Below are 60,948 nucleotides of genomic sequence, written 5' to 3' on the forward strand. Positions count from 1 at the left end.
TATCAAGAAAACATAATATTGATTTCCTTAACATGCGTTAAATCTTGACGATATGTTTTTTATTGTTTAGTGGAAGCAGATATTCCCACCGTTATGGAAAATTTATTTCAAAAATTGTTTTCTCTGCTCAAGCTATAATCAATTAACAGATAAAACATTTTCTGTTGACACATATTTTATTTAAGATAAAACAAAAAGATTCGACAAAATATGTTACTGTGTCGTCTCCCGGCATTACGTACAATGTGCCATAGAATGACAAAATTGTGCAAACACTGTGAAACAAGGGGACAGAGAGGAAGGAATGAGGAAGAGACGAAAAGAAGAACAGGAAGGATTACTGGACTCGGTTTCATGAATGTTCTTTATCTTAAGAAATTCATTAACTTTTGATTGATTTAAACATATTTTATTTGTATCAATATATACAAGAGGATTGGGCACAAGTTTTCAAACTTATATGAAGCCCTTTCCTAATTATCATGATTTTTTACAATTCTTTTTTTTTTAGGAGAGAGAGAGAGAGAGAGAGAGAGAGAGAGAGAGAGAGAGAGAGAGAGAGAGAGAGAGAGAGAGAGAGAGAGAGAGAGAACAGAGACAGAGACAGGGACAGGGACAGGGACAGAGGTATTACGATTCGAATTTATTCAAATATTCAATTGATAAATTTAGTTTAATTATTTACTAAACAAACAAACAATTCCGATTCCGATTCATTAACTTAAAAAATACTATAGTCGAAAATCATGATTGGATTTAAGGAAAATCTTATTTTTTTCTTTAAATACTGTATAAGGCTTTTCGGGAGCTGAATTTTCTAACGAGAAAAAAATCATTGAAAGAAATTCCTTGATTATGGCATATTGATAATGAGAGGTTATGAGTTATCGGGTGCCAGTGGTAACACACTTGCCTTTCACCTATGCGGCCGGAGTTCGTTTCCCCGATCAGACGTGGAAAGGTATGGGATCACCTGCCCGACCACGTGGGGTTTCTCCGGGTAGTTCGGTTTCCACACAAGTTTAAACCCCTGACGCGCTTCCATCCTTCAAACAATCGAGATTAATATAAGTTGTTATGACCTGTTTCGCGAATGTTGTAAAATGAACTGAGATGGTAGTTTGCGTCTCTGAAAATAAATAAAGTTAATATTTTACCAACTGTCTTGTATTGGTCTCTAGTATAGTGAGTGATATAGCCCTTGTCTGCGCTACAAAATGGAGGTGTATTCTTGTCCGTCACGTTGGTATGACAAAATGCACATATATTGTACTCGTAAGTATTTTTAGTGTATCTGTCACGTCACTGTCAGGACATTTGGCGCGAACTGCCAATCTGATTGACACGTCTGGTGGGAGGGCAAAGGAACAGCCGGTCAGACATTCCTTCTTATGTAACGTTACATGCCCCCCTGTCGACATAATTACGCAAGGAACACTTATGTCTGGGAAAAGAGCCTCTCTTCTTTGTTCGTCTGTCCTTTCAACACCTTTCACAGATAATCGTTTATCGACGTATTAGTGAAATGACTGACAGATAATTGTCTGTTCGTTTATCACAATTCAGGGCCGTGAACAGCTGCTTCATCACCAAAACAAATTCAAAGATGTTACATCGGCGACTACGTATGTATTTGATGCATGTCACAAAAATACATAATACATTTTACTTTTCTAAATAACATAAGAAAAATAACTGCAACGTCATAAACATGAACGGCTTATAAAAACCGGAATTGACATACTAAATATTGATCCAGGAACGATAAAATTTGTTCCGGATACACTTTAAATATTTATTCACTTTAAATGTAAAATAAAAATGGACAATTATTGTTTTAAATCGATCATGATTATTCTTTGTCGAAGATCCAACATCTATCATCGTATTACTAATTGCAAGAATAGAATAAAAATAGCAATTGTCATAGAAACAAATAATAAAACATGCTGTTCTTGAAATGCAAGTCTATTCTTTTTTTGCTCTTTTAAAATACTAAGTAAAATATTTAATCTACAAATTATTATAAGGCCATTGCTAAGTTTTGTATATCTATGATACAAAATGTAAGTTGCGATAACTTGCGTCCGATATTTTGTGTAATATTTATGCAATAAAACTTATTTCATTTCAAACAGCCTCTTTTGAAATGCAAGCCTATTCTTTTTATTTTGCTCTTTTAAAATACTAAGTAAAATATTTAATCTACAAATTATTATTAGGCCATTACTAATTTTTGTATATCTATGATACAAAATGTAAGTTGCGATAACTTGCGTCCGATATTTTGTGTAATATTTATGCAATAAAACTTATTTCATTTCAAACAGTATGTTGCATTTATAATTTTCGATAATGCAGTAAATAAAATTCACTTCGAATTGTTCATTAGCCTCCAGTGTCGTTTGTTAGTACGAAATTCTACGAGATGTCGAGTGTCTGACTCGATTTTCACGGTCTGTTTGCTTCTTTGCCAGATCGCTATTTTGTTGTTGATGGCAAAGTTGAAACCTTCAAACCAGAGACTTGATATACACGTCTCTGTTCAAACCAAATACATTTATAAAACTCGAGAGAAAAATACGCCCATACCATTTCCTTCTAATAAAAACCAGTCGAGTGTAAACCCATCTATCAGGCTAAATTACTTTAAATTATAGTCACCACTATTACGTATCGATTTTTTTCACAATTTGTAAAACATAGATCGCTCTCTGAGTGAAAACTAAGCTTAGAAAACTTCATTAGGATCACTTACTTGCTTTTGATTGAGGACTGGAGTAAATATAGTCTATATTTAAAATATCTTTCTCTCAAAATAACTAAAGATGACACGATGTCACTCTGGCCATTGTAACTAAGGCCATTTTTAATATCACAAGGTAAGAAACAATCCTATCGTTACTGGAGCGATCTTATTTGTCTCACGATTTCGGCAGGACAGAAACACATATTTAAACCAGTGTATATGCCCGCGTCTTCATATACGAAAAACCTTATATTTTTAGATACAGCCGTCACGAATGAGAGTCTCCCAGCTATAAACATTAAAACGTGTATTGCGAGCTTCCAACACGTGACACGTTGTTGCCATAGGGACACTTACATGTTGATATTAATGTCGTTACGGAAATTAATTAATTATTGTCGTCCTCCATGAATCACTTAATGAGAATAACATACACAACCACTGCCATAATTAATTTAATGTACATACATTGTTTAGTTTAAAGGGACATTTCTTCGTTTGAATAAAGTTTAGGTCGTCAAAATTAAACTTGCTGGAAAATGTGCATTTTTTCAAAGTGTTGAAAGTTTTATTCTTTACATTAATACGGCAGTTTTAATCTCAAATTAAAACAATGTTCTTCGAGTATTAAGTTCTGAAAATTCTTAATTCGACCCGAAGTATCACTAATTACCGCAAAGACATACGGTATTTGTGTACGATACGCCTTTTACTTGTACACTTCGGCGTTAATTTCATTACATATAGACACAAACACTCATATAATCATCGTTCGGACATATATTTCATCAATAGAAATTGTGCATGTTTCTGATGTCCAAACGAAGGAATGACCCTTTAAACATGCATTGCTCTCAGGAACAAAGGAGATATACATAATGTCGTTTCATACCAAATAGTAGTTTATGAAGGAAGACGCTCATTGTGTCAAGTTCCGATAGAATCATTTTCAGTTTTATATGTAATTACTTAAAATCGATTTGTTCTTTTTTGCGCATTAATATATATGTGTTGTAAGTGTGTGGTGTTTTGTTTCTTCAAAATTATCAAATACTAAGCATCTAATGTTGCTGTTATTGTTTGTTGTTGTTGTTGTTGTTGTTGTTGTTGTTGTTGTTGTTGTTGATTCAAATTCATTGAATCATGGAAATCAAGGCCTCGCCCCTTTTATATATAAACATAGGTTTAGGTCGGTAATGATTTTCCTGGCTCCTATTCTGTTCTTCGACAGTTTGCATCTGGCATCACTGATGAGTTTCTTTATGGTGAAAAGTATAGAGATCCGAGTATTGCCTACGGTCAGTACCTGGCAACTGCCCCACGTAGGTTTCGAACTCGCAACCCAGAGGTGGAGGGCTAGTGTTAAAGTGTCGGGACACCTTAACCACTCGGCCATCGCGGCCCCTAAAACTTTTCATATCTTAGCTAAAAGAAAATTAAGTGCGATGTTGTCACTTACGGAAACACAATGAACGAGAAAGGGGCAAATATACATAGACTGGGTAATTCATCATGTCTGGTACAGATATGTTAATTAAATATGCAAATTTTCAATCCGACACCTTAAATATAGCATGGGAATGACGTAACCCGACCTATCACAAATTCCAAGCACAATTAATCATTATTATATAATATAACTTTTTTTTTTTCATTTTTAGCTTTATTTTGCATATTTAATAAGAATTTTGGCAAACATGTAGCAGATTCGTAATTCAATATGGTTAACCATTACGATGACGCAGCATTGTATCAGTCAAGTTATGGACATTTTATTTACTTGGCTCATTTTCATATTCAAATGCATCACTGTCAATCATATGCCATCATCGACGATGCAAAATGTTAATTTCCTTCTTACAAAACAGTTCGTTTCTCTCCAGGTTTTGTTTGCACTATACAAACAAACATATGAATCATTTAAGAATTCCCTGTATAGTTTTCATTGCCAGCAACATGGTTGTCAATTTTTAATACAAGTTCCCATATAAACACTTACAGAAGAAAAATGCATTCAATATGCATTTGGATAAGTACCCTATGGAGAGTTCTCCTCGCGGTGCCGAGATAGCTCAGGTGGTTAGAGATCCGAGGTACGTAGTTCGTCACTCCATACCCGTGTTTGTTTGTGTTTTTTTCAGAATGCTGAGATCGGTCTGTGCTATCATGGCTGTGTGCTTGGACAAGACATTGTACCCTTATTGCTCTCGTGGCATGCGATGGATGGACCTTCCGTGTGTTTTTCAGTGAGGTAGTCAGCAACTACTACAGTGAGACCCCGCCTCGAAATGACCCTTGCTGTTCACGGGGCAATAAAGCCAACAAACAAACAAACTCTTCGCGTTTCGAGCAACACAGAAACGCCATACAAATCAAACGTTTAGATGATGTTTACATGCTCCAGGATATAACAAATATATGCCTTCAGAGCGAAGAGAATGCTATATTTTCTTTTAATTTTTATAACGCATAAAAGCATAGTCAAAGACAAATGCTTAATCTAAGAGAAAATTTAATATGTTGGGCGTCAAACTGGGTCAAATTGACTGAAACAACTTGTTAGTCGGGATGGAAGTGCTTCATACTAATCCTTGTTGGTCGCGATCTTTCTCATTATGTATGGCGTTGCCGGGTATCCATACTATCCGCAATTAGATTGTACTATCCGGTGTAAGTCGCGATATTTTCCATCTTATGCACTACGCAAGGTATGGCGCTGTCGCGTTTCCATATGAATCTGATTAAATAGAACTTGTTTCATTATATATGTCACTATCCAGATTCCATACAAATCCGTGTTGGTTGCGACATTTCCCGTTTTATATATGGTACTGTGGCGTTTTCATACTAATCCATGTTAGTCGCGACATATATTTATTGGTTTTACGTCTGCTACATATATGGCGCCGCGCGTTTCTATATAAACTCGTGTTAGTCGCGACTTTTCCTTTATGTACATTATTGTCTAATAATGGTTATCACGCTTACGTCATACCGTCCTCTTGGACTCGCAATACAACGTGTTTATTGCAGGATCGTATATCATTGTCTAAAAATAGTTTTTGTGTGACGTCATCAATTTTGCGTCGTGTGTGATATCAAGTTTATGAAGTACATGTTGGATAACAGAAAAGGAATTCATGCTTATCTTGACAGTTTTGTGGTCCTTGAGGAAACAAACTCGGTCCGTGAGAGATATCACATATACGTGTGTGGACGTGTTATATTCACGCGCTGAAAAGGTGACAAGCTAGACGTACGATTTCCTTTTATCTGCTTCGGCCGAGCTCTGAAAATTATGGTTGTGTTTTGTTATGGTATCTGACGTGCAATTTACAGGTCTTACAGGAAATCAATGGTAGAAATACGGCAGATTAGAGAAGCACAATTTGCTTCGCCGTTGAAAGTTGGACGATGGATGTTGGTCTATCCTACCTTAGGCTTGTCCCGATGTCAAACATTTACTTTACTTTGGTTAAATCTTATATACCTGTATACTTACATGTATATTTGATATTGATTGATGTAATAACAAACACTTAATAGATACAATTTAACCCAAATTAAAGTTGTTATGTACTGAAGAAACTATCAGGAAAGTTTGCAGCCAAATTGTCATTTAACTTCATTCTTTTAGAACAATTTTGGTGAGGCTATGATCGAGATTCACTGTTCTATAGTGTCTCATAAGTCTAATAGGCTGGACATTTTATTTCAAATATATTTTACCTATGTATGTTTGAGCAAATGCGTGACACTCTAATAAAATAAATTATTATTATTATTTTATCTAAATAGTGTTTTAGTTTGTTTTAATGAAAAATAAAAAAACCAAACCTCCTGATTGTTATAATGACACTTTCGGCGGTTTTCTATTACGACAGCACTTTCTAACTCCATTCATCTGCATAACTATAAATCAAGTTCATCATATACCATTTACTTCATTAGTTGAATCAAATTGGCATTCTGCTCAGATCAAATTGGCTTGGAGTAAATATTTACGTACATATTTGTGCCTGTCCCTGTAGTCCGGAACTTATTCCTAGTTTGTTTTTTTTCTAACCAGAATCGACTAGGTGACGTCATTCGTGACTGATATGGAGTGGACACACGTACATAGTAAATAAGTTGCAGTGACCGACGTGTCACAATCATCGGGTGAGAGAGGGGGAGAGGGGGGCAGCACAGATGGAACTGACATGTCGTTGGAAGCGCGCCATACAGGTCCCCAGATATCATCCTGTGCACGTTTTCTGCACATGCACCTGTAACTAAGTGTTTAAGGTAGTGCGTCAGACAGGTAGGAGAGTCTTGGCAGACAGATTCAGGTCGTGTTGAATTATGGATAATGCACGCTCTGCGGACAAACAGTTCGAGTTTCTCACCAGGAAAAGTCATATAAATGAGATCATATGATTTTGGTATATATGTAAAAAGGTAGCAGTGACAAAGGACGCAATAACGTTACTGCATAAATAATACATTTTCTTAAGAGCGTTACTCTCAAAGTTTCTGTGTGTCCTGCGTTGAACTTTTTCCAAAAAGATTCTTTTTGAATTAAAAACAATAACCTTCTGCATGTTCCCGTTGTAAAATATTTGTGCAATTATATCTTATTAAGATCCACTACATTTTAGAAAAGAACTTCGACGACGACGATGATGGTGGTGGTGATGATGATGATGATGATGGATGATGATGATGATGATGATGACTGTTGAATATACAATACATATCGGTGTACATCCTTTTATCTACATGTATTTGTAATATATAGATGTTCAATAAGTTATCAAACTTCAAATTTAACTAAATTGAATTGAATATGTGTGTTCATGTATATGCACGTGGGTCCGGAAATTTTACCAAGTTCGTTTGTACTAATCAGAATTGGATGTCATAATGATACAACAGTTTACTTGTGAGGTCTGCTGACAGTTCCTGCATGATGGTGCATACATGTAGGTGATCCCAAGTGTAAACATGTCAACTCTGCAAAGTAAGTAAACTAATGAGGCAATCGTGGCAGACAAATGGTCACGTGATTAAACACGATCTTCTCTCCAATTACAGGCGTGCAATATGACAGGCATTGACCTTTTACATTTTGAAAAGCATTGTCAACTTTCATCAAACATTATTTGGTTATTATCAGATTCATTTCAAAAAGGAAACCTAATTAGAGATAATGTGGACACAATGTTTTTACTTTAAATTAAATCAATAAGTTGTTTGTCAGTGTGGCGAGAGTTTTTTAGTTATTGCCTGCGGACCTTTATGTATGATATACAAAATAAACGTTTGATTAGAAAGGATATAGTTCTAGACTCCATGAAGGACACCTTCACCTCATCTCCTTTGTATTGCTGATTCTCTGACAGTTACAACACATACTACTTTATAAAAACATTGGGCATACCATCAGATAAAATATATCAAAAAATAAGATTATAAATCGACATAATTTCAGTATATCGTGTTCATTTGTGGAATTATCCACACGAATGATTGATTCAGGTGATATTGTTAAATCCACATTTCATAATTGTCAAAGAAGAAAACGTATAGATAATAACTTCCAAATCGATATCGATGAATTCACATTTGTACTGGTTTAAAATGGCTGTTTGTCAATATACCGAGACAGTGGTGAGCTCACCAAACTTTAATGTCTGGGGGCAATTTAAAAGAAAAACAACATGGCGGACCGGATGTTTTTATTTCTGAAGGTCACGTGACATAATGACGCAATGAGGCGTTATATGTGATGTAGGATATTGTTATTGTAGTCAGACAATTCTCCCTTTGATTATACCAAGTGTAAACCCAGAGGGCAAAGTTAAACTTTCCATCGCATTCTCACAGTCGCTTTCAAAACATTTCCTGTGCATATATATACATCACGATCATACATGTGTGTTAAGTCGTTCAGTGACAAACACTTACGTGTTACATATCTGTACACACCGCGACAGTTTCCTATAAATTGGCGATCCCTACTAAACATATCGCACCAGGTTGTCCACAGGGACCTGGCACAAATTTGCAACCCACGGTCCTATATACAATGTTTACAATGTATATATATGTGCATTATTGAATATCTGCTCTCGGTCTATACCCACGGTCTACAGACCGTGACGACATAATAAACCAGTCGTGTCACGCGACTTTTCGTGACGTCACGGCGGAAATCCTTATATAGTGTGTGCATATATACCGTTGGTGGGAAATTCGTGTCAAGTCCCTGTGAGCTAGTTGTGTTAGATATTGTCAAGAATACACGTTTTTCATTGTTGTCGTGAAATATATGAGATATCCTTCTTTCATTCTGATAGAGACATGGGCAGTATTTCACCGGTAAATACTTGAGACGGATATTTGACATTATTCTATAAACATTTTTCCAATATCCCAGTCGTCAACATCATATGGCAAATACATAAATACACAGGCTGTATAACAAATTCTTTCTGATAGATATACGACTTTTTATATCAATGTAATTTGTGTGATCAATGGGATTTTACATAGGTATCCGTGATTTTGTATTACTTATAATTATTATTTGATACGATATCGGAGAATATCTTGATTCCATAGGATATTTAGTCCACTACCATACAACACTGGACAAATGTTACTCCAGATCAGAGACCTATATTAATTAGTATATAGGTCTCTGTTCAGATATAATGTCTGAGCTAAACTAAATTCATTTAATGACCTAGATCAATGTTGAGAAATGTACTGCACAATTGAAAGTATCGTTCTGCATTGGTTTGTTTAAGAAGCATTTGAGGAATAAGTTCACTGACGGAGTTTGGCACGAATTTATAGCACGTGGATTGAGTCCTTGTAGTGAGAAGACTTCGCTTGGTGAGGGGGTCATTTCTCTGAAGATGGTACTGATGTATAAATATTATTTGAAAACAAAATCTCATCTCGATATGAATTTCATTTACGATGAGTAATCACTCTGACAGAATCCTGGATGTCATCTCTTTAGCACCTTATTTCACGGAAAGCACTTACAAGAGGAATCCCGTTAAGGCCTCGCTGTAGCCTGGCGACAACGAGGCTAGTCATTTTCTGGTCCGCCAGACATGGAAAACATGGTGATGAATGAGCATGGCACTTCACGGTTCAATGGTTTTAAATTTTCTCTCTTACCTGTGCTGTTGTGGTCAGAATACCGAAAGCTGGACACGAAGAAAAGGAGAAAGGAAAAAACCAGCATATATATATATATAACACATAGCACCAAAGTCTGAAAATATGTGTAACATATGTGACACAGCAATATAATATTAATTCATCAGTTTTGTATTTTTTTTTATATTCCATCCAATTCGGTGTAATAGATACAGGTGTCCAATTGAACCGGAAGTCACATTTGAACATGTTTTGGGTATTTTAATTAATTATAAACATACAACAGGGTCTAGAAAGATAAGGAGTAATAAATATGCACATGGTATATCATTTAAACATAACTTTTTGTTGTTGGTAACTGAATATGCTTTTGCAGTCCAAATGTCGCGCAACAAAAGTGAAAAAGAAGTCGATAATGTCAGAACGGAGATGGATATGATATAGTAAAAACATGGCAGCTGTCAACATACGTACCGGCCAAAACGACACGATATAGACTTTTAATTTTTTAAATAATATATCAGATGATAAGATTACAAATGTATATGTCCTCGTGTCTTGAGTCATGAGATATACAGAACATACCATGACTAGATCGACCAAAAGTCAGATACACACAGATGACATCGAATTGACACCTAATTTCAAATTTCAATCACATTTTGGTTTACATAGAGATTTCCGGTTGTCTCAATTTTGTTATGGTAAATGTAAATTTACAATTGAAATATACATGTCCACATTAGGGAAAAAAGAAACTTGACTAAAAGCGCTCCTTATGACACGCGACACTTGAAAGCCGAAATCTATAGTATAAAGTGCTGCATTCCTTATTCGGAGGATAGATTTTCCGAGTATTCTACGTCACAGTCCGGTTATATATGTGGTTTATCGTCAATAGCGCCTCATACATATTCAGTAATTACATTAGCATCCGGTACAGATACTTTGTCATTCATAAATTTGTTTGTCAGCTTCTGTTGAATTATATTGACATGCTCTTACTTTTCACGTATGCTAGATTTTTAAACAAAATCGTGGTTTGTTATATACTTCACTAAAAACGCCCGGTTTCTCTTTGTTTGTTTGAAGTAGTGGTTTCGTTCTTGTGTATTATCAAAGCAGAGACCTATATACTAGGTACTAGTATATAGGTCTCTGATCAAAGCAAGTAAAATTATTTTTCATTTGTAACTTGCACGACGAAGCACAAAAACATGTACATGTAGAATGGTCCCGTTGGTGTATTTTATTGTCAAGAGTCATTACAGCGTATGAGACCATAGTGAATGTGATCTAGATGAGTAAAATTCATAATTTTACGTCATAGTAAAAAAAAGAATAAGATTTCGTGAAAATGAGGAATTAATTCCGAACTAAATACTTCAAAGCTACAATCACCACAGGAAGTGACGTGAATTCGTTCAAGCCAAATTAACAAGACAGCTGGGCTGTGATTGGCTGCTGATGGTTGGCATTTTGACCCGTGATTACTGTCAAGATAATTTGTTTCCGACTGGGGAGCGATGTCACGCTGTTTGTATCATATAACTATCAGACCTCTGGCATTTTCGCCTGTCATCCATCAAAGTACTCTACCGGGCATAAAGTGCTGGTCAAGTGGTCACCCATTACATGTGTAGCGTTGTAATGATCAATCGAATGACCGTTGACTGGTCAAAAGTCAGCTGTGATAAGTGTCAGGTTATGATGTGGGTAATTATATGGTAATTGTTGCTATATAGTAGTCTGACAAACTGACCATTAGATCCAAGTTTGTAAACAAGTCTGACCAATGCATCATGTCGTAATACTTTACGGCCACTTAGAATGTCCGCTCGTGGTCCTCATTGGCGACGCGAAGGGAAACTTACAGCACACCCTTGTGATCAGTTTGGGTTATATCTGTGTGTGTTTTGGAGCAAGAAACAACGAACACAGCTGTCACACACAGACATTTGTTGACAATGTGTCATTATCTACTTAATTATAACAAACAACCATTTATATATCATTACAATTATGAGTATTATTGTGACGTCATAACGCTTAAGGCTGGAACTTTCGCAGTAAACATGAATCATTTGTCACGTTTTATCTTATGCTTAGAATTGAGGTTTGTGTAGCTAAATCATGAACATACCAGTATATATATTTTTGAAATATTTTTCCACAAATGGATCAAATGTAAAGATTGTGAAAATATGTTGCTATCAATGAAGTTTTATCATTATTTTGGAAATCACTTTGATCAGGAAGACCACCTGGTCAGTATTTTATATTTTCTATTTCGTATCATTTAGTCCAGTATATATATATATCAGAAACACTAAATTATTAACACTAAATCTACGAAGTAAATGCTGAAATTAAAAAAAAAAAATCAATAATAATAAGAGCAGAGACGTATTGGACCCTGTCGAGGTAACATACAGAACACAAAAATTGGGCTTAAAAAAAAGACTAAAGAGAAATAGACTAAAATGATGAGTTATATATATATATATATATTGGTAATTCACTTATAATCTTATTGCGATAAACATTTTGACTACTGTAAACGGAGTATTGATTTAAAGGATAATTATTTCTGGAACCATCTATCTGAGTAGTAAGATAAGAATAATCGTACTCTAAACAATATTACCAAAAACAGACATTTGGACTTCTTTACAAAATGAAAATTATATTCTATCCCAATTTTTTAAACGAATAACACAAGTCAATCTTAATTGCATTTTTTTTATTTTTCAACAGAGAATATCATATATTAAGATCGATTCAAAATTAACTAGTTATATTTACAATATAAATATAGAAGATTGTTATAAATGTAATACAAGTTTGCGTACATGATTAGTCATTCAAATTGAGTAATACAAATATTGCATTCATTGGTAGAGAATAAGACAATAGGACACTACGATTTGTACTAGACAGTTATTGACTTCTGGCGATGTTGATACTATGGTTTATCAACCATGGGAAGATACTGCAATAGTTAACTCCACAGGATTGGCAACCTGAACACAAACCAACCACTAAACTCTACTATGTAAATGAAGGTTAACTAACTTGTTTTGGACGATTGCAGATTGTAACGGACTTGATTAGAAATAAAGATAAATCGTCAGAAACACTAAATTATTAACACTAAATCTACGAAGTAAATGTTGAAATTAAAAAAAAAATAATAATAATAAGAGCAGAGACGCATTCGACTGCGTCTCTGTCGAGGTAACATACAAAACACAAAAATTGGGCTTAAAAAAAGACTAAAGAGAAATAGACTAAAATGATGAGTTTCCGAGCAACTGTAAAACAATAAAACAAATATCTTTTTAAAAAGATAACCCACAATGTTGCCAATATTGTACATTTTGAAAAAAATATAAGTTCAGGCTAATTGTAGAAATTAATGCATTTATTTCGATATAGTTTAACGTAGATTTAGTAGCATGGATGGACAGATTGACCGCATAATTGAAAAAAAACAAGCTCTGATCAATCGTAAAAAAATACCACATTTACTTCGACACACTACAACTTTGCAATATGACTTGAACAGGTCTGACCACATAATTGGAAACAAACACGTTTTGACCAATCGTACAAAAAATACTGCAGTTCAAACCAATCTTATACGACGAAAAGTTGTGTAAAGTCATATTAAGTCGCAACTGTTCCGGTATATGGTTTTGATTGTAAATCTGCTAAACGCCATTAAACGATTCTCAGATATCGATGTCAAGCAAAGAATAAATTATCACATTACACTTAAAATTAATATGGAATAGAATTATAATCTAAAACTTGCGTAACAGTCAAAAGTGATATCGGTTTCTCTGGTAGATGAAGTCATTGAAATTTTAACACACGACTTTGCGTAATTTATATACTGGCAATGCATGAGTATTGTAGATGTTGTTGAAAAAAAATGGTACTTAAAGCATGAGGCATTATCAATCGGATCAATATGATTGATTCCGATAAGCGTAGTTTTAAAACAAATGGCAAACATTGCAAACAAGAGCTGAATTGTCGCCAAGTTACCAAGTTTAATGAAAACTAATCCATACAAAATATATTCAAGATATGTTTTTTTTACAGATACGCCGTACAAAAGTGTATAAAGCCATATTTATATGAGTAGAAAAATATACAAATATCGAATCTGAATTAATATCACCGCAAAACAACATATTTTATTCACTAGCGTTTCATTTAGGTTCATAACGGTTTATAGAATATGTACAACACAAGAACTTGGGATAAATGATTATGAAATAACAATAGCACCGTTCCCTGTTAAGTGCCAAGACATACGCGATATATAAATGACAGCAACGTTTGATTAGACTTGTACAAGTCCCATATTATTCGTATGTCGAGCCAGCGGTTTCCCTACCCTCATTTAATGCTGAATGTTAAATCGAAAGTTAATCCCCCTTCCACCATTAGTTAATCAACTGTTTTGTCCTTTCTTTTAGTAACATGTAAAAATATATCTGTTTTTACTACTCTATTATGAGTTTAAAACTTGTTCCTGTATTTCTATCCATACTTAACATAGTAAAAATATTTTGGGTGTAAAGCTTTATCAATTTGATGAACAATAGTAGCCGGCTCATTAGTAGATATACGCAAACATATGGTTTATTACTTGCGTTTACCTGATTATCTCCCCTTGAAGGGAATTCAGAACGAGGCCTTCTATGTGCGACATTAAGTTTGTTACGTAGAACAGGTGAAACCAACACCTATTAAAGAATTTTCTTTCTGTACAAAACGTAATTAATAATGAGACACAATTGATAAACTCATTAATACTAAGATCATGCTGTATATTTGACATGACGTCATAATCCACTGGTATGTTTTGTCATGTGTTAGCCGATAAAACGTCACATCCGAAACGACAGTTACACACGTCAGAAATAATCATAGCACCTGGTGACTTAAAGTCAACAACACGGGTATATCCCAATAAGGGCAGGCGAAATTCAAGGCATTCCGAGGCAAGAAGTGTCTGTTCGGAACCTCTCTCATCAGTTTAATGCATCATATCTTGATATGAATTCATGTTAGCGAAATCAAAACGACAGCTATCCCTCACATGATTCGCCTGCGTGAATTGTCTTTTCGGTTTCAATTCATGTTATATACTTCGAAACTTCCAGCGAATCTAACAGATATGTCGAAAAGTCACAACTGGCTTTATTTTTAGGCTGAACAATTTTGGATATGAATGCGAAACCGGCCTCGATAGTGCTCTCCCCTGCTACCCTGAAATCACATTTCAGCACCGTCACGTGATCACTGCGGTTGATAGGCGTCGTCGGTGAGAGGTTCCTTCTCATCAAGCGGTGGCGCCATCTCGTTGTCCTCGATACCCGCGTGATTATTCGCGATGTTGTTGTTTGGACTGTGTTTTTCTTTAAATATCTTCCATAATTCGCGCATCAAATCCACCACAACCAGATCTGTCGAGTTCTTAGCTATCATATACAACACAAATATACCGTCATTCCGCAAATACCCCTCCGCGAATTGTGCACACAACTTTTTGTCATAATTGCTGTGAATTTCATTACTGATTTTGAGATATTTTTTCACGTATCTGATTTTGTTTTGTTTGAAGATATGATATATTGCAGTTTTAAGCAAACTGAAACAAGCTAATGTTGCAACCAAGACGAACCAGAACCACAGAAAAATGAAGATTTTCTCATTGAATAGGTTGATAGGCAAAACACACTGAACAGTCCACGGCTGAACATTCTGTAGCTGACGAATCCGGAAGTCACAAAGGGTCACTCTGGGGAATCTCGGATTTTCTCGCACAGGCTCGTTTTTGATGAGACTTTCGATGTATTGAAACCCGTACATATTGTAATCCGTTGCCATGAATGCGTTTAGAATGAAAAACTGACTGATGACATTGACGACGTAGATGATTTTGATAATCATGTACAGACCCGTCAGGAATGTGCCGGCGCGCCTATTCATCAAACAACACATAACCTTGGTCATCTGTGCGCGCACCCTGACAATGATATTCCGTTTGTACTCCTGATAGGTTCCCAGCCATTTGTCCATATACTTTGCCAAATTTTCAATGGTCTCAATGCGGTCTTCCGGTGAGCCATCTTGTGTCTCCTCAGCTAATCTAACTACTTTGTCTATATTAATTCCGGCTTGTGTATTGAGCATGCGCCACGCGATGTTGGGAATTTTGAAGAGGAGCGCCTGGAGAAGTAGTATTAGCGGTATCCATTGATAGTAGGTCAGTTCTTTTTCCTGACGGATTTCGTCCTCGTCCGGAATGGAATCTTTCATAGGGATGTAGTAGGTATTTGAAATCCAGCAAACGTATTTCGTGTATTCTTCGAAAGCGTCTGTGAACTCAGCCGGACACCAACAATGAATCGGATCGCCAAAGAACTGACCGGAGCTGACCACGATGGCGAAAATAACCAGCATGATCACAGTGTACATGTGACTTATACGATCTATCCAATCATCGCTCGTGCTCCCCCGTAGCTTGTTCAAGGAGGGGACGAACCCCAGTACCTCGGACACCCTGAAAAACACAAATAACGTCATCATCAATAATACAATTTTTGTTGCATTCTCCAAAAACCTCTTTCCATCTGATTTTCTGAATTGTTATTACAGTTTGTTTTTTTTTAATTTTCTCGTCATATTAAAATGTCAGCGATGTCAAAGGTTAATAAAAGATAGGTCACAGGTCAACCATTATCTACATTTTGATGAAAGCTTTTGCTGTACAGTAAAACTTCGTTACCTCAAAGTCTGATAATTCGGAGACCCAGCTGAACTCGAATTTAAAGAATCAGTTCAGACACAAATTCTATTCAAAATATGCTAGCACTCAATTAATATGTCGAATACTCTAGATATCCGAAGTTTTTTTGACCCACTGGCTGTGTTGGCATGTCCCCTATGTGATCGAAACATACCTTGTGTGTCAAGTTTGATTACAATAAAGAAATATTTAAGCAACTTGTCTAATCACAAAGATGACCCCACCGCCACCGGAGGAGTAGCACAGGAGTCTTGTTTTTGTGAATTTTCAATACAAAATAATACTGTAAATGAGAGGGAAATTTACGCTAATCACGAGGAGTCCTTTTGATCACGAGAATTTCCCTCGTGCGTACTTCATGTATTTTGATATCGATTTCCGTGACTCAATCAGCTACATAAAAAATAGGAAAGTCGGACAAGAAGTGTTTACGGGCGACGTATGGGTTTTCTGTTCAAGTGAGATTAGCTATGATATCTCTTATTGCTTTCTACATGAATATATCTTCTTTGAATAAGATACTTTATTCAACATACAACTTTTATGAAAAAAGGCCTTGAATTCATCATCTTTTTAAACCATGAGGAATGACCAGATAAAACGCAGCACATAAACGGATGACGTTTTCATCAATACTAATACTTACATATTATTCGACAATCTGAACCAAGTGTTACTGTGTATCTACTTTGTATATGATCGTGTGAAAGTGGGTCAGTCAAGTGTACATGCACAGACGAGGGAATTGTACACAGTCTTATAGGTAGGGCTATTTCGCAATACACATTCGGAGGGATTGTGTATTAGGAAATGTTGTTTAACGTCATTTATTGCACAATGGCTACTATAGAAGTGTTTAAGTTTTATGAGTAAATTTTGTACGTGAATATATTATACAGAAATTCTTATTTTTTTTCCAGAAAGAATTTAAAATTTGGATCATTTGATCAGCCGAGACAGAAAATTTAATAACACTACCGTGCTATTTGATACTGTATACTTCACTTTGCATATAATGTTAAATTTTGCCGTTTTTATTATTTGATTTATCTTAATTTTTAAATTTATTTTTACACGTTTTTTATTAGTTTTATGCGTGGTTCTCGCGCATTTCAATAGATTAACATACACGACAAACTGGTCTTGCCACTTTCCTAGGTATAGCCAGACATGAATGGCTTTAGTGGGCGTTTTAACAGTATCTCTTTACATTGTAAATCAGCTTAAAAAGTTTGGAAAATAAAACATTTTTGGAAAATATTTTTATTATAACATTAATATGAAACTATTTTGATGATAGAGCGCATATTACAGCTCTGCCTTATTTCACAAACATGTATCGAGTATAAAAACATCGTAATTTCTTATTAAACGTCATGTGCTACAGACGACAGAAAAATCTGAAACGAGACTGACTAAGCTCCCCCAAATCATCCCAGTGGCATATGTACTGTCCCAGTAGCGTGACATCTCTGACTACAAACTCAGGCATGCGTGGCACGCCATGTTTACCTGACAGCGAAAGGATGATTTTAGTTTTAGACTTGCTAAAGCCCCACTACTATAGAAACTGTTTAAAGGTCGCGTCAACATTTCCCTCATACCTGCAAGGTATTGATCGAATTGCGATTTAGAGATTTTTTTTAGAAATTCCGAGTATCCATCTATTCTCATCTGCATCAAACCACCAATTTAACGGCTTCAAACCATCAAATTAGATTTTTCTTATAATAAGTCCCAAGTTGTAAAACCTCAAATGTACGATTTAATACAGTTAAATTCTACTTCCGGTCGCTGTGTAGAACAACAAAAGTATCGCCAACATTAATATACGAGTTTGCCAAGCACTTACACTGAAGCCATCTCTACCGACTGTATCTAGGATTAACGGACCATGCTATCAACATTGACCCTCTCGTCTTTCTCTACTGTCTGTATCTAGGATTAAGGGGGTATGATATCAACATTGACCCTCTCTCTACTGTCTATATCTAGGATTAAGGGGGTATGATATCAACATTGACCCTCTCTTCTTTCTCTACTGTCTGTATCTAGGATTAAGGGGGTATGCTATCAACATTGACCCTCTCTCTACTGTCTGTATCTAGGATTAAGGGGGTATGGTATCAACACTGACCCTCTCTTCTTTCTCTACTGTCTGTATCTAGGATTAAGGGGGTATGATATTAACATTGATCCTCTCTCTACTGTCTGTATCTAGGATTAAGGGGGTATGATATCAACATTGACCCTCTCTCTAATGTCTGTATCTAGGATTAAGGGGGTATGATATCAACATTGACCCTCTTCTTTCTCTACTGTCTGTATCTAGGATTAAGGGGGTATGATATCAACATTGATCCTCTCTCTAATGTCTGTATCTAGGATTAAGGGGGTATGATATCAACATTGACCCTCTCTCCTTTCTCTACTGTCTATATCTAGGATTAAGGGGGTATGATATCAACATTGACCCTTTCTCTACTGTCTGTATCTAGGATTAAGGGGGTATGATATCAACATTGATCCTCTCTCTACTGTCTGTATCTAGGATTAAGAGGGTATGGTATCAACATTGACCCTGTCCTCTCTCTCTGCTGTCTGTATCTAGGATTAAGGGGGTATAATATCAACATTGACCCTCTCTCTACTGTCTGTATCTAGGATTAAGGGGGTATGGTATCAACATTAACCCTCTCTCCTTTCTCTACTGTCTATATCTAGGATTAAGGGGGTATGATATCAACATTGACCCTCTCTCTACTGTCTATATCTAGGATTAAGGGGGTATAATATCAACATTGACCCTCTCTCTACTGTCTATATCTAGGATTAAGGGGGTAAGATATCAACATTGACCCTCTGTCCTCTCTCTACTGTCTGTATCTAGGATTAAGGGGGCATGATATCAACATTGACCCTCTCTCTACTGTCTATATCTAGGATTAAGGGGGTATGATATCAACATTGACCCTCTCTCTACTGTCTGTATCTAGGATTAAGGGGGTATGATATCAACATTGACCCTCTCTCTACTGTCTGTATCTAGGATTAAGGGGGTATGATATCAACATTGACCCTCTCTCTACTGTCTGTATCTAGGATTAAGGGGGTATGATATCAACATTGACCCTGTCCTCTCTCTCTACTGTCTGTATCTAGCATTAAGGGGGTATGATATCAACATTGACCCTCTCTCTACTGTCTGTATCTAGGATTAAGGGGGTATGATATCAACACTGACCCTTTCTCTACTGTCTGTATCTAGGATTAAGGGGGTATGATATCAACATTGACCCTTTCTCTACTGTCTGTATCTAGGATTAAGGGGGTATGATATCAACATTGACCCTTTCTCTACTGTCTGTATCTAGGATTAAGGGGGTATGATATCAACATTGACCCTCTCTCTACTGTCTATATCTAGGATTAAGGGGGTATGCTATCAACATTGACCCTTTCTCTACTGTCTGTATCTAGGATTAAGGGGGTATGATATCAGTATTGACCCTCTCTCTACTGTCTGTATCTAGGATTAAGGGGGTATGATATCAACATTGATCCTCTCTCTAATGTCTGTATCTAGGATTAAGGGGGTATGGTATCAACATTAACCCTCTCTCCTTTCTCTACTGTCTATATCTAGGATTAAGGGGGTATGATATCAACATTGACCCTTTCTCTACTGTCTGTATCTAGGATTAAGGGGGTATGATATCAACATTGACCCTTTCTCTACTGTCTGTATCTAGGATTAAGGGGGTATGATATCAACATTGACCCTCTCTCTACTGTCTGTATCTAGGATTAAGGGGGTATGATATCAACATTGACCCTCTCTTCTTTCTCTACTGTCTGTATCTAGGATTAAGGGGGTATGATATCAACATTGACCCTCTCTCTACTGTCTGTATCTAGGATTAAGGGGGTATGCTATCAACATTGACCCTCTCTCTACTGTCTATATCTAGGATTAAGGGGGTATGGTATCAACACTGACCCTCTCTTCTTTCTCTACTGTCTGTATCTAGGATTAAGGGGGTATGATATCAACATTGATCCTCTCTCTACTGTCTGTATCTAGGATTAAGGGGGTATGATATCAACATTGACCCTCTCTCTACTGTCTGTATCTAGGATTAAGGGGGTATGATATCAACATTGATCCTCTCTCTAATGTCTGTATCTAGGATTAAGGGGGTATGATATCAACATTGACCCTCTCTCCTTTCTCTACTGTCTATATCTAGGATTAAGGGGGTATGATATCAACATTGACCCTTTCTCTACTGTCTGTATCTAGGATTAAGGGGGTATGATATCAACATTGATCCTCTCTCTACTGTCTGTATCTAGGATTAAGAGGGTATGGTATCAACATTGACCCTGTCCTCTCTCTCTGCTGTCTGTATCTAGGATTAAGGGGGTATAATATCAACATTGACCCTCTCTCTACTGTCTGTATCTAGGATTAAGGGGGTATGGTATTGTTGTCGGGTTTTAATAATTGTTGTCACGTTGTAAGAAGTCCAAATCCAATCTTAGGTTTTTCTTCTTTATTTTCTTATTCATCCAAACATATATATCCAATTTTCACAATGTTCTCCTTTCTAGTATCCTCTCTATTTCTGAACCTCTTAAATCTCTGTTCTTACTAACTCTCCAATATTCTGTCCTTGTTCTCTATTATTCTCTGTTGTTCTCTGTTCTTCCTTCTCTCTCTGTTCTCCTCTTTCTATCTATTTCGCTCTTCTCTCCCTTAATCTCTTCTCTCCTTTAATCTCTTCTCCCCCTCTTTTTTCGCACATACATCTCACATACATATAAAGATTCTCTGACCCTCAGAGAAGTCACCCCCTAAGGCCACCTACCAATCCACAGGTTGACCTCTGAATCCCCAGTACTGTGTTTCTCTATCATCTTTAAACATCATTATTTACAAAACCAATACTGATATCCAAAATCTATAATCTAGCATCTCTAGATGACACACTCTAGTTTAAAACCATATTAATTATATTTTACTCCAAACATTTCATATTAATTCAATTTAGACTTTAAGTATATTTAGATACCTCAAATGACATATAAATCAATACAGTGCCCAAACTACTGCATTGTTTAATATAATAAAAACAGTTCCATAAACTACACAACTTACACTATCAAATGATACCAATAGTATTGTCTAATTGATTATTATCAATTAGAAATAATAACTTTAATTCAAAATACAAGAACAACTATTTATACAGGTAAAGTCAAGCCTATCTCTGTCCCAGTGGGGTGTCACCCATCTGACCATCTTGATGCTGGGCCAGTATGACACTTACCTACCCAACCCAAATCGCAATTTACAGCACTTACATAATCTACCTGGCTAACAGGATTTACACTACTATATTACCCTCCCGCTTATAAAATTTAGTCCCTAAATTTGACAAAAATACAATAATTCAATCCACATTCTCTCTTGATTCCACACAAACCATGTACTGTACACAATCATATGACGTACAAAATTGATACAACATAATCACGCACTTGCCAGAGTGCATCAGACTTTGTCTAGTGCTTTTTCTTGAAAAGTCACTGACAGTCAACTTCATTTTAACATACAACATTATATATACTAATGTTGAATTGAAACAGTTATGTGTCTATAAAAGAACTTCACATATAGTTTCTCTAACTTCAAAAATACACCACTACTTGTATTCAAATACAATGTAGAATTAAACATCCTAAGTTTTAAACATCTTGACTTGGACGTTTTCTAAAATAATTCACATATTCATCTTAGATTTACAGTTATATGTAATCTATAGAACTTCCTAATAACAGTATACATATATTTCATATAGAAGATATAATACCTGTCATCAATAAATGATTCCAAACCATTATTTTCGTTTACATTACATCACTTTTTATGCTACACAGTTTGTACGTGTGCACTTAGTTCTCAACACAGTTCGTATGTCAACATATAGTTCACTTTGTTTTTCCGCATTAATATCCAGCTGGAATTTGTTTGTCCATATAGGTAAATCCCAAGCAATATTGTAGTTTATAATCACATCCATAAACACTTTGGAATTTATATTCTACCAGTTTCATCACTGTTATGTCCAACCAAAATCAAATTTTATCTCCGAAATCTACTTATTTTTTTTTTCACTGTCCAAAACGTTTTTTTTTTTTTTTTTGACTCACTAAATGTTTTAAAATTTCACTTAAATCCGAATGTAGAGTACCTTTTTCAGTTTCTTTATAGATGGTAAGTCTCCCAAACAAAATTCCATTTTCAGCAGTTCTTTCAGATATTTCAAGGTTTCATCTCTTGCCTTTTTCAAGTTGTCTTCACGTACTCGTCTGTTATTTACTTTAGCCTTTGTGGTTTCCAAAAGTTGTATAATTCCCTGAATAATTCCCAAAGTTTGCATGTAACTATTTTGAATAGTTTGCTCTAAAGCATATTTTTCATACTGACTTTCCTCCATATCTTTCCCAATCCTTTCCGTCAGACTACGATTTTCCTGAATTTCTTGTTTTAACCTACAAACTTCACTTTTGAATCCACCATATTTGGGAAGGAGCCTTCTAAGTTCCTCCTCATCAATGTCATTGAATGGTGCTTCTGTGAAAAAGTTCTCTCCACTTTCCTTTTCCACTACTTCATCTTTTCCTCTGTGTTTCTGAATTGCCATGACAACTGGTACTGGTTTCTTTTCTTCCACATATTGTCTTTGAACAGCCATGATGACTGCTGGCTTTTGTGTTTGTCGCACAGTTTGATGTTGCCTGGGAAACGAAAATCTCCCTAACAATTTTGAAAAGCATTTCCTTGCGAAATGTCCCGACTTCCCACATCTGTAACACACACATCCTCTTGCCGGACATCTGTGCTGGAATCCTTCATGGAATCCACACCTCTTACAAGTCCTCCTTGCAGATTGAGGGTGATCAGGCCTCCTCCTGAAAGTAGGGCGTCTCCAACTCCACCGAATAAATGTGTTGTTTCCATACATCTCCACATTTCACAGTTACAGAATGTCCGAAAGTTTGAGGTAGGGGGAAATTTACCCGGATTCTCCACCAAATTGTTGTCGGGTTTTAATAATTGTTGTCACGTTGTAAGAAGTCCAAATCCAATCTTAGGTTTTTCTTCTTTATTTTCTTATTCATCCAAACATATATATCCAATTTTCACAATGTTCTCCTTTCTAGTATCCTCTCTATTTCTGAACCTCTTAAATCTCTGTTCTTACTAACTCTCCAATATTCTGTCCTTGTTCTCTATTATTCTCTGTTGTTCTCTGTTCTTCCTTCTCTCTCTGTTCTCCTCTTTCTATCTATTTCGCTCTTCTCTCCCTTAATCTCTTCTCTCCTTTAATCTCTTCTCCCCCTCTTTTTTCGCACATACATCTCACATACATATAAAGATTCTCTGACCCTCAGAGAAGTCACCCCCTAAGGCCACCTACCAATCCACAGGTTGACCTCTGAATCCCCAGTACTGTGTTTCTCTATCATCTTTAAACATCATTATTTACAAAACCAATACTGATATCCAAAATCTATAATCTAGCATCTCTAGATGACACACTCTAGTTTAAAACCATATTAATTATATTTTACTCCAAACATTTCATATTAATTCAATTTAGACTTTAAGTATATTTAGATACCTCAAATGACATATAAATCAATACAGTGCCCAAACTACTGCATTGTTTAATATAATAAAAACAGTTCCATAAACTACACAACTTACACTATCAAATGATACCAATAGTATTGTCTAATTGATTATTATCAATTAGAAATAATAACTTTAATTCAAAATACAAGAACAACTATTTATACAGGTAAAGTCAAGCCTATCTCTGTCCCAGTGGGGTGTCACCCATCTGACCATCTTGATGCTGGGCCAGTATGACACTTACCTACCCAACCCAAATCGCAATTTACAGCACTTACATAATCTACCTGGCTAACAGGATTTACACTACTATAGTATCAACATTAACCCTCTCTCCTTTCTCTACTGTCTATATCTAGGATTAAGGGGGTATGATATCAACATTGACCCTCTCTCTACTGTCTATATCTAGGATTAAGGGGGTATAATATCAACATTGACCCTCTCTCTACTGTCTATATCTAGGATTAAGGGGGTAAGATATCAACATTGACCCTCTGTCCTCTCTCTACTGTCTGTATCTAGGATTAAGGGGGCATGATATCAACATTGACCCTCTCTCTACTGTCTATATCTAGGATTAAGGGGGTATGATATCAACATTGACCCTCTCTCTACTGTCTGTATCTAGGATTAAGGGGGTATGATATCAACATTGACCCTCTCTCTACTGTCTGTATCTAGGATTAAGGGGGTATGATATCAACATTGACCCTGTCCTCTCTCTCTACTGTCTGTATCTAGGATTAAGGGGGTATGATATCAACATTGACCCTGTCCTCTCTCTCTACTGTCTGTATCTAGCATTAAGGGGGTATGATATCAACATTGACCCTCTCTCTACTGTCTGTATCTAGGATTAAGGGGGTATGATATCAACACTGACCCTTTCTCTACTGTCTGTATCTAGGATTAAGGGGGTATGATATCAACATTGACCCTTTCTCTACTGTCTGTATCTAGGATTAAGGGGGTATGATATCAACATTGACCCTTTCTCTACTGTCTGTATCTAGGATTAAGGGGGTATGATATCAACATTGACCCTCTCTCTACTGTCTATATCTAGGATTAAGGGGGTATGCTATCAACATTGACCCTTTCTCTACTGTCTGTATCTAGGATTAAGGGGGTATGATATCAGTATTGACCCTCTCTCTACTGTCTGTATCTAGGATTAAGGGGGTATGATATCAACATTGATCCTCTCTCTAATGTCTGTATCTAGGATTAAGGGGGTATGGTATCAACATTAACCCTCTCTCCTTTCTCTACTGTCTATATCTAGGATTAAGGGGGTATGATATCAACATTGACCCTCTCTCTACTGTCTGTATCTAGGATTAAGGGGGTATGATATCAACATTGACCCTCTCTCTACTGTCTGTATCTAGGATTAAGGGGGTATGATATCAACATTGACCCTCTCTTCTTTCTCTACTGTCTGTATCTAGGATTAAGGGGGTATGATATCAACATTGACCCTCTCTCTACTGTCTATATCTAGGATTAAGGGGGTATGGTATCAACATTGACCCTCTCTCTACTGTCTGTATCTAGGATTAAGGGGGTATGATATCAACATTGACCCTCTCTTCTTTCTCTACTGTCTGTATCTAGGATTAAGGGGGTATGATATCAACATTGACCCTTTCTCTACTGTCTGTATCTAGGATTAAGGGGGTATGATATCAACATTGACCCTTTCTCTACTGTCTGTATCTAGGATTAAGGGGGTATGATATCAACATTGACCCTCTCTCTACTGTCTGTATCTAGGATTAAGGGGGTATGATATCAACACTGACCCTCTCTCTACTGTCTGTATCTAGGATTAAGGGGGTATGATATCAACATTGACCCTCTCTCCTTTCCCTACTGTCTGTATCTAGGATTAAGGGGGTATGATATCAACATTGACCCTCTCTCTACTGTCTGTATCTAGGATTAAGGGGGTATGATACAACATTGACCCTCTCTCTACTGTCTGTATCTAGGAGTAAGGGGGTATGATATCAACATTGACCCTCTCTCTACTGTCTGTATCTAGGATTAAGGGGGTATGATATCAACATTGACCCTCTCTCTACTGTCTATATCTAGGATTAAGGGGGTATGATATCAACATTGACCCTCTCCTTTCTCTACTGTCTATATCTAGGATTAAGGGGGTATGATATCAACATTAATCCCCTCCTTTCTCTACTGTCTGTATCTAGGATTAAGGGGGTATGATATCAACATTGACCCTCTCTCCTTTCTCTACTTTCTGTATCTATATAGGATTAAGGGGGTATGATATCAACATTAATCCCCTCCTCTCTCTACTGTCTGTATCTAGGATTAAGGGGGTATGATATCAACATTGACCCTCTCCTTTCTCTACTGTCTATATCTAGGATTAAGGGGGTATGATATCAACATTAATCCCCTCCTTTCTCTACTGTCTGTATCTAGGATTAAGGGGGTATGATATCAACATTGACCCTCTCTCCTTTCTCTACTTTCTGTATCTATATAGGATTAAGGGGGTATGATATCAACATTAATCCCCTCCTCTCTCTACTGTCTGTATCTAGGATTAAGGGGGTATGATATCAACATTGACCCTCTCCTTTCTCTACTGTCTATATCTAGGATTAAGGGGGTATGATATCAACATAAATCCCCTCCTTTCTCTACTGTCTGTATCTAGGATTAAGGGGGTATGATATCAACATTGACCCTCTCTCCTTTCTCTACTTTCTGTATCTATATAGGATTAAGGGGGTATGATATCAACATTAATCCCCTCCTCTCTCTACTGTCTGTATCTAGGATTAAGGGGGTATGATATCAACATTGACCCTCTCTCTAATGTCTGTATCTAGGATTAAGGGGGTATGATATCAACATTGACCCTCTCTCTACTGTCTATATCTAGGATTAAGGGGGTATGATATCAACATTGACCCTCTCTCTACTGTCTGTATCTAGGATTAAGGGGGTATGATATCAACATTGACCCTCTCTCTACTGACTATATCTAGGATTAAGGGGGTATGATATCAACATTGACCCTCTCTCTACTGTCTGTATCTAGGATTAAGGGGGTATGATATCAACATTGACCCTCTCTCTACTGTCTGTATCTAGGATTAAGGGGGTATGATATCAACATTGACCCTCCCTCTACTGTCTGTATCTAGGATTAAGGGGTATGATATCAACATTGACCCTCTCTCTACTGTCTGTATCTAGGATTAAGGGGGTATGATATCAACGATAATCCTCTCTTCTTTTCTTCATTCTCTACTGAGTATATCTAGGATTAAGGGGGTACGATATCAACATTGACCCTCTCTCTACTGACTATATCTAGGATTAAGGGGGTATGATATCAACGATAATCCTCTCTCCTTTCCCTACTGACTATATCTAGGATTAAGGGGGTATGATATCAACATTATTACGTTGAATTATAACTACTGATGGTATCCTTTCTCCACAAACCCCAGATATTACACTGAACTTGACCTATGGTGATAAATCTGTACTACCAAATTCACAGACATTATATTCAATTATATATCTGATATGGGAAACTATTCTTGGCTTGATTTATATGTCATATTTCATAAGTGACGTCATAATACCGTAATACATGACATCACAATTGAGCCAATTGGACGCTAGAAACATTTAACCAACTGTACATTACAAAACTTATAAAATGGATATAATGGCATTGATAACAGGGTAGTTATCATATAAAATCCGTTACGATAATATACAGGAATCAATTTAGGAAATGTGCCTTCCCTCTCACAAGGAATTATCAGTTCAATTTGAAAAGTTTCCCTCCACTCTGGAATATAAACTTTAGCCACCAGGAAGCGGTAAACTTGGTCCGCCATCGTGACATCTCGTATCGATATGAAAAACATTCCATTTATATATCATAACCTCTACGTACCATTCGAATGCTCCTATTTTTGTTTCTGTCAATTCATAATCCTGGTCTTCGTACGTAATGGCTGCGTCTGCTGCCTCCGACATGATTGCCAGATATTTTCACAAAATTACGTAAACTGTCCACACAATACCACATAAGATGGCTGACGATTTCACTAAAATATCTACGTTTAAAAATCTTACGTACAGGGTAGCAGTAAAATCTGAATACACGGTCTACGTCATGGGGGAAACACAGTTGTTCTTTATATATCGGGTTTAAAGAGAAAAAATGTGTCGTCTGCTCCAAGCGCATCAGGACATCTAGGTCTTTTACGATTTACATTGATAAACAAAACATACAAAGCTGCATATTGATTAAGATTAAGAAATACTGATTCTATAAATAAAGACACTCGAAAAACATGTGAGTTACCGTTCGGAGCATCTTTGTGTGGACCTTTGTTGATAACAGAAATTTATTGCGTCATCGGGATTTACGTAGAAAAAGTCTTATTTATAGCGATAAAAATTTCCTAAACGGAATTTCCAATTCATAATCAAGATTTCAAAGTAGATTCGGAGTCTGTGGAGAAAAGACATTCGAATAGAGGCGAATACACAAATTCCATAACAACATGACTAGAAATAGGTGTAAACAAAGGACAATGGATGTTAAGCAAGGTCGGGGCAGTGAAGGGAGGCGCAGGTAAGTACATCGATGAAATAGGTCAAATGGAAAGCTAGGGGGAGACACGGGTTTAAATTCTGTGCAAAACAATGGCGGATACAGAGAATTGTGGCATGTTCAGGTTAATCATGATCTTCTGTAGAATAGTTATAAACTGTCCATGGTACGGAGACATACTTTAAATAAGACTCGAATGTTTGGTTTCCCGTGTCATATCGTTGTATAGAAATAGCTGGCTCTGACACAGATGGCGTAGATTGTGTTAAGGTTGGGTGGAAGGGGACAATGACACAAGAAAATGATACGAAGTATGGAAAATTGTTTTCAGTTTGTCATACGAGATCATTGATGCGTGCTACTACGGACTAGTTTCCATGTCAGCTTTTACCCCAAAATCCCCTTATAGACTTGCTCAAGTCCACGTCGATTTTTTATGTACGTAAATAACAACTGTGAAAGGCATCCATATTGATTACGTCGTTATCATAACCTGCTATAAACATTTCCGTCGATTTCAAATATATATTTGCACCCTATTGCCATAAACAAATCTGCTAGACACATTATTTTTTAATTCAGACATTTTTAGAAATTATCCCCTTATTGCAGACGCAATCCAAACGGGCAGCTCAGGGGTCGGAGGTCAACCACATGCTACAATAAACAGAGCTGGAAGTAAAATCCCGATGCTATTTTGTTGTTGGAAAGTGGACAAATTGTTCAAAATAAAAAATTAGTATAATTAATTACACTACTAAAGGTAGCGCTAACCTTGAGACATAAGTAAATGTCTGGACTATTACAGTCATGTCATCTTCCATTGGCAATCAATGGTGAGTTTGTTTCATTTAACTTGAAAACAACTGACCTCACTCTCCAAAGATCAAAAGTCATTTTTAGATCAGCGTTCGCGAAATTATTTATTCGCGAATATGTCTGAAAAGTTCGCGAAAAAAAGAGTGCGCGAAATTTAAGTGATTTACAGTAACCAGAAGCACACGACATATTTGCGATCAGAGGCTAACCTACCAAGAGGTGGCCAATATTCTGTTGGCAGGATAGAAGATTTTACTACAGTAGAATGACATCATGCTGAGGTAAACGTATAGTCACACGGAAACCTAAGTATTATCTTAGGGGTAGGGGGAAGGGGCAGCCAGGCTACACACTAGATTTTCAGACATGTTATCAAGGACATATCAATGCTTTTATATACTGAACATAAATAATACCTTAAAGTGTTTGTTTAACGCTATATAAGTCAATAAATCTCCGAGTATTGTACATATCTCCGGTATAAGTCACGAGAAATCCCTGGGGACATTACGTAACTAAACTGAGCGGTGACACGTACATTACATATCTAAATAAGAACACACCCTAACATTATGTATTTCGATTTTCAATGTAGAATAAGCATGATCTTTGAAACCCACGCCCACCAAATTCACCCAAATCCTCTTGTAGTTGCTCTCGGAAAGGCTCTTTTCACTCTCAGTAACTTCTCACATATATAAATGCATTATTGGAGAAGCAAAACTGTAAATGTTGTCAAATTATATCTAATTTATATGATCATATAGCCTTAGTAGATATATGACACCAGTGGTTAACGACATATTGAGAGGATAAACCGCGAGTACAATACCCAACGGTCTCGAAAGGTCAGCGCGCCCTGCTGTGAAAGTCTCGGCACGTTCCTATCCGAACGCACCTCTCACGATACATTTGATCTGTTTCACGAACATGTCTATATTTCTTAGGTAATATAATGACATTACGTTATGAATACATAATTAGCGTAATTCGATCCAGGGACCTTCTAAACGTGTGCTAAAACCCACAGAGACAACGGTGTTAGCTGTGTTAAGCCCTATATGTTAGATTTTAACCTAGAAAAAATGGAGACCAGGTGAGCTGTTTCGTTGTGGATTTGTCCTCTACGCTATGTCCTTCAGAATACAAATGACGTTTTCTTTTGTTGTTGATTTTTTGGCGAAGCAACTGTTTTTAAAACTGTTCTGATCCGTTAGTAAAAAGATTGTGTACCAAAGCGTTGGATTCCCGTACCTCCAAATCTTGAACTACCCTAGTAAATTTAGCACTAACGTTTGCCGATGCTTGGGAGAAAGTAATTTTACAATTATGTTGGTGTTAATTTTCGCATTGTTATCCGTTAGACTAGCATCAATACGTTTTGATACAAATAACAATCTGTCGTGAAATTTACTTACTCTGACATAAAATTACTTACTATAGCTGAACAATGTTTTCATTCAGTTAAACGGGCTCAGAAATATACATAGCTTGTCGCCATGTATATAGTAATTTAGAAATATGAAAGGTACACCTGGACAGTTTGTTTTTTTCAATCAATGGGTTATACAGTATAACAATCTCCAATTTGTAATCTTTCTTCAAGATTGCATTTATCAAAGCCACTGTGGACTTCGCTACGGTGCCAAGTGCAACACTCTTTACATACATAGGACAGCCAGATTTGATGGTGGCTCTCATTTCCATTCAGTCCACCGGTCTTCAATGAAGGCATTCTCTTGAATTACATCGGAACCTTCCAGCTTTGATAGATTTCTTTCGGAACTCCTCTAGCAGAGTTCACGCGAGCTGCGTCAACAACTTAACCGTTCAAACTAACAATTTATAACTTCATACGTTGCGTTCTTTTTAGACTACATTTTAAAAGACAGATCGATGTTGGTGATTACACATATACTATGTATATTTATGTACATATATATAGATTACAAAAATATACTTTGTATAAAATGCTGTTTATGGGTAGCACGATTCACTTAGAGCACTAATCCCTCTTGTGAAAAATACAAACTACATTTGTATATATCTGTGTCAAATTTTGTTATCAATCAGTTGTCAGTATACGAATATAATTCGACAAGATTTAAACCGAATTTTAATTTGACCTACCTGTGACCCGAGATAGATAACTAAAAACATTTTTTTTCATTTTGCGATAATAACAGGTTGGGATAATATTTTCAAAGAAAACACATGTACATGTCAATGGAATTACACGCGAGGTCTTACAGGATAACACGCGAGATGACTTCGCCCCACTATGCCCCGATATAACACGCGAGTTGTTACGCATCATGCACTTGTGCGGCCTCAGTTATACATATCACAATAAGGTACAACAAATGAACAATAAATAGACATTTGTTTAAAACCTCAAAATACTGAATTTAATTGGAACATTCGGTTAAATGGTCTCTAAAGTTTCGAAAACTAATTTGATAATTAGCCATTAAGTTATCAAAACTGCGCGATGCATTCGAGCCTCGTTTCGTTGACCACATTTGGCAACCCCCCCCCCCCCCCCCCCCCCCCCCCCCCCCAGCGTTCGTAACTTTCTATTTATCCTGCCCTAGATGTATCACAAAACGTTTAAAACGCCTAATTGACACAAATAATGACAATAAAGCGCACGTTTCACAGCAAAACATGATCCTAAATAAATTCTTTTAACTTAAAATCGGCCTATGGATTATATTCCTTTGTTAACGTTACTGTGAAAAGATAGGCTAGTGGTCAAGTACTTAGGCCGGTTTCACATACGGACAGGTCAAAAAGGCCAACGTCCCGCCTTTCCGGAACAGTTCATACAGTTATGAATGTTTATATAAGCAAATTTTGCTAATACTCAAATACTTTCACAATTACAAACATTTTTAGTAATTACAGAACTACAATACATCTATAAACATAAGGATACATACATGTTTTTGTCTTCAGGGGAAATTCACCATAAAGCTCCGGATCACTGTGAGAATGGATGAGCTATCCCGGGTGGGCGGGGCGTATTTTGAAGTTGTCGATGTGAAGAGAAAACGTGTGTGCCTCAGCGAAGATAGGCCACGAATATCCACAACCAATTAGGATAGGATTTATCACGCACTGGTGATAGGGATTATATCCAATGTTAGATATTCGCATTAGGTGTGTGGATCCATTTTATACACGATATAAGTATGTGACATTATACTAACTACTTCAGGCAGTACTCTCTATTTTAAACCATACACTGTTTTTGGTCGAATAAATATCATACAAATATGAAATTCACAGGTGTTTTAAAAGTTCTCCTATACCACCATTTCATGCTTCGCAGCATGAACGATAAAGAAATCCACTCTTTCGTTCCGCACCCCGGATGTCCAGTCTACGTTTAGCTAACAGGCCGAGTTTTGTGAAAAGTAAATATACGTACGGTTTTGTGTCAATAAATACAATTAAAGATATTCCAGTCGAGAAACGCATACATCAACACTCGGCAGTCTTATCCAAATATAATCAATAACAGTCCCTTGCTCGATTGTGCAACTGATCCGTACACATCTAACCGCGGTATTTCCCATCCCATATATGCACAAAAACATCCACGTTAATATGGTGTAATCACTTCCGAAACCGTAGGTGCACTAACTTGAAACGATGAAAGTTAATTTTCTACAAATGAGCCAATTTTCGTTTAACAGTTCAGATCGTATAGAGCGATAACGAACGCCCGAGAAAGTGTCAAAGAGCAAAGTTCAAAAGCTAAATATAATAGACGAAGACATAGCCTGCAAAATAAAACAAGCGTCTGTCTGATAAGTCTTAATCGGTTAGACGCTCCCCGGGGAACAGCGGAGAAAGAGGTTTGGGTCGTGTGAAGAGGGTCTCGGGGGTTTTGTAAAGCACTGTGGGTAACGGAAACTGTATACATTATCAAGGTTACGTCACAATTCAGTCTCGGTATACGGTGGCACAGGCGGACATAAAATAGAAACATCCACCCAAATTATATCGTTTACCCCCAAGGGAGCTATCACCTCCCCTGCCCCCACTTTCCACTCCCACAGAAATGTTATATCATAGCATTAATATTATCTAAATACCAATCTACCGGGCGCGACCAGTTTTCCTCAATGCGCTGACCTTGGGGTCTGTATGCATATATCAAGGCCTTATTTAAAGATGAAAATTAGCACTTCCCTCACATATTTTGTAGAGGGGGGGGGGGGGGGGGGGGGGGGGGGGGGGGGGGGGGGGGGGGGGGAGGAAAAATAAAAACAGAAGGTGAGAGAAGAAGGTAGACAGACATGTTGACGAAGAGAGACATACGATGATGGGAGAGAGGAAAGGGAAAAAGAAAACGGGGTCATAAAAATTCTCGACAGAAAAGGAAGGAGAAATGAGGCAAGAAGAAATGAACGATAATAGAAAGAATAAAGGTGAGCATGAGAGAAATGCAAAAGGAAATAAACCGAGCTTATCACTAGCTTCACACACTTCTCCAGAAGTCCGCCAATCTGTCTACGTCATTGGTATTAGTTATTACAAATGAAAAATGAAAACGGACTCTCTGGGTTTGTTACAGGCACACATCCACGACCCGAAGGTCCGTTGTGTTTGATCCATCCATAAACGGTCCGTAGGGATAAGGTATAATGACGCTTCGGAACACTACTTTAATTGTATATATAATATTGTAAATACAATGTTTTTCTCTATACATCATGTCAATGTGAAAAGAGAATAAAATGAATTTGAATTTGAATTTGATAAGGATAAGCTCAACAGACAAGCGTCAAACTCCATCCAGTAGCTATGAACTGACAATAGCCTAGCCACTTTACGCAATTCTTAGAGCGCAATGCATTAAAAAACGCGGATGATATAAAATTGTTAGTTTTATTCAGAATGCATTGTGGAGGTGATGTTATTGATGTTGTCGGTTTCAGTTACTGAAACGAACATTGGGGTAAACATATTTGGTTGTATATATTGTATATATTATTGCAATTAAAAATTCCTTTTATGGACATTAAATCACTTCACAATTAAAACACGCTATAAGTAAAACGAGACATATAAAAACACACAGACCTGAGGGAACTTTATACATTTAATTTAAACGTACATTGAAATGTGTTCACATGTACGAGACAGGATGAATATTTAATAGATGTCGAATCTGTGTAGGGCGCTAATGATCAATAATTCCATAGAGCAATTAGTTAAATCACCTTCTTGATTATATTTCATTTCATTTTAATAATTTATTTATACTTTTTAAAAAACAATTTCAACAAAAATCAATGGAACTTTTATCAAATTCATTATTTTCAATCCAATTTGTCGTCATTTAATGACCTCAGCTGTGGATAGAACGTTAACCAATACAAAAACCTTCAAAAAAACCCATCTCAACTGATGTTGTGGTTCCTATATATTTGTCAAACTCTATAATTGGTTCAAAATCATTCATTTTCAAAACCAAAGTGTTTCGATCAAATTCCAGCTAGCAATGATAATGACGTCATCATGGAAATAAAAATATGACTTCATAATCTCTCTTAGGAATTGAAACATTAGTAATCTGTTGATAAAGGCATTGTATTTTCATACAAGTTCGTCATGAAGATTCCAAACATTCCTTAAGCATGGTTTGGTATTTACATGCACGTGCATCGTAATCAGCAACGTATTAAACATCTTTTACAACTTAGCAACTTTGTATTTGTCATGGTTTTCTTTTTCAGCCCCAGCGTATATCAGGTATAAGTGGGACGGTGACGCGAGGCCGATCTCTAATGAACCCCTGGGGATCAACCCTTATTGGGTTTCAGCTTAGATAATCCCGTCATAAAGTAGGTATTCTTCCGCCATTTTATGGCGAATGAAGTTATATAACATTTGTTGATAGCGCAAATTACAAGCTTGGGAAAATCATGGGACTGTATTTGTTTGAATGTGTATGCAAACAGAGATCGCTGACCCTTTGACCGTACGTGGTAAATATAGATTGCGTCATAGGTGATATGTGTCTCTTGTTAGTAGGAAGCGATACCAACACAGGACCAATGACGGACTATTTTTAGACGCGTATGTAAATAGTGCATGGGAAATGACCTTCTCCTTGAACGTTGTATGTTTGTATCCATTCACTATTTGCCAGGAAAAACAAATAAATGTTTCCAATTTTCCTGATACATGAATACGACATGAAAATCACACTACCGGCATAACTAAAACAACAAACTTATCGAACTTCAAACTTCCGGTGCACACGTTTAAAGCTAGCTTAGGATTATAGCGGGAAAAACTATAAACAAATACATTAAGCGAATAAGGGCCTAAATATATGGGATTTATATGTTCAGATGTAATAACATGAACTTAAATAAATCGATGCTATTAAAAACAAAAACAAAATAAGGGGGGGGCTTCTTCTCAAACTTATTGGAGCGGCATGGGTTACCGAGTATTAAAATGCATGGTTTATGAAAAAAAGCAATTCACACACACACACACACACACACGCACACACACCCACACACACACACACATCAAAAACTAACTGGAAGCTGACTAGGTCATGCGAAAGGACTTACTCTGACATAGTTGACTTAAAAATCTGGCATACGTCACTTCCTGTAAAGTCAGTATTTATACATCCAACAGATCGTTTCGTATCAATACGCAGCGTCTGTATGGTCTTGGAGTCTTTCTATCTCTATGGACGTCATTTGCCTTGTGATAAATGTATATTGGCACGAGACGGTAATATGCTCTTGTTTATTTTGCTAATGTCATATGCGATAATTATAGATGATGGTATGATTATACATGGCAGAATGGTTCCCGCCAAGCGGACAGTTACACAGCCACGCATATCACATTATCTAATATATACAAGAAAAAGGCAGAATAAATGTCAATATATACGTAATAAACATAACTAGATAGCCGCCTCGCCATTTGCATCACTTGCGTATCGTAACATTTTGCAAGTTACAGAATTCAATAATAGTCCGGCCACATTTGCACCACTTGTGTGCAGTACAATCTGGAACACATCATTCAATACGATACCATTCTGCTTGTGGTGAGTAATATTTGTTCTGGAGCTGTCGTTATTCCGTGAACATTTAACTTCAACTCTTGAAATAAAAGCAACAAATTTTAAACATACTTAAACTATAGGTATGTTAAACCACTATTGAAAAAAACATTCAATCTGGTTGAAATTACAATATTTGCATCTGTATTTAAAAATTAGATATCAATGTGAAATTACACTAGCTGGGAATCACATTAGTTGAACAAATTGCGACGTTTTACTGAAAGTATATCCGATTCCAGTCAATTTCATTTAGTATTCGCGCGAGCTGGAGCGAGGTACACTCTACATAAGCATTACACATGTTACAAGTATTAAGAGAGTCTAGGTATTTTTGTACTCGATTGAGAGGGGTACATTTAGCATATTTACAGACAATCTAGATAAATCTACATAATAACACAATGGCCAGGCAATATTGCACCCACTTTGGTGCGATATAATCTGCATATTAATTAGTATCGTTTAGTTAAGTCAATGTCCGCGCATATCTTTATATAATTTATACACTAAACTAGAGCTGATTATCCGGGCAACATCATACACATTGTACTGGCAGAGAGTGACATGTTATAATATCTCGTTCACATCACATAATTAGATGCCTAATCTAGAGAGGATACACAGCTCTACGACCCATTCGGCTGACCTCGGCTGAATCCGTTAGCTTTCGTCAAAATTGACGTAATTACGGAATTGGCCGAGTTATGACGAGTAGTCTACTGCGATAACAAAAGTAAAGTGACGGAATATCGTAGTGATATATAGATTGATCGTATGGTCTGAAGTCACATAATTACCAAAGGTTGGCTATGTTTTTATATAAGGGATGATTTGAACATTTCAGATAAAAAATCTAACAAAATAGCTTGTTTTTTTCACACAAAATGAGCGTTTTCAACCTAGTATCTCACAAAAGGTGTTGATTCTGAATCTCAAAATTTGCGGGATATGTATTACAAAACAAAGAGGCAATACTCAGGTAAACAAAATAATAAAAATGATAAACTTTTTGTTGGCGTCACAACAGCTGTAAAATGTGTCTACCTTGATAAATGGATGTGTCATAATTAAGGAATACGGGAGGACGTATACAGCATTTAATGAAGATGGATATCGATATTAACTTATGTTCCTAATTAAAAAAAATTCTGCATATAGCCTAGCGTTTTGAAGGATCGTTACACATTTTAATTGATGTTAAGAATATCTTATTTTTAAGGAAGGCAATAAGTGCAAGCAATACCGGTTTCAACCGAGTTAATTTTTACGTCACAGTCTGGGTCTATTATTGTTTAGTTGAAATTATAATGTTGTCTATACTCCTGGTTGATTCTCATTGGATCTTAATCGCACGTCAGCGACCGTGGTGACCGCTAACTACGACGAATGTTCATACCAGGTATTTCCTCCGCGATAAGTTAGGAGGGCTGATTGATAAGTTGTGAGCCTCGTTTTGACGAATTGACATATTGTATTTGTTTTCAACATAATCCTCTTCAGTGCTGACCTATACACTTTTGCCACCGGTGTTTAAAGGCGTCAATGCCACTTTCATAGAACTCCATTTTATAGAAATGCATGTTAGAGTTAGGATTAGGATTAGTGTGCCTGAAATAGCCGTAAATAGTCGGAAATAGATGAAAGTCTGATGGAGCAAGATCAGGTGAATAAGGCGAATGCTCAATCAATTTAAAGCCACAATCGTGAATGGCAGCTATCCCAATGACAGACTCTTTCACCCTAACCCTAGCCGATTTTGTCCATTTTGCAAAAGCCGCTAGTCTTGTTTACTTTAGAGTATTACCTCGTCGATATAAATTAACCAAATGAGACCAGTCCTTGGGTACACGGCCCTATATAGTCAGAGAAAAGTAGGACTTAAAAAGAACATCATTGAGTACTTCCTTCAATACGAGGCTCACAACTTATCAAGCATCCCTATATGATCGGATTATATCGGCGAAAACTTTCATGCACTTCCGGTTATAGGTGGCGCTGCATCCGAATTTCCGGTTCAAACCCAAATCCCAGTTTTAATTGTGAATAGTCATGTGACATATTGTGCTGAAGTATGTTTATAATTCCGAGAATTTTGTTTTGTTCAGAGATAAACATTTTTGTTCATTATTTATTGTTGTGGTAGGTATCTGAAATGTTACCCAAAGGAAAGGCGTCCGTATACATGTCATTATAGTAAATGACAAAACGTATACACGTATAATGAATACATAATCTGGCCAAGGGCAACGAGGACTCTTATAACTAACAGCTGTATAGACGTAGGTTGTGATCGTTACTCCGCACTAACCAGTATCACGATTTTCCCCATAAGTGCTTTATATCTCCAGTGAATGTCAAGTATAAGGTTGCTTTCTGTATGACTCCAGTAGTAGATTTTATCAGATTATGAATATAGTTTAAGAGTATTCTGTCTAAATTCGTAATATTCACTGAACAGGGACAAACATGGGATAATAATAGTTCAGGATGTTTGTTCTGGCGTTATCAAAGATAACGATTTCACGTAAACAACAGGGATATCGTTAAAAAAGACAAAACAAATTATGTGTTGGGGCTTGCGTTACAGGCAACTTGTAGTCATTTATCAGTCCGCGGGCCCGTGAGAAAAGGTGATATTTTCCTGTAAGAGATACCTTGTCTCACAAAGGTCACGTGTTTCAGATGTCGTGTGACGTCACCACCTAAACAGATGGCAAAGCTTATGAACTTAAAAATGAAATTGTTACTAAATTTTATGTTAGTTATAAGAGAAATGTCTGTATGTCCCGTTACGGTGGACCATTTCTCGCGGCGTATATTTTTTTCTCTGATGGTATCACCATGTCCATCAATCATTGGTCACTATCCTTGACCCTTTGCACAACATCATTATTCACAGTGGCCGGAGTGGTTGTCATAACAACATCATAAACGTTTAGCAATGTTCACATCCCAGATATTCAGGTTATGGAGTGTACATAATTCGGAACTCTCCAGTACTTACTATGTCATTCGGAACAAATAGCACCTGCTCCCATAAAATGCCGTTGTGTTGGTAAAGCTTAAATTAAAACAAAGTGCCGAAAAGGGTCAAATAAATGCAAATGTTGCACTTTGAGACATATAACCAGAAAACTTTATTGAGGTATAAAATAACTTGGAACAATCATTGTTTATGTCGAACTAATACCGATTGTAAACCGTGTGTATATGCTGTTTCCGGTCCAATATCGTATACAAATTGAGAAACACCCTGACATGGAATGTCGTGTACCTGCCACTTAAAGGTCTCGATATGGGATTTAAATTGAACTTACACAGAAAACTCGATCCATTATCAATTCTATAGAACATTCTTTGAATCTGCCGTACAACTCGGATAGAAACAGATAAAGAAAGCTTGGAATTATTTTGCTATATATATAGCAGATTAGCCAGGATGGGGAAAAGGGTCTAACCAAGAACAGTTTTAAATACTATCCAATAACAAAGAAAGAGGGTTTATAACTGGATAACACAAATTCTGAATTTATGTTAGAATCTAAACAGTTTTGAATGAAATATTTTAAAATGAATTTTTAGGACTGTCAGATATTTGATGGGAAAAATTGTAATGTTTTCTTTCCAAAGAATATAAAGATTTGAGAATACGTCTTCTTCGGGACAACAGAAATAATATAAATATATGATGCAAGTTTTCATTATTTCACAATGGAAGCATTCAAGTCCGTGACAGCTATATTATGTAAATTTAAGATTTCGTGTCTGAATATTCTAAATTAATGTCAGTCTGTCTAGTGTATATAAGGCGAATCTTGAGTGCCTTTACTTTATCTCGATCTTATCTATGAAGACACGGACTAACATGTCTATCTTTAATGTAAATACGTGTATATCATAACATATTATCTCGGCCAACAATTATATCAACGTGCATATTTAATCAAACCGAACTTACCCGTCACCCATGTCGTTTTCTGGTCAGTTTGTGGTCAGTAGTGATGTTCTGGGCGTCTGCCTGAGTGTGGGGGTACGATTGCACTGGTCAAACTTGACATACAAGAAATGGCGTTTCCGAACGCCACTGATAAATCGTTGACCTAGATGATCGTTAAGACTTCTCGCGCCATAACAGATCTTAATCCAATTTTCGCTGTTTTCGGTTCACGCTGACCGGGTCTGGGATAACTTCGGTTACAATCCGGACGAGGACACTCATACAAATATGTCGTACAAATAGTCTAGTGACACATGATCTGGCTAAAGTAAAATGACTAGGAGGGTTCGACTTCCTACGCGCTGTGTCAACACGTGTGTGTGTCACACTTGTGTACAAGTGAGCGGAGATACGGATTTTAAATGGTGACCTTATATATCAACAGAATATTATTCTTCCGTGAATATTACATCGGCTGTAAGCGAACCGAACTAAAAGTACGATAACGAACGGAGAGAAAAAAGCATGATAAATCGGTTCAATAGTTTATGGATTGTATATGATCTGAATGCAGCTTGTTGATAAAGGACCGTCAAATTTGACATATCGAATGTGTTTTCGCTTTCGATAAAACAGAATGACGTCATAATTAATGGAGTTGAATAGATTGTAAGGCACATATGATAGCTATGTGTATGTTAATTTAACAAATCTACATTATAGGTACATATATGATAAATATATCAGAAACAGTCTTCTGTGAATATGGTTTATATAGATATATTTAATATGTTGAGGAATAAAAAGGTTTTACTCTGTATTGGTTTTAATTGACTTTTATCACAATACGTTACTTTCATTTTCAGTCAGGCGTGCCCGCCATTATATACGGGAACTTTTATACAAATGGTATTTCAGAATCTGATATTAGTTGTAATATCACTTTAAAACGATTAAATTACTTGACTCAGGTTTGTTAAATGCAAGCTTTGCGATTTTAATCAGTTACTGAAGCACGCGTTGAACTAGTCTAGATTTCACCATAACCATGACGAAGCCTTCTTTTTTAAAGAGTTACATCCCGAGATAGAAGTTAAAATAAAGTGTCGTGTTTCTAATGATCAGAATCAGTATATAAATAGCAACCATACGTATGTCTCTGCATTGAATAAAAATTGATATATCTGATTTTTTTTTTACTTTCTATATCGAATTTCGAGATTGTACTCAAGAACAAAAAAATCGAGAAATCAAATGTTCCTGATATATTATCTTCTGACGATGATCCTTCGAAACAAAGGAATTCCAGATGAATTGAGATATTCGAGATATCGATAGTCGTAATATCGGTGTGATGTATTATTATACATAGTCAACCATCCATCTTGGTTGTCATGCACGCCTGTTTGACGTCACAATCGCGTAGGCGGGGGAAACACAGACAGTGGTTTCACCACGCCTAACATTAGCATACAAATAGAATTTGAACCCATTCATAATAATTCAGTTGATCCACCAATACATCGGTTATGATGTACGCGGTGTAAGTAACAGGTATCGAATTCCTTCTCATCAAAAGACTTGCACTTCCGGCGTGGTCGATTATTGGAACGGGTATACGATAAACGGTGACGGGGTTGGGGGAGGGTTGGGGAAGGTGCTTGTCTATATCATATCTGCTTAGGGAAATTTTATACTAAAAAAGGAAACGTGTCAATTAAGTTGACAATACTGCGAAGTTGAAACAAATAGATTTAATGAGACGTAGTTTTATAAAGGATAAGATTGGTATGGGAGAGAAAGGTATCAAAACCTGGCATTGTCTTTTTATTTAGTTTTAATCATTAAATGATAAATAACCTAGCAGTTCGATTAAAAAGCAAGTGAAGAGAGATAATGTAATTTACATTTCACGCATATTCATTAGAAAGGGAAAATTTGATCAAAAAGTAAGCTAATCAAAAGTTTATGTTTTTAAATCGGATTAGTATCCATCGTATGCTAATTTATGTAAGGTAGGAAACAAAGGTTGCATATTGTTTGTACCCAACTACAACAATTGAAAAATTGAAATTGACAAAACTAAGCAGGATTTAGATAATTACAATCTTATGGCAACTACAAAAATGTCTTGTGACAGCCATGCTTATCTCGATGTATGGCATTTTATGTTTTTTAAATTTCAAGATATGAGATGAAACTCGTGTGTCATTATATTTACGTCCTAAGACGACATCGACCACCATTGTCCTCTACTTATTTTCCTTCTCGTCAATGGTCGCCTTGTACATATTTTTTATTAGTAATTTTCCTGCGTTTTATGGAGATTTTCTACTTTTCATTCCTTAGTACTGATGACTGTTTTCTAATAAATCATGGTATAATTAATTGTCTTTATTTTCCATTTTCAATGCTATAGGTATCGAACTCGGGACACCCGGTTTACCAGACGAACGCTCTACCGAACTACCTAAGAAGAGCTCCCCTTACCTGTCACCTGTGATATAGACGTATTTGGCTAGAACGATAGGGAGTTGCTTTAGTATCTTACCTGATTTTAAAATTCTTGAATGCTCAGATATAGCAAACAAACTTGTTTTATGCTTTTATTATTAATTTGGTAGGTATGTCCTAGCTTACTAATTAATGAAGAGTCGTATGTGTCTCGTTTTCATTTTCATGAGGTGTTCTAACAAAGCGTAAAACCTTTAGAACGTATAGATTCCCAAGGTATTCCATTTCCAGGAAAGCATTTGATAATCATGATAATAATATGCATGTACATATCATTAATGCACATTCGAAGGATAAACTGGCCGTTAATATCAATATATTACAAGTAATTATATTTGCGTTTAATGTTTTATATATTATAGACGGGACTCACGTAACATCCGGGGTACCTCACTGTATACGTCATCATGACGACACATGAACGGCACGTGGTTCCCTTGCGGTCTGCCATGAGCTGACGTCACTTGTGCAGGAATGAATGGTTTCAAAATCACCGTCTTCAACTTTTGGTGCCACAGATTTTGACAGATTGTCTTTGCTAAGAAGACGCAAAACATAAATCATGATCCATGAGACGCACACAGGAACTTGGCACGAATTCCCAATCCACGGTCTATGACTAAAATATATAATATGAAACGTTCATTGTATGTAAACTTTCTTTGTCTGCGGGACTGCCATTGAACCACGAATGAAAATACAACGCATATTGCTGTATGTATTATTGTTATATCATTGTTCCGTGTGCTGACCAGGAAATTTTTACCCATGAAATAATTTTAAAGCTCCAAATCACGAAAACAGTATATGCTAACATTTCCGGGTATACAGCCGTATCTATAGTACATACATATGGACCATGGGTTGGGAATTCATGCCAATACCCTGCGGGACCAGCATGCGTCACCATATTACATCTTCATCACGTGACTAAATCTAATTGGCCGTTTATTTTTAGAGCCACCGGAACCGGATATTCAGCTGCAATGGAGTGCTACGTCGATTGGTTTTGTGATCGAAGGATCGTTAGTTCAACACAGAATGGCAGCTCCGAAAATATGCTGTCTAGGGAGTAAAAAAGGCGATGGCTGGTAGCTAAAGGTCCGATAACCACGGAAATAATGTGTGAGTCACTTCGAGACGATTATATTCCTATAATAAAGCAGTAAATAATCACTTCAAATAAATGTTTGTTACAAAGACAGCTTCTTTATTTCTTGGACTTTCATCGCTAATAAACAAATACATTATTACCTTTTGTGAAAACTTCTCCATGATCATTCATTACATAGGACTAAAAATATCCATGGTGGAAGCTCGTTATAATAGTTATTATGTAAAATGCAATATTATAATATATACATAAAACTTTAAATAATTTTTAATAATAAAAATTCGTCAGAATATTTTCTTTTTAAAAAGTAGTTTAATCTTCATGATTTCGTGGCATACCTTCTGTAACCAACTTATCCATAACTCAATGTTAACATGTTTAAACACAAATCAGGCCTAATTTTTTAAAGCTGGTATGATAAAGATGAGATATGATGCAGGTCCCATCCCGGCTCGCCTGTATGTCGATTATCCACAGATATAGGAAACCTTTGTACCTGTCAATATCACACCTGTCATTTAACTCCTTGACATCTTCACTAAATTAGTAAACATAAAAACCTCCGTGTCTCCAAATCGGGACTCATGACTTAACTGTATATGGTAGTTTACGATAGGTGTTACTGTGGTGACGTGTAAGTTGACAGTTGTTTTTGTGTTTTTTTGTTTTTTGTTGTTGTTGTTTTTTTTTTTGTGGAGAAAAGTAGTTCTTTAATTTGATATGATATGTAAGATTAGTACTAGATATAGAGGATTATATGACGCCGCGCAGCTTTATAAGCTGCGAGTATTTCTGGCCATGCGATTTCTGGCCATGCGATTTGGTGCTGTAGATTGTGAGTTCGAGGCCCGGTCAGGGAACGAGTCATCAAGTTGTCTTCCTTCATCTTTTGTGTTACTATGCTATATATATATAGTATATCTAATTATTATCACATTTATGCACTGTGAGTTGGTGATCCAAATGTAGAGAGCTTTCTGTGTTGTTGTGGTGGTGTCCCTTGTCAGTTCGTAGACGGATGGTGTTTTCTGTGTTGTTCAGGGTCTTCTTGTCAGTTTGTTTACCGTCACATACGTATATTTACATTTGCTCCGCATTTCCCAATTGACACAGTGCTAAGAGGCAGTTGCCACCATACGCCTATAACACCCAGTGCCTCAGTGTAAATATAAGTATTGAACAGTGGTTTTAATGTTGTTATAGTGATATGGCAGCAAGATGTATGTTGGACAAATGGCATGGGAACCCGTTATACATCTTGCTGCCATAGCGACTATAACAACATCAAAACCATGCTACATTTGTCACCATACATCTTGCTGCCATATCGACTATAACAACATTAATATCACTGTTCATTGCTTAAATGGTGCTTTCTGTGTTGTTTTGGTGCCCCTTGTCGTTTTGTGTACCGTCACAGACTGATGGTGCTTTCTGTGTTGTTTCGGTGTCCCCTGTCAGTTTGTATACAGCCATAGACGTATGGTGCTTTCCGTGTTGTTTCGGTGTCCCTTGTCAGTTTGTATACAGTCGTAGACGTATGGTGCTTTCTGTGTTGTTTCGGTGTCCCCTGTCATTTTGTATACAGTCGTAGACGTATGGTGCTTTCTGTGTTGTTTCGGTGTCCCTTGTCAGTACGTATACCCTCACAGACGTATGGTGCTTTCTGTGTTGTTTCGGTGTCCCCTGTCAGTTTGTATACCGTAATTAATGCATGGTGCTTTTTGTGTTGTTTCGGTGTCCCCCGTCAGTTTATATACCGTCACAGACGTATCGTGATTTCTGTGTTGTTTCGGTGTCCCCTGTCAGTTTGTATACCGTCACGGACGTATGGTGCTTTCAGTGTTGTTTCGGTGACCCCTGTCAGTTTGTATACAGTCGTAGACGTATGGTGCTTTCCGTGTTGTTTCGGTGTCCCCTGTCAGTTTATATACCGTCACAGACGTATGGTGATTTCTGTGTTGTTTCGGTGTCCCCTGTCAGTTTGTATACCGTCATTAACGTATGGTGCTTTCTGTGTTGTTTCGGTGTCCCCTGTCAGTTTGTATACAGTCATAGACGTATGGTGCTTTCTGTGTTGTTTCGGTGTCCCCTGTCAGTTTGTATACAGTCATAGACGTATGGTGCTTTCCGTGTTGTTTCGGTGTCCCTTGTCAGTTTGTATACAGTCGTAGACGTATGGTGCTTTCCGTGTTGTTTCGGTGTCCCCTGTCAGTTTGTATACAGTCGTAGACGTATGGTGCTTTCTGTGTTGTTTCGGTGTCCCCTGTCAGTTTGTATACAGTCGTAGACGTATGGTGCTTTCTGTGTTGTTTCGGTGTCCCTTGTCAGTATGTATACCCTCACAGACGTATGGTGCTTTCTGTGTTGTTTCGGTGTCCTACGTCAGTTTATATACCGTCACAGACGTATCGTGATTTCTGTGTTGTTTCGGTGTCCCCTGTCAGTTTGTATTCAGTCATAGACGTATGATGCTTTCTGTGTTGTTTCGGTGTCCCCTGTCAGTTTATATACCGTCACAGACGTATGGTGCTTTATGTGTTGTTTCGGTGTCCCTTGTCAGTATGTATACAGTCATAGACTATGGTGCTTTCCGTGTTGTGACGGTGTCCCATGTCAGTTTGTATACAGTCATAGACGTATGGTGCTTTCCGTGTTGTGACGGTGTCCCATGTCAGTTTGTATACAGTCATAGATGTATGGTGCTTTCCGTGTTGTTTCGGTGTCCCCTGTCAGTTTGTATACAGTCATAGACGCATGGTGCTTTCTGTGTTGTTTCGGTGTCCCCTGTCAGTTTGTATACAGTCATAGACGTATGGTGCTTTCTGTGTTGTTTCGGTGTCCCTTGTCAGTATGTATACCCTCACAGACGTATGGTGCTTTCTGTGTTGTTTCGGTGTCCTACGTCAGTTTATATACCGTCACAGACGTATGGTGATTTCTGTGTTGTTTCGGTGTCCCCTGTCAGTTTGTATACCGTCATTAACGCATGGTGCTTTCTGTGTTGTGTCGGTGTCCCCTGTCAGTTTGTATTCAGTCATAGACGTATGGTGCTTTCTGTGTTGTTTCGGTGTCCCCTATCAGTTTGTATACAGTCATAGACGTATGGTGCTTTCTGTGTTGTTTCGGTGTCCCCTGTCAGTTTGTATTCAGTCATAGACGTATGGTGCTTTCTGTGTTGTTTCGGTGTCCCCTGTCAGTTTATATACCGTCACAGACGTATGATGCTTTCTGTGTTGTTTCGGTGTCCCTGGCCAAACATTTATTGCTCCTTACCATTTTTATCTTTAGGAAATGAGAACTTGTATGATTTTGTTTATTATGTCAAATGTTTTACCTTTTTTCTGATAGGACACCAAAAGATCGTCTGTCGTATAAGCATTGCAGATGATGCTACCAAGCATTGCAGTTTTTTTTATTCAAGAGAACAAAAATATTCCTTTGTTATTTTGTTTTTATTATTGATTTATGGCAATGTTTTACAACTCGTAGCCCTTCTCCTTCAAATAAAGACTTTATACAGCAGACGGACGAAGGACACAATAGCGGACACATTTGGATATCGGACAGACACTTCTGGTGAATCAACCAAGCCATATTAATCATTTTCACGTAATTCAAGGAGCGTTCACATAATCACACATTTTTTTTTCATTTCTATTCATACGTTTCGTTACAATTTGCATATCTTTACTATAAACATTTACATTCAGTGATACTTTAATGTTTTTCGTTGTACATGGATAACCTTACCCAAACTTAAAACGTTTAATAACATATTACATTCTGTCGAATACAAAATTTACATTGAAAGACATGAAATCGGAACACTTCGGTTATTTTTAATATAACGAAAAGGGTTCCGAATGTAATACAAATGCTGATAAGAAAAGAAGCGAACACCCAGTATCCCATCATTTGAATGTTGTAACCGGGCAGCCTCTGTACCAATATAATGCTATATAGATACTTCATATAAGTACATAGAATAATGTTTCCTTCGTCATAAATATACGCTCAAACCTGATTTCAAATATCAAAAACAATTCATTTTTATGTACTTCCTAATCAATTAAATGAAAAACAATTGAGATGAGATCAAAATAAAATATCAAAGTCAGTGAAATGTTACTTTGTTCTGACTGGCAAGAATGAACACACTCTTAAAACAAGTGAAATTAGCAATTTAAGTATTTTATGACGTAACTACCCTGTCATCAGTGTCTTTACATGATGAAAACATTGAATTAATAGCACCTCTTTACAGAGCTGTGAAAGGCTGAAATATCTCGGTATTTTAATTGTGACGTCATAACACATTACGTCAGACTTCGAATGAAAGTGTGACGTCACAAAGAAAACATTTAGATTAAAACATGTCACAAAAAATTCAATTCAGAATTAAAATTTATGCTTTCAAAAACTTCTCAGCTGGGCTAAGCCCAAGGCTTGGTAAATGAAAAACCTTTCTTGAGCCTCAACGAAAGGAAAGTCCTGTAAGGAGCTTATAATTGACTATTCGGTGTTTTGATTTCAAAATTTACAAATTACAAAAATAATCTGAAATTCCATTCAGTAATCACAAAATTTACATAACTGATTTTGTTTACCTACATTCAACAAGGTAAATAATTCTGGTGATTATAATCTAACTAATAAGCTAAATACATAAAATATCTACACAAAATGGAAGACGATGTAATTTTGTGTTAATTCAACATGAACAAAGGGTTGCTAATATATATATATCTAATATTTATGTATATTGTAATTATCAATATTGTACATCTGTATTTACATAAAGGCACGTTCTGGCAGCCATTTGGACATATAATGCCCCAATATATATGAAAATGAGTATATGATGTGATAATGTAAATATGAAAACGAAATCGAGATTTTAAAAATGCCTAGCTTTTTAATGCATGAATCACACACCGTCAGGGTTACGAAAATGAGATTTTTACATGTATAGTTTATAAATAAACATGCATGTATATTCTTGAATAAAAAAATATTTAGAGTTATCTGCCCTTACTTATTAAGTTCCGGTAATCTAAATCATGATAAAATTTCCATAAATATCGACAAAAAAAAAGGTTCAAATTGTCATAACCATAATAAAATTGGTATAAACAAAAAATGAACTCAAAAACACAACACAATTTCCAAATATATATATAGATAGAATAATTAACAAAAGATGCAGATAAGCGCTGAAATGCCCCGCGAAACTCAAAGATCAGTTTAGAAAATAATCGTTTATCATTTGCGATTTTACCATGAACTTCAAACTATGGTCAATAGGTATTGGTCCATTTTGGTTATGACGACATTCACTCCCTGTTAAAACCTGACAAATTTCTTAATATAACGATCTCTCTCAAGTTATAACAGTGTAAGTAAAAGTGACTCAATTTGTACCTCAAACGCACAAAGCAAAAGCATCCTATGATGGTGGTCAGATCAAGCAAACAGGTATGGTTCAAACCCTAGCTCTGTGTCGAGCAAGGTAGGGGCAGCACAGACAGAGATACCAGTAATCAAATACCGAGGCCCGGGTACAATTCACGTTTTAGCATTGATTTCTCAATTTACTTCTTAATAGTGCAAATGTGCTGTTGCTAATAGTTTTTTATAGAGCAACTTGGCTGGAGCCTCAAACCTGGTATGATTTATAAGAATTTCCTTTTGCACAAAATGGACTTACTAATGCATTGGCTATAAAAATGTCCATGTGCTAGAATTCCAAGTGTTAATATTGAGACTTGGAAATTGTGTTATTAATATAATCTCCGAACCGAGCAATTAAAAAAATGCCTTTTTAAAACCGCGGAACCGGAAGTTACTGGGAGCCCTACTGTACTACCGATACCTGCTGCTACACTGGTCCGTCTGCTGTTTTCCCGCCTATTTATACAAAGCGTCACGTGATAGTCACATGTCACTCACTGGACGTTGTCAGTGTCGCAGCATGGACATTGTCAGGTGAGTGGTTCTTTCTCTTTTGCGTCCTCGAAATTGCTCTCCATAGTTGGTTCCAGTTCGTTCTTCTTTGTGCTCTGTTTCTCCTTGAAGATTTTCCAGAGGTCCCGCACAAGATCTGTGACGACAATGTCTGTGGAATTTTTCGCGACCAATCGGAGGACGAATACGCCGTCGTCGCGGAGATAGTTCTCGGCGAATCGCGTGCACATTTTCTTATCGAAATTGGTATGGAGCTCGTTGTTGATTTTAAGATATTTCTTGATGTAATCAATTTTATTCTTGGCGAAGACGATGAGGTACAGCCATCGGAAGAGATTGATACAGGCGAGAACGGCAATGAAAATAAGCCAGAACCAGATGAAAATGAAGACCTTTTCGTTGAATAGGTTGATCGGAAGCACGCATTGTACGGTGAACCTCTGGATGTTCTGTAGTTGGCGGATCTGGAAATCACAAAGAGTGATCCTTGGAAATCGAGGAGATTCTCTCCATGGACGATCCGAGTTGAGATTATCCAGAAATTCTAATCCGTAGAAGTTGTAAGATGTAGACATGAATGCATTTAGTAAGAAAAGCTGGCCGATGGCGTTCGCCACGTACAGGACCTTGACGAACAAATACATTGCAGTCAGATACTTCCCTGCTCGCTTGTTGCAGAAGAAGCACATGAACCGGGAGATCTGGTGCTTCGTCCGAACCACCACATTCCATCTGTGTTCTTTATTCGAGTCAAGCCACTTGTCCATAAACCTGGCCAGACAGTTGATGGTATCATCGCGGTCAGCCGGACTAACCATCTGGGTCTTCTCGGCAAAACGGACAACCTTGTCCAGATTTAACCCCGAGCCACCATTGAATATTCTCCAGACCATATTCGGGAACTTAAACAGGAATGCTTGAAATAGAAGGATCAACGGTACCCACTGGTAGTATGTGATTTCCGCTTCCTGTCTGTCCGAAATGTCTTCCGGTATGATATCACTCATTGGAACATAGTACGTGTTTTTAATCCAACAGTTCCATTTTGTATAGGATTCCATTGAGTCCTTGAATTCCGCAGGATGCCAGCATTGTATCGGGTCTTTAAAGAACTGACCGGAACTGACCAGCACTGTGAATATCACCAGGACGACCACAGTGTACACGTGACTCATTCGGTCTATCCAATCATCGTTCGGCTTCCCCCGAAGTTTCGAAAAACTTGGGACGAATCCCAGTAGTTCAGACATTCTGAAAAAGACAAAATAAATAAAAAAAATGAAAGATGTATCCCTAATTTACCTTACCACTGACTTTATATATCAGAAAATAAATGTCTGGCCATGCATTATATTCACTATACAGTTAGAAGATGGAGATTCTTCGGATGAAAAGGGGGGGGGGGGGGGGGGGGGGGGGGGGGCTATCTGTAAAAAGGTGTACACAATAATCTTATTTTTATCTCATTTTTTTTCTATCTTAAAAAAGAAATCGACAAATGTTTTCTTTTTATTATATAGAAAAAGTAATCCCTTTCGACAAAATTGCAAAATAGGCTGAAGTTGGATTTACATCAGTTAATTGTAATAACGAGGATCAGAATCGGAGGGAGAGGAGGAGTTACTTAATGTACGGTTTTCAATTTCATGTTATGTTGTGTTTACAAGATTTCTCAGTCGGGCGATACTCCAGCTCATAAAAGGGCATTAGAAACACGAAGCGAAGTTATCTTCATTTCAGTCTCTGACCTACAAAGATTAAAAGTAAACATCTCCGGTAAATTAGCTTCACTACAGGTAGATAGCGAGCAAACAACTGCGTGAACTTTGACCTAAAAGATATTACCAGCGCCATAGTTACGTATTCGACCCCGAAACCATGTCATTATCTTTTGTCAAAGAAAGATATAAAATGTGACCTTCTATCTTACGCAAGACTTCGGTGACAATATATATTATCTCTCTCCTGTATTCTGTTGGTAAAGTCAGATTATTGGTTAGGTGGGCTAAATCGGATTTGTGTAACGTAAACAATTACTGGCCGATTTTACGGATTTCATGCGACAGAATTATTTAGGGACCTAAAGAGTTATGACGGACTCAGTCTATTTACAGCCCCTTTAGCGGTCAGTTGACATTTTGAAGTTAGTCTAGTGGATTCTCGTCACAGCCTTTCAGTACTCATGAAAATCGTTTATTTTCATTACACTTTTTTTATCAATTCGATTAAGAAATTAAAAGTACTGATGCATATTGTTGACAACTCAAATTTATAAAACACATCTGACTACGTCTGACATTATACATCTTGATTAGACATATGTCCCGAGGGAAACTCTCCCCGTTTGATCTTTAAAAGCAAATCTAGCATATTACGAAAACGTCCATCATAAAAAATAGCTTAACTTTTTGTGTTAAAATCTACAGTGTATAAGTTGTTTTTTTAATTTTACCAACGACTATCCGCTCTATGTACATTGTTACATTACACGATCATACAGACGATGCTTTGACATAAACTATTCATCAGACAAGTTAATAAGTTTACAGATTTAAGCTATTGCGGAAGTTCCTTAACAGCACTCCCCAGGGTTTTCAATAAAAATATTTGTAAAAGGCTACAAATGAATAGTAACAGGTCTACATGTATCTGAGGATTACGATAATATGTTTTTAAACATTTTTTAAAAAGTGAATTAAGTCATTTGAACCGGCCAAAACACCATTCTAACCGGTCAATTTGGCCTGAGACCGGTTCTAAATGAAAACACTGGACTCCCCAAAACTTTTCATAATCAGTTTTAATTTTTTTTATCGTGGTTTGCCTTTGTTCGCAAAAGATTTTTTTTTTAAATTTTGTCTTATTCATTTATTGATTCATTTTACTTTACGGGAGTTCTGCAGTTCCCTAATATCTAAATGAATAATTCTTTTATCAAGACATTTCATGAATCAGTGTCGTGATTGTGTATATATAATATGTAAGTTATAAGCCGCATCTTGTGCAAACATACATAATCTGCTAAGCATATTTGCCACATACCGAGCAAAGCTATTGTCAACAACAATTATCTTGTCATAACGTGTTAACCGTAATAAGAGCTGGCAATGGACGTCGCTTACAACATTGCAAAATGCAACAGGTTGCCATCGCTTATATCACAGAAAAGTTGTTTGAAGGTCGCCTGTGAATCAGAATTAATGGCGTGGCGGTTTCTACATCAAAAAGTTGCATGTGGTTTTGCAATGATCAAGCAATTGTTTCGGGAGTAGAAAGATGTGTGTGTGTTAATAGCTGTCATTTCATTGCAAAGTACTGCATATTATTTTTTTGTACGATTTAGATAAACTTCTCGTTACTTGATACAGTATCTTTATTTTCTTTCGGAGAATATAATAGAATTTAAAAATATATTTATTTTCAATATTTACAACAATATAACAAACAAGACTGCATGAACTTCATTGGACTTTTTAAATAAATTAAATGCGTTTCGGCGATAGTCAACGGGAGATAATAAAGCGCGATGGTAGGAACCTCCTTAACTCCGGGGACCATGATAACGGCACTGTGTGTGGTTGTCGTTGGAAATCGACAACTGTTGCCAGGTAACCACCTTATACGCAGTACATGATGTGACGTAATCATCTTACCTACAAATGTACGACAAGGTGCGTGTTATTTCACGGTCCTGCGGTCCTTTTGATAAATGTCGCGATACCCGGGGGCATATGATACCACCCGGGGTATAACCATAAAACCGACATACCTGTAAGGTAGTGTGAATATATATATATATATATACTTGCCAGGTAACGCTTAAAATCGCTATTAGACATCAACATTATAATTCATACTTAAGTGCTAAAATGAAAATTAGGGTTTTCACGAATTTTGCTGTTTCCCCTGAAATAATATAAACGTAGGTAAGGAGACGCCGAATATGAGGTTACAAAAGTGTATCCCATATCACGCTCAACAGAATAAGTCCTTTTTGTTGAATTTGTGTCAATAATTGACACATTTTTTCAGTCATAGATCGCTGGCGATAGACTCCTTATTACATGGTTAGTAACAGTATCAAATGGAGAGCGAAATATGTCTAAATATAAGCATACCGAGACGCCGTTCCATCCGAATTGTAGGCCGAAATTTTAGTTATTCAGTCAAGCATAACAAATAAAGAATTCGTTGATATGCCAAACAGATAGTCTTACTCAAGCGTAAATGTATACAAAGCGAAATAAAACACATGTACATAGGTTTTGAAATACAGTAAAGCCAAGAAATGGGATACAGCATGGGCTGTTTCCCTTCCTATGAAGCGGGCCAATACATTTTAATTTCATCACAAATGCGGGTATACATACTATTAAGTCTTTGTCACTTTTTTATATTTCATATTTCAATAAATCTATAGGCCATATCAATTAGCATTTAATCATTAAGTCATTGTGTTACATCATAACCCTAAACGACCACAAATGTATGACATTGACAGATTTCACTTTATCGTCACGTGATCACCACAAATGACTGTAAAAGATTACGGCAAAGTTTTATAATTAATAACTTCTAAACGTATACCGATCGCATTACTTTACCCGTTTTACTTTATATACAATACTCTGGGACTCCTTCTTGTTCGATCAGTCCAGCAAATAAACAATTAATTATTATTCTGAGATTCTAAACCACGAAAATTAATCTAGATCATAAGATGTCTAAATTAAAACCTGTCCAACTTGGAACTGACGATCTTTCATCAGAAAAAACTATTACTGTCACCTCAGCTTATTTAACTTTAATAAAGCTTTATTTTCTTTGATAAACCTGTTTCGGAATAAATGTTTGGGTTGTAGATCTCTGATACCAAACGCATTTAGCTGATCAGACGTTATGTTCAGCTCGCCTCGCTGATGGACAAGGGGGAGATAACTCTTCACTAAAGGAATGTCAAATGCAACAGTTCCTAAAATTCTATGTCGAAGCTTCACAAAACGATACAGGAAGTTAGATGGAGTGTTTTTTTCATGTGTAACACGTAGACAAGGGGTTGAGTGGGCCCAGGGGAGAAAGGACGCCTACTATTATCTATATTACATGACTGTCAATCACCTTTAATTGTGACAATAGGCTAATTAGCGCCATTATTCAATCAAAGTGTTTGTTTATAAATCCACCTTGTCGGCGATAATCGGCTAATATTAACAGGAAGACATTTTCAACGCATTGTTAGTTATGAAACGTTTGTCAATATCACTATACATTTTTGATGAGAACGTTTTAGTAAATTGGTATAATTAGTCAAATTAATTTTATGCAACATGGTGGTCCGTATACGTAGAGTAAATTAAAGACACTTTAGTTTTCATTATATAAGACCTAGACAAACAATCATGTGGAATATTTTTAGGAATCGAAATATTCAACGTTCGAGAAGATAGCATTTATATTTTATAGTCTAAAAGGCCTTGCATAAAAACCACCAAAAAAGTTACAAGTCAAGGAGAGATTTCTGTCGTGTTTTAAAACACGGAGGACTTTTCGTCACTACAAAGACTCTTTGTCTGCAATATATTCAGAAATAACGACAGTCGATGTTACATATATGTGTACAGATAATGCCAGGATATATATAATATATTTATGTCAACGAGTTCCCCGTTTACGTATAAAATTATATTGTTTACCTCTTGTCAAACAGATACAAAGATAAATGTTTTATATAATTTTTCAGGCTATATGGTATACAGAAGCCACATGGTAAAATTATAAACTTCCCACAGCGAAGCTACACACATGCATACAACAGTACAATGTACACACAACTCTTAAAGTTATAGACTACAAGTTTTGAAAGGGACGTGAAGGCACAGTCTCTTTTCGGTTTAAATATGCCAACTTTGATGGAAACAAGGAACTTCAGAGACAATACGGATAATGAAATACAAAATTTAATATCTTACCTGAATTATTTGTGCCCTTTCTGTTTATCCGAAAGTGTCTAACTTTCTATCGAAAACAAGTCTACCAGTCGCTTGTCGTGTGTATAAGCTCTAGTTCACAGCTCGGTACTCCTTTGGGCTCCGATAAAGGCAAAGTGTACAGGGGACAGGGGCCCTAGACGGGGTATTCCCAGAGGTGAAAAGATATATATTTAATCTATTTATATATAAAAATAAACTAAAATCTTAAAAGTATCATCATAAATAGGACTGATGCTTATTTACCTCTTAAAGAATATATCATGGCAATTTTTATGATTTTTAAAACAGTTAAATAATATTTCTATAATAACCGTAACTAATGACAAAGACAATGATGTTGAAAAATACGAGCCCTTCCCGTCAAATGTGCTGTGTATTATATGTTTATAATGAGATTTTTTAACACATTGATGGTAGATGCTATAATATTCGAAATATGAAAACATTAGGAATGTTTCATAGTATAAATCGATTCATGATTATTACGACATTTAACATTCCACTTTCTGTACCGTAATATTATGTGACGTCCCCAAGAGTGGGCGTGGTAAATATATACATGTGTACTATTTCAAAACACTGTCGCTTGTGCAATCGGTATGCGGATTTCAAATATTGGATTAAAGCATGTTGACCTTAAATGAAATATTCCATATGAGTCATATATTGAACGCTCCATACCATAAATTTAAATCCAAACACTCCACAGGGTATGTGAAGAAAGGAAAAAGTTTTTAAAGTGAATAATAATAAGGTCAGTTGCATGTTCCATGGATACTTTAATTACAAAAATAAATCAAATAAAAATATTCAATTGATGACCTTCACTTTTTTTGCCAAATTTGGAACCTTAGTAGGTATTGGGGAAAGGGCTTTAATAATATTGTTATAACTTGTACCCAATCATATTTGCTTTGATTTATAGTAATAACAATGTTTAAAATAAGAAAACGCAGACAAATAATTTTCGCAAACATGCGTTTTTCTATTTAGGAATAGTATTGTAGTTAGTGTGTGTTATGACAGTGTATTTCATCAAACTAATTTGTACGTCAATGACTGTATGCTTCATTTAGTACAAAATGTAGAAAAATAATTTCAATGATCAACGTCTAAAAGAAATTTATAATAACACACAAACTACTCAGGATTCATGAACGAAAGCTACCAACATATCCCTTTGACAATATTATCTTTCTTTTTTTTTTCTCTCTCTTAAGTTCAAATTATTTCGAATTTGTTTTTAGATATAAATGTTTCATTATACATTGTGTAATATGACGTATAATATTGTCATGTATTTAGGGGCCATTTAACTGTTTATTCTGTATATAATTTGTTATGCATTTTATTAGCCTTGGCTCGTGGACAGAGTTAAAGAGGTATTTGGGCAGCTAAGTAGCCATAGATAATTGTTTTGGTTCGGAAGCTGTAGATTAGAGTGACCGTGTGAAATCTTGTGTGGAGAAGTCTAGTCTGTGACATCACTTGTTAGGGAGGCCGAATGAGCTGACCTGTAAGTCAATCTAAAGTTATCCTTATCAGCAGCCTCGTTTTAGGTACCAGGATTCGGACAAAGGGGAGCACATTTAGACTAGGGATTTTGGAGAGAGCGGTCAGTTGTTAGTTAGTCAGTAGCCAACGGTCAGTAGTGAGCAGTTCGTAGGACTAGTGAGTTGGAGATCAGACAGTAAAGAGGTCTGGAGGTTAGGGTTTTATAGTAGAGAATAGAAGTGAGCAGATTCGAGGAGATCTGAGAGTTGAGAATATATTCCAGAGATTGGATAGTTATAGTAGTCTTAAGAGTAGTTTGTGGTAGATAGTGTGAATAATAGTGTGTAGTTTTAGTAGTTGGAGTTAACAACTGAGTAGATGTACAGGTAGTAATAGAGAACGATTGGAGACTAGTTTGGAGTGCCTTGATATTGATTAATGAATTTATTATATGATTTATATTGTAAATAAAGTGTAAATATAATCTTACATAACTTTTTGTTCAATTAATTTTGAACTGGTGGCAGCGGTAAAGACAAACGACGAGATACAGAAACGTAACACTGGTACCAGTGGAGGAATTGTTAGGGTTTACAAAACTTGTAACACTGGTGGCCGCGGTGGAATTTAGAGTTGACAAAACTTGTAACAATATATACGTCCGTGTTTTGAAGTTCTAAAACAATATCTGTGTATATAATTCATCTTTTTGGATCTTTACACACAAACAATCACATAGTATAGATATAGAGACAAATAAAATAGCCGACTATTCTCACTATTACATTTCTCAAGCAGAAATTCGTCATTCAAAACAAATTTTAATGCGAGGATCGTCACGATCGCGCAAAAGTTGGGATTCATTAGGTGATAACGGAATGCTGTATTTATTTGTTGAAAAACAAGCTCCTCACATGTCGGAGTTGTACAGTGAAAAAATGTACTTCTAATATCTGCCGAGGATCCGGAACCTTGGTTTACTTTTTTTGTCCCCATCAGTTGCTTATGACCAAAAACGTCGAACGATTTTCGATGATGGACCTTAGATGCTCAGTTAAATATAATCTATAATCCTAACTTTACTAAGGCGACGAAGCTGATGCAATCTACCTGTTTTAATTTTAAATATCATGGTATAATAAAACGTAGATCGTAGAAGATATACAAATATTGAGGGTTAGATACAATAAAGCTGAAAATGAATTAAACTGCACCTCACCACTGGTTGGCCTTTCTTGAACTCGTCAGTGTTCACACTATTAAAGAGTTTACTCAAAATGGTTTTTAAAAGGAGGATGGGGATTGGGGATTGCTGGACGTTGGTGGGGGTTGATGGTAGGGGATGGGGGGGGGGGGGGGGGGGCCGGAGAGGAGTACAAACACTCAATAATTTGAAATATCGGATTCAAAATATTAGGATGAGTACAGGTACTTCAGCATTCTGGTGGAAGGGAGCTAACTCTTGCAAAATACGTGACTTGGAAGAAATGAGATGCAGATTATATCAATTTAATGAAATTGAGATTTCCTTTCTAATCTTACAACACAACTATCTGCAACAAAAAGATTTTCTTGATAAATCTTCTTTGTTAACATATTTATATTTTATTTTATTGATATTTAACTATATTGTTGTATCGTTTCGTTCCTGTCTGTGGTGCACACATTTGTAAAAGATAAAATCAAGATGACAAATATATAAAGAGATCTGGTAATATTTTCCTGCTCATTAATCGTTATGACACTGCAAATAACATCATACCATGGACTTTAGACCGTAATAAAGTCTCGTATATGAGAATATTACATACAGTTTTAGCGGAAATGTAAAATATGTGTTGATGAAAACTTAAACCACTGTAAAGAATGCCAGAGACTGTCTTACACTCATCGACCTCGTCACTCGTAACATGTCACCACACAAGCATTTCCCGCCATTTTCCACCGTGACCACGCGCTGTTCATACGTGCATACACAACAAAATGCAAAGTCACTCGACAATAATTAATCTGTTTGACACAAATACCATCTTTTTCAGAAGTTGAAATTAGGCAAGATAACATTTAGCTTAATTGTCAACGTTTTATAGACAAATATTTCATAGGATGATAGATATATGTGCTTGGTTGAACATTTTAACCCTCGAGGAAATCATTTCTTGAATTGTATACGAATTGTAGTTCACCATTTCTAGTGAGTTTTTATCTCTTAACAGATCCAATTGAAATAGGTCTAGTGAAACTCCGGGTAATCCTGGTTAACAAAACTCGTATAATGATACATGTAAATAAATGTAATAGCAAATGTCAGATTTGACAATCCATCTCGGCAGATTCCGCGCTTACATCAAACCGAATCAGCTGAGTTTAGCCGAATGTAAGACTATAATGGCAATCGCCAAGGCAACATCTAGGGGAAATTTCCGGCAACCCTCGGAAATCAACTCCGAGCGTTTCCGGAAATTTCCCCGAGATGATGCGATTGACTGAATTGGCCGAGGTTAGCCGATCTCCGGTCGAATTTAAGACTAGATTTATACAATAAACACAATGAGAATACCAAAATTGTAATTTGTGCTCAAAATCAACGGTTATAAACTATACAGGAACAAAAAGAACATTTAAGGTGGAAAGCGTTTAACAGGCTCTAAGGAAGACCGTAACAGGTGGTTGAGAGGGTAAACCGTTGTCGACGGCACCAGGGCCCTATTCATGTTACCTTTCTCGTGCTTTTTGTTTGTTTTGTTTGCTGGGTATATCGCCCTATGAACAGCCAAGGTAATTTTGAGACGGGGTCTCCTTGTAGTAGTTGGTGACTACCTCACTGAACAACATACGGGAGGCCTGTCACATGCCATCCAGAGCAATTATAGGGTAAAGTGTCCTGCCCAAGGACACAACCACGACAACAAAAACCGGCCCGTTTTTCAGCTTCTC

The 60,948-nt window shown here is 36.6% G+C and overlaps 2 protein-coding genes and 1 long non-coding RNA gene across 5 annotated transcripts; 1 reads left to right on the forward strand and 2 right to left on the reverse strand.

Annotated features, from left to right (window-relative positions):
• Positions 1–12,635: 12,635 nt before the first annotated feature.
• Positions 12,636–41,334, reverse strand: LOC117317845 (innexin unc-9-like). 3 transcript variants are annotated; one of them, XM_033872802.1, is made up of 2 exons: positions 40,954–41,334; positions 12,636–16,490 (listed from the first exon to the last, which is right to left on the reverse strand). In XM_033872802.1, exons 1-2 carry the CDS (start codon positions 40,962–40,964, stop codon positions 15,224–15,226), a joined length of 1,278 nt encoding a protein of 425 aa, XP_033728693.1. In that variant the 5' UTR covers positions 40,965–41,334; the 3' UTR covers positions 12,636–15,223. The 3 variants fall into 3 exon arrangements, with proteins under 3 accessions (XP_033728693.1, XP_033728695.1, XP_033728692.1); XM_033872804.1 differs by lacking the exon at positions 40,954–41,334 and adding an exon at positions 32,824–33,723; XM_033872801.1 differs by lacking the exon at positions 40,954–41,334 and adding an exon at positions 28,397–28,623.
• On the forward strand, positions 28,909–44,795 carry LOC117317848. The gene is made up of 3 exons (XR_004530261.1): positions 28,909–29,083; positions 35,632–35,739; positions 43,352–44,795. It is a non-coding gene; the product is annotated as an uncharacterized LOC117317848 (long non-coding RNA).
• Positions 44,796–47,996: 3,201 nt separating this feature from the next.
• Positions 47,997–56,660, reverse strand: LOC117317846 (innexin unc-9-like). The gene is made up of 2 exons (XM_033872805.1): positions 56,497–56,660; positions 47,997–51,778 (listed from the first exon to the last, which is right to left on the reverse strand). The coding sequence occupies exon 2, from the start codon at positions 51,775–51,777 to the stop codon at positions 50,545–50,547; it is 1,233 nt and encodes a 410-aa protein (XP_033728696.1). The 5' UTR covers position 51,778; positions 56,497–56,660; the 3' UTR covers positions 47,997–50,544.
• Positions 56,661–60,948: the final 4,288 nt, after the last annotated feature.

This window comes from Pecten maximus, chromosome 19 (assembly GCF_902652985.1).
Source record: "Pecten maximus chromosome 19, xPecMax1.1, whole genome shotgun sequence".
Classification (NCBI taxonomy): Eukaryota; Metazoa; Mollusca; class Bivalvia; order Pectinida; family Pectinidae; genus Pecten; species Pecten maximus.

Coding starts and splice junctions, on each gene's coding strand:
- LOC117317845 (XM_033872801.1), bottom strand. CDS start 28,479: ATGTCGGAGGCAGCAGACGCAGCCATTACGTACGAAGACCAGGATTAT. Junction 16,491..28,396: donor AAAATAGGAGCATTCGAATG/GTACGTAGAGGT, acceptor TGTGTTTTTCAG/GGTGTCCGAGGTACTGGGGT.
- LOC117317846 (XM_033872805.1), bottom strand. CDS start 51,777: ATGTCTGAACTACTGGGATTCGTCCCAAGTTTTTCGAAACTTCGGGGG.